This window comes from Nannospalax galili, unplaced genomic scaffold (genome assembly GCF_000622305.1).
Source record: "Nannospalax galili isolate Female #2095 unplaced genomic scaffold, S.galili_v1.0 scaffold589, whole genome shotgun sequence".
In the NCBI taxonomy this organism is placed as follows: domain Eukaryota; kingdom Metazoa; phylum Chordata; class Mammalia; order Rodentia; family Spalacidae; genus Nannospalax; species Nannospalax galili.
This window is the reverse complement of record NW_008360324.1, coordinates 6,259,514-6,311,199: the sequence shown is the minus strand read 5'-3', so window position 1 is coordinate 6,311,199 and position 51,686 is coordinate 6,259,514. Positions and strand designations below refer to the sequence as shown.

Genomic DNA, 51,686 nt, shown 5'->3' with positions numbered 1-51,686 from the left:
GCCGCGCCCGCCCCTCCGCGTCGCCCCACTGGGCCGCAGGCTGCGAGCGCGCGGACCGCAGCAGTGCGCGAGCCTCGGAGCGCGCGGTACTGTTGGGCAGCGCAGCGGGTTCGCCGCACGCACGCCGGCCCGCACCCAGCCGACCGCCCTGCTCGTGCCAGCCCTTCTCACCCAGTCAACGGCGCGCCCAGCGGCCATGACCGCCGAGGAGATGAAGGCGACAGAGAATGGGTCGCAGTCTGCGCCGCAGCCCCTTGAGGGAGTGGACATCAGCCCCAAGCAGGACGAGGGCGTGCTCAAGGTGAGGAGCCGCAGGCCTGCGGGCGGCAGCTGGGCCCCGGAACCCCCAGGCTGCAGTCGCAGGGTGGGCATCGCCTTCCCAGACCCGGGCTGAGATCCTTTGGATGGCGAGGTTGCTGCACGCTCGGGAGGGTGCGGCTACTGCGCCGTCCCAGGCCCGGGAAGGAGCCGCCACTGCAGCGCCAACTCCGTCCGGCTACACCGTGTTGCTGGGAGGGGCGGGGCGCGCGAGCCGCTGCACTGGGGCCCGGGTGGGGCGCACGAGGCCGGGGTGGCGGGACACGGTCCTTGGTTCCAGCTCCTCATCTCCCTGCCACCCCTCGTCCACAGCGCGCCACGGGTTGCCCGGCCGGGAACTCCCCAGGGCCATCTGGGCGAAGGTGCACCAGGGCTCGCCCACCCTGAAAGTTAAACATTAGCCACGATTCGAAGCAGCTCCTGGTAGCAGTTTGCTGGCCCTGAGCCCTTTGTGCTTCCCTGCGTCCCCTTTGCGGACGCCGAGACCCAGCGAGGTCACGGGCTCGGCCATGGTATGCCCCCTTCCTCGGCCTGGGGAGAGCAGGAGCGGTGCATGCCGGGACCTGTAGTTCCCCTCTTATCTCGCCCCTCCTGGGCCTTCCTGAGTTAGGGTTCGGGGTGCTCGGCGTGGGGGAGGTGCTTTGCCCTGGTGCCGGCAGCTCTGTTAACCGTCTTGCTGCAAATAGCCCGAGGAGAGAGAGGGAGGGCGCCCTGACCCAGGTCAGGACATTTGGCGCCGGTTCAGGTTCAGAGCAGGTTCTGCCGGCAGTCTAGGACGGTTAAGTCCCAGCCCCATTTCGTGCACACCCTGCAGCCATTGTTTCTCCTCCTCCTCCTGGCGTCCCATTGCTCAGTTCTAAGTGTATGTGTGGCCTGTGCAGAGGCAGAGACCTCAGTGAGCCTTGACTTGGTCCAGAAGTGCTCCTGGCTTTACCCCAGGTCTGCACCAGCTGCTACCCTGTGAACATGTGGCCCTTCTCTCTCTTCTGAAGGTTCTGGTGCTTGGAAGGGTCAATTCCCCTCTCATCCTCCACTCTTTCCCTTAGAGGACAACTCCACATCCACCAGGTGGCACATAGGGTAACCTTTTATAAATGCTGTGGAGGAGCAGATACCTGTACATCTCTGGGAGATACCCTAGTCCTGAAATAAAGGGCTCCCTTAGCTGACCAGGCAGGGGGCCTAAGGGAGGCTAATTTTCCAGGGCCTAAAGGAGACCTTTTGTAGTCATCTGTAATCTGACCTTTCCTCTTCCAGGGGTTGAACTGCTCTGGGCTCTTCTTTATTCCTATTCCTCTTTATCCAAACCAGACCTTGATCTGTGAGCAGAGGAATGAGGAAATGTAGCATAAAGACGTCCCTTTTAGCTGCTGGTAACTCTAACCTTTCCATTCAGCACTTTTATCAGTTTGGCAGTTTGGCCTGTGAGCACCTACAGGAGATGGGATTTGCCCTCAGTTCTTCACAGTCAAGTTCTGGAGAGTTTAGGGACTTGTCCAAAACCATAAACAAAACTTGAACTCTGGTCATTTTATTACTTCCAGTTTTTCAAGGCAGGTCTGGACAAACCTCAAGAAAGATTAGGTGGTTAGCTGAATCTTAGCTAAACCACTAGTATCAGAATCGTTTGAAGATTGACCTTGGGCTGAAAAAATGACTCAGGATTAAAAATGCTTGCTGCTTTTCCAGGGGATCTGATGCTTTCTTCTGGCCTCTTCAGACACCTGCGTGTTTGTGGTGCACACACACATATAATAAAATAACATTTTGTTTTTAATTGGTCTCTTGAACTTGCTTACAAGGAGACATGGAGCAATGAGTGTGTTCCTTGCAGGTAGTTTGGCCCCTTTCTGCCCACATCCCTGGATACTCACTTTCTCCCCACTTCCTCCCAGGTCATCAAGAGAGAGGGTACAGGCACAGAGACACCCATGATTGGGGACCGAGTCTTTGTCCACTACACTGGCTGGCTATTAGATGGCACAAAGTTTGACTCCAGTCTGGACCGCAAGGACAAATTCTCCTTTGACCTAGGAAAAGGTAGGCATGGGTAGTGGCCTGGCAGGTAGCACCTGTCACAAGCAAAGTCTGTTCTCAGCCAAACTTCAGCCAGGCACAATGATACATGCACATGTTCCCAGCTGCAGAAGCTGGGACAGGGGAATCACTTGAGCCCAGGAGTTCAGGGCAGCTTTGGTGACATAGCAAGACACTGTCAAAAACAAAACCAGAACCAAGTTCAAGAAGGATTAATAGTTGGTTAATAATCAGTCTGTTGCCTGTCATATGTTTTTGTTCTATCTTTGACTAAACCAGTTTCTCTCCCTCTCATCAATTCTGAACACCTTCCTCCTTGGGGTGGGCTGGCTAGCTTCTTGAACTCTTCTTGCAAGGTTGAGCAGCCTTTTAACATGCTGAAAATGACAGCATTCTTGGCTTCTTGTTTCCTGGTCCCATTTCTAAAAGTGTTTGGATTCCCTTAGGTATAGTACACAATAACTCGTCTTTGGGGACACTAACCCTAGAGTTAGGTCCCTAAGCAGGTCTCATTTGCCTTTACCTACAGGGGAGGTCATCAAGGCTTGGGATGTTGCTGTGGCAACCATGAAGGTGGGGGAAGTGTGCCATATCACCTGCAAGCCAGAATATGCCTATGGTTCAGCAGGCAGTCCTCCAAAGATCCCCCCAAACGCTACGCTTGTATTTGAGGTAAGTGCTGGCCACAGAGATCCAGGCAGAGCGCCAGACCTTATCTCACCCCATTGTCTGGCTGCCCTCCAGGCCCTTCCTGCCTCTTGGAGACAATGTAACTGACTCTGAGGGCCTTAGGAGAAGTGGAGAGGACAGCTGGCTGTGCTGCCACCACAAAGTAGCTAGCAATGGAGGCTTTGGGTTGGAATAGGAGGCCCCAAGCCCTTCCAGAGTAGAAATGCTTTACAGTGGTTGAGGCTTTCTCAGTTGAAAGGAGTCAAGAGGACACAAAGCATTCGAGGTCATAGAAGACGGTGTAGAATATTGGCACCCTAGGGCCCAGGAAGGAAAGATGGCTTCCCCATGGGTTAGGGGTTGAAGCAGGGCTTCCCCTGATGGGACAACCTGAACCCATTCTATCTGAAAGTGGCAAGCCAGTCAGTGGGCATGGGAGCATTCACAAGGTTATTGAGAGATCCCAGGTCACTTCTGATGCCATGTTCCTGTGCATGTTGACTGGAGCAGAGTGGCAAATAGATTGTCCTTCTGAAGCCAAGTGAAGTCCATGTGGCCTGCTGGCCTCTGCCAAAGTGCAGGTCAAGTGAGCTCCCAGCAGCTTGGCAGAGGTACACTGCCCAGTGCCTAGTGTAGTCCACGAGCTCAGGACAGCTTTGGTGACATAGCAAGCTATGCTCTGGCAATTTATTGGCAACTCTTCTGGGTAAGAGGCAGTTTGAATAGTTGGTACAGAAAGGAGTTGGTCACTTTTGTCTCATCTCACAGGTGGAATTATTTGAGTTTAAGGGAGAGGATCTGACAGAAGATGAAGATGGTGGAATCATCCGCAGAATACGGACTCGGGGTGAAGGCTATGCCAAGCCCAATGATGGTGCTATGGTAGAAGGTGAGAAAGTTTAGTCTGTAGGGTGGAGAGAAGAGTCTAGAGTTGCATTTGAATCCTGGTTCTGAGACATAAGGTCTTGGGTAGTTTGGAGCAAATCATTTCCTTTGTCATAAGCGTTTTGTCTCATCCATAAAGTGAGGAGTTAGACCATACTTTGAGCATCTTCAGGTCTAAGAACAAAAGAGATATCTTGGGCATAAGTGAGGGGAAGACATAGGGAGGCTGGTGGCAACTCCTCAATGCCCTGCCCTCTCAAACCCTGGCACATGCCTCTCTTTCATGCCAGTGTCACTGGAAGGGTACTATAAGGACCAGCTCTTTGACCAGCGGGAGCTCCGCTTTGGGGTTGGTGAAGGGGAGAATCTGGATCTGCCCTGTGGACTGGAGACAGCCATTCAGCACATGGAGAAAGGAGAACATTCCGTTGTATACCTCAAACCCAGGTGAGGCGTGGGTACTTTGTAGATAGGCATAAATCAGGTCCAAGAATGATGTCCGGTGAGCAGAAGTTCTATTTATACATGTCATGTATTAACTGCTACTTGAACACAGCACAGGCCATAATGACCACTGTATCTAGAAGTGTGGCCACACCTGTCCACATTTCTGTGGAGCAAGCCTGATCATTATTACCCCTCACCTGCCAACACGTTCCTCTTCCATTAATGTATTCATTTATTGAAATAGACCTACTGTGTGCCAGACATACTGCTGCACATTCCTAGGACTTCAAAGCCCATTGTTCTTGCATCATCATTAGTTGCCATTTAAATCAGTTATCTCAATTCTGTAGCTAAGCTTCAGGAGCAGGATGTAGAAAGTGCTGTGGGGACCACCAACATGTGCGAAGAGGTTAGGGAAAATTTTGCCAAACAAGTCCTTGAACCAGGACTCAGGATGAGACCGTGCTTTCTAGGAAACAAGCAGGAAGCCTTTTTATTTTTAGCCCAGGGCAGACTAAGGGCAGTGAGATGACCCAAGCACTTTTCACCCCTACAGCTATGCTTTTGGCAGCATTGGGAAGGAGAAGTTCCACATCCCACCCCACGCTGACCTGAGATACGAAGTACATCTGAAGAGTTTTGAGAAGGTGAGTTTGTTTAAGGCCTGCCTTCCCTGTCCTGGAGACAGGTCTAGCCTGTGTGCAACCCTGGGAAAGCTAACTGCTCTCTCTCTCCACTGGGCTATGGCAGGCCAAGGAATCTTGGGAGATGAATTCTGAGGAGAAGCTGGAACAGAGTGGCATAGTGAAAGAGAGGGGCACTGTATACTTCAAGGTGAGCCAATAGTCACAAGCATACCAGGGGATGCTGTAGATCATTTCCTGTCACAGTATTGATGAGTTGTATCCATATTGCGACCCCTGTAGTCTTCACCTAGTGTCTTTGCCCACTGGTCTGAGAGGGAAAGGGTGGGAATCTTGTGTCTCAGGGTCATTGGTATCTACGAGGTAAAGCAGCCTGGTGCCACTGAGCCTGCACTGGGTACCTTAGTGTCCCTACCATTCTAGGAAGGCAAGTACAAGCAAGCTCTACTGCAATACAAGAAGATCGTGTCTTGGCTGGAGTACGAGTCTAGTTTTTCCAGTGAGGAAATGCAAAAGGTCCGTGCTCTTCGACTGGCCTCACACCTCAATCTGGCCATGTGTCACCTGAAACTGCAGGCCTTCTCAGCTGCCATAGAAAGCTGTAATAAGGTGAGATTCTTTCAGAGGATGTGGAGACAGCAAGTACAGGCAGGGCTGCATGTCTGAAACACACCCTCTCACCAGGTAGGGTAGTGGGAAACATCAGTGGGCTGAGCTACAGATCCAGAGGTCTGATGCAGCAGTAGCATGCACTCATGCTCAGAGACAGGCGTAAACAAGGAACAAGCCTTGAACTGGGAAGAACTAAAAGGCTTTGGGGGAGACTGGATTTTTTTTGTTATATTTCTTATCATTTTATGGAAATGTCAGAGACCTATTCTTCCTTGTATCCAAAGACCTACTGTCTTTTCTTTCTTCCTCTTGGATCAATTGAGTTTCTTCCTGTGCCATGATCCTCCCACATTTAATGCCTCAGCCTCATTTTTTTTTTCTGAAGTGACACCAGTCATTTCCACAAAGGCTCATCCTGTTCAAGGGTCCCTTGGGAATACAATTGAGGCTTCAGAGCCTGAAGTCTTGTTGCTTCCTCTCTGCCCTTAGGCCCTGGAACTGGATAGCAACAATGAGAAGGGCCTCTTCCGCCGGGCAGAGGCCCACCTGGCTGTAAATGACTTTGACCTGGCACGGGCTGACTTCCAGAAGGTTCTGCAGCTCTATCCCAACAACAAAGCCGCCAAGACCCAGCTGGCCGTGTGCCAGCAGCGGACCCGAAAGCAGCTTGCCCGAGAGAAGAAACTCTACGCCAACATGTTTGAAAGGCTGGCCGAGGAAGAGAGCAAGGTAAGGATAGAGGTGGGAATGGCTACAGTGGACAAAAAAGATGTGTTCTTAGCCACCTCCTCAGCCCATCAGGTGTGTGCTCTTTGTGCCTGTGGTTGTCTGTGCCAGTTCTAGAAGCCAGAAGTTCCTCTCTTCCCAGAAAAAAACATATTCTCTCAGTAATGACCTCTGCTGATAGAGCCAGTATGCTTCTGTGTGCAGCACTGGGAGCCCACTCATAGACTGTGGGGCCAGGAGTTGGTTGCTGAGTACAATTCCTGACTTTTGTACCTAGAGCCTTTGAAAGAAGCCAAATGCTTTGTGAGGGGCAGTGGGGTTTTTCTTGGTGTTAAGCATTGAACCCAGGGCCTTGAGCATACACTCCCAGCCATTGGGGTGCCTAAAAGGTTACATAGTCAGATCGCTGCCTCCCCACAGAGCACCAGAGCTTACTAGTTCCTGCAGCAATGCACTGTCTGCATAGGCAGGCACATGTTCATGTTACTTTGTTCTTCCTGTTAATTCCTGTGTGGGTTTTTTTCCACATATTAATAATTGGGTTTTTTTTTATTGTTTTTTTTAAATCACTAAAGTTTTACATTATTTCTTATGCTAATGTATTCATGTGTGTGTGCATGTGCGTGTGCGTGCGTGCGTGTGTATGTAGCATATCTTAGTTAACCTATTTGTTACTGTTTCAATGTTCTTAACATAGTCCAAGAGAAATAGAATACAAATCATACTTTTTCTAGTTGCCACATTTAAAAAGGTAAGCATGGGTGCACTTTTTTATTTAATGTGTATAAGTCTAATTCCTGCATATAGGTTATGTTCACGTTCACCCATGTCGTGCAGTTCCTGCATTGGTCAGAAGAGGGTGTCCGATCCCCTGGAACTAGAGTTACAGTTATTAGCTGCCATGTGGGTGCTGAGATTTGAACCTGGATGTTCTGTAAGAACAACCAGTGCTCTTAACCACTGAGCCATTTCTCCCGCCCCCAGTTTTTTTAAAATAAATAAATAAAATAGTGGAATTAATAGTAACACCTTTAAAATATTTTTGGTTGTCATACAAAGAAATGAATTTAAAAATATGGAAAACTTCAAAAAATTTCTGTGATATCCTTGCTTACATCTCACTCCAATTTTAATATATGTACTGTTGAAGCAAACACAAAATTAATGTTGGACAATATTTTAGTTAACACGGCTGGGAGCCCACTTGGTAGAGTGCTTGCCAAGGTTTAATCCCAGCACCACACACACACACACACGCACGCACGCACGCACGCACGCACGCACACAGAAAATTCCAGTTAGCTTAAGCATCTGAAATACAGTGACACTCAAAAGTCCTTTATTGAATGACCTTGTAAATTCATAGTGTGCATATGTACATGTTTGCTTTTAGGACATTTCTAAAATTGCTGTGCCTGCACTATTCTGTTAGAAATTGTCCGTTTTTTTACTTAGGAATTCAGCCCCTTCCTCTTCCTCTCGTTATAGGCCAAGGTGACTACAGGAGATCATCCCACAGACACAGAGATGAAGGACCAGCAGAACAGTGTGGCAGGGACCCAGTCTCAAGTGGGGACAGAAGCCTAGCCTGTCTCTTCCCTGCCCACCCCTGTGGCTGCCTACCTCCCTGCTCCCTTCCCTGCTCCACCCTGTTAGTTTTGTAAAAACTGAAGAATTTTGAGTGAATTAGACCTTTATTTTTCTATCTGGTTTGATGATGGCTTTGGGAGAAAGGAAAAGAGCAGGATGGGGGTGAGCTGTGGGGAGATAGTCTTAGATGGTGTCAACCCCTTTCCTTCTTACATATGAACATGTATGTCCATCCACACATACTCATAAGAATGTTAATTTATTTTGCTCCCTGTTTGTTAGGTCTGTTTTTCAAGTGCAAAAGGGGGCAGGTGGTAGGGATGAGGTCTCATAAAAAGCCAGGGTGGAGTGGGAGACTCCTGAGGCAGCCATTTTCCTCATCCTTTCCCAAGTGTGTGGTCTCCCTGTCAGTGCTAGGAGCATGGGAAAACCACTGCTGTGCCCATTATCTCTTGCCTGCCTTACCCCACCCAGATGGTATGGCTGATAATGCCCTCTGATGTCAGTGATCACCTCTAGCCAGCCCTTTCCTGTACTTCCCTCCCATCAGTTTCCCTTCTAGCCAGGTTGTCCCCACTCCTACCCCCTCAGCCTCTTTTCTGCACGTTGCTGAAGGTCCAGGCACACCTCAAGTCCTGTGCTTGAGCAATAAAGTGGAAACAATGAAACCTAGGTGTCCGGCAACCCTCTTGTGTTCAGCTCCCGGGTAAGATATGGTGGGTACATATGGGCAGGGGCAGAATGAAAGGAGTCCTGCTTACGTGCAGCATTTGATACAAGACTCCATGGTAAGGCAGGAAGCAGTCACACTGTGCATGCCTCCTGAGCCCCAGTGCAGACTGCAGCCCCAACTGCACCAGAGTTTCACCCATGGGTTCATAACAAACCCTGCCCAGCAGGAAAGCACTTCTGGTTTCCTTCCCAAACAGAAAAGGATAAAAGGTCAGCAGAATGGACATAGTGATTCTGAAGTTGGACTTGTACTGCTCCCTCTGCTCTGGCAGGCATCCTGGGCTTCCTTGGTTTCTTATGGTATAAAAACTTATTGTTGCAGATTGCCTCAGGTCAGATACCTTTTACATGATTAAGGTATTGGTGAAGAACAGCGGCGACACCAATCCTTCTCAGCCTTAGGAACATAATGTGCCTCTTTTCTCTTTAGCCAGGTGGCCCATGTTAGCGATGCTGAACCTCCTCCTGATAATCCTATAGGCCAGAGCTCACTGCCCATACCCTACTGCATGTGTTGTCTGGTCCTTCCCAAACAGGAGTGGGGCAGTCTACCTCATATTGTAGAAGATGGATTTGTGTGGAAAGCACATCAGTTCTCCAACATGGCTGGTTCTGGAGCTTCTCTCTTGCTGAGTGTTAATCTAGTCCTGTGCTGGAAGTTTATGTCTGGTTCCTTTTGGTATTTTCAACTTGAACCCTTGTTCTTTGCTCTCAGTGATGATACATACCTAGCCCTTGCTAAATTGTGAAGCACTTAAGGAAAGCTTAGCCCTCTATCCAGGCCCTCCTGTGGTATAATCTTGGTCCTCACAACCATCCTATAAAAGAACTATGACCCTTTTTATAGATCAGGAAATTGAACCAAGGCTTAGAAGGACAGAGAGCTCAGTCACTCAAACACTTGCTGTGTAAACATGAGGACCTGGGTTCAGATAATTTCAAGAAAATTTTAAGAGCCAAGTGCAGCAATGCATGCATATAGGCACAAACAGGAGGGTCCCCAGAACTTGCTGGCCATCCAGTTTAGTCCAATCGGTAAGCTCCAAGTTTAGCCAGAAACACTTCTCTTTTTTTGGGTCCTTTTGAGATGGTCTCCCTGTAGCCCCAGCTGGCTTGGAACTAGCAGAGATCTGCCTGCCTCTGCCTCCCTGGTGCTGTGAATAAAGGTGTGCACCACCACGCCCTGCTAAGAAATCCTCTCAAAAAATGGAAGCAGGGCTTAGTGGAACATGCCTTTAATCCCAGCACTTGGGAGGCAGTCTCCCAAAGGTGTATCTCTAGGTTGGAGCACAGCCTTTTCTACATAGCTCCAGTCCAGCCATGGCTACATAGAGCCTATCACTAAATACAAATAAAAGAGCTAGAAGGGGGCTGGAGAATTGGCTTAGCAGTTAAGAGCACTGGCTGCTCTTGCAGAGGATCCAGGTTTGAGTCCCAGAACCCACATAGTGGCTAACAACCATCTGTAACTCCAGTTCCAGGGAGTCTGATGCCCTTTTCTGACCTCCATAAGCACTGCACAACATGGGTGTACTTTGATACATTCAGGGAATATACTCATACACATAAAAAATATTTTAGCCGGGTGTGGTGGCGCATGCCTGTAGTCCCAGCACTTGGGAGGCAGAGGCAGGAGGATCTCTGTGAGTTCAAGGCCAGCCTGGTCTACATAGTTCCAGGCCAGCTGGGCCCTGCTTCAAACAGACAAAAAAAATAAAAAATTAAATATTTTGGGGGGAGTCTTGAGACAGGGTCTCTAGCCCCAGCTGGCCTGGAACTCACTATGTAGGCCAGGCCAGCCTCAAACTCAAAAGACAGATCTGCCTGCCTCTGCCTCCTGAGTGCTGGGGTTAAAGATGCACACCACCACACCTGACTTATTTCTTAAAAAGAGGGGTTGGAGAGAAGGCGCAGTGGTTAACACTGGCTGTTCTTGCAGAAGACCCGGGTTCAAATCCCAGCACCCGTGTGGCAGCTAACAACTGTAACTCCAGTTCCAGGGGATCCAACAGCATCTTTCCTCTATGGGCATTGCATGACATGGGTGCACTTACCTATATGCAGGCAAATACATGCATACACATAAAATAAAAATATTTTTAATTTTAAGAAAAGCTAGAGAAGGCTCACAGGTTAAGAGCACTTGATGTTCTTCCCGAGGACCCAATTTTAGTTTCCAGCACCTACATAGGATACTTCAGAACTACCTTTAACTCCATTTCAGGGACATCCTCTTCTGGCCTCTGGGCTTTTAAAATTCTTAAGCAGTGGGGAACTGGAGAGACAGCTTAACAATCAAGAGCTTGCCACTCTTGCAGAGGACTGGGGTTTGATTCCCAGCACCACATGGCAAATTGCAATTATCTGTAACTCCAGTTCCAGGAGATCCGACACCCTCTACTGGCCTCCACAGGGAGTGCATACACGTGGTGCACTTCAATGCAAGCAAAAGACACAAGTGTTTTTAAAAGTTTTTAAGAAACTGAAGTGATTGAGGAAGATGCCCAATGCTAGCCTCTGACCTCCACATGTATAAACATAACACACAGCAACAACAAAAAACCTATCTGGCTAGAGATGGCTCAGCAGATTTGTTCTTGCAGAGGACCAGACCAGTTCCCAGCACTATGTTCACTTCCCAGCTCATAAGGACCTGTAACTCCAGCTCCAGGAGATCTGATGCCCTCTTCTGGCCTGCACCAGCACTGCACACATATAGTAAATACACAGATTACATATACACATAAATTAAAATCTCTAATGGTTAGGGATATATGAAACCCTAAATTAGATCCCTAGCACTGCATAAAACTTGCATGGTGGTGCACATTTGTTATCCCAGTACTTAGGAGGTAGAGGCAGGAGGATCAGGAGTTCAAAGTTATCGTCAGCTACATGGTAAATTCAAGACAGTGAGACCCTGCCTCAGAAACTAAAGGTGTGGTAGCACATGCCTTTAATCCCACCACTTGAGGTGGAGGGAGGTAGAGACCAGCCTGGTCTACATAGTGAATTCCAGACCAGCTGGGGCTACTTGGAGACCCTATCTTAAAAAGAAGAGGGAAGGAGAAGGGAGGGAGGAAGGGTGGATAGTTGAGCGTAGTGGTGCATGCCTTAATTTCAGCATTCAGGAGGCAGAGGCCAGACAATCTCTGAGATCAAGGCCAGCCTGGGGCTACAGGATCATCCTGTCTCAAAAAAAAAAAAATTTTTTTTTTTTGTCTTTTTGAGACAGGGTCTCCCTGTAGCTCCAGCTGTCCTGGAACTCACAATGTAGACCAGGCTGACCTTGAACTCACAGAGATCCTCCTGCCTCTGCCTTCTGAGTGCTGGGATTAAAGGCTTGCACCACCATGCCTGGCTTCAAAATTTTTTTTAACTTAAAAAAAGTCGGGGCTGAGAGCGGTCTGCATCCCAGTTCCCTATCTGCAAGTTATGTAACCTCTTCAGAGGATGGTGTGATAAGAATAGGAAATAGGAATTGGCCAGGCAGTTAGGGTAGAAAGACCCCAAAGAAAAGTAGCCAGTTTCTTGGCTAAAACAGTGTCCTTGGGCCTCTTAGCAACATACTCCGTCCCAAAGGCCAAAAGTGTTGAAAGTATTTGGAAGCTTTTACCTAATCCTTAAAAGATTTTAGGGTTACCTCTTCAGAGGGGAGAATGTTAGTGTAGCCAAAAGTCCCATGTTAGTGTAGCCAAAAGTCCCATTAAAAAAATAAAAGAAGAAAGAGCCGGGCGTGGTGGCAGATGCCTGTACTCCCAGCATTTGGGAGGCAGAGGCAGGCAGATCTCTGTGAGTTCAAGGCCAGCCTGGTCTACATAGTGAGTTCCAGGACAGCTGGGGCTACAGGGAGACCCTGCTTCAAAAAGGAAAAGTACATGAAGTTATCAGAAAAAAGTGATGGGGAAATATGTGAAGAGTTGAAGGGGAAGGAGTGGGCATGGATTTGATCAAAACAACTTATATGCATGTATGAAATTCTCAAGTTATTTTTTTAAAAAGGGCTGGAGAGATGGCTCAGCAGTTAAGAGCACCAACTCCTTTTGCAGAGGATCCAGGTTCAAGTCCCAGCACCCCATGGCAGCTAATAACCATCCATAACTCCAGTTCCAGGGATTTCAACACCCTCTTCTGACCTCTGCAGGCCTTGAGTGCACTTACAGTCATGCAAGCAATACAGTCACACATAAAAATATTTTTTTAAGTCAAATAGAAATGTCTGCCTGATTATAAAACTACATGAAATCGGATAGGAGATACTCGGGGGGTGGTGTAGATAGGGTAGAGGTTTAAATATGATCAGCATGTATGAAATTCCCAAATTTTCAATAAAAAATGGGAAAAAAAAACCTACCTGAAGATAAGACCTCTGAATTAATCCAAACTACCATGAGGTTATGTGACTCTGGGCAAGTCATCTAATATGTATGGCTAAAATGCACCCTAAAGTCCTGTCTCTGAATGCTGCTTGGGATTCTGAGAACTTAAAACCTGACTACCCTTTTATAGAACACTAGAGATGGAAAAATTTTGTTTACTATAACATTAAAACTGGTTCGTGAAGATGTTTTGATAAAGTGATTAAGTCTTTATGGCTAAAAATAGTTCTGCCACATACGAACTCTGCACTGGGCCACTGCTCATGTTTTCCAGGCAGCTGCACCTTGCTCAACCCACACTTCAACTTTTATGTAAGGAATGTGCTCAAATAAGAAAAACTACCTGTGGCCAGTGCTTCCAGCTATTAGTGCAAATTTGCAGGTAGTCCCTCTCTGCAAATAAACTGAAATGGAGCTCTGTAAGTTTCGCTGCTTAAAAACCTATAAACTGTTACCTCTCCCTACATTGTCTCCCTTCGCCATCCCTCCCCAACATCACTCTGTGCCTCTGGCCTACTTTCTTTTAAAAAGCATTTTCGGATCTGGAGAGATGGCTCAGCAGTTAAGAACACTGGTTGTTCTTGCAGAAGACCTGGGTTCGAATCCCAGCACACACATGGCAGCTAACAACTATCCATAACTCCAGTCCCAGGGAATTCAACAGCCTTTTCTGTCCTTTGCATGACATTGCATGGCAATACACACATACATATAAAATAAGGGAGAGATGGCTCAGTGGTTAAGAACACTGGTTGTTCTTGCAGAAGACCTGGGTTCAAATCCCAGCACCCACATGGCAGCTAACAACTGTCCGTAACTCCGGTTCCAGGGGATCCGACAGTCTCTTCTGTCCTCTGCAAGCACTGCATGACATAGGTGCACCTACATACATGCAGGCAATACACACATACACATAAAAAAATATGAAAAAATAAAAATTTTTTAAAAAGCACTTTCATCCCACCTGCATGTCATACTGCATCCAAGGCTTGTCCCTCCACTCTCAAAGGCTTCCCACCCCCCCTCAGACTGAAGATAAGAGACTTCTTCATGGTCTCCCACAAAACCTGCAAGGCCTGGTTCATCCTGCCTTGCCAGCTTCAGTGCACTGGCCGACATCACCCTGAGGGTGACCTGGAGGTGAGTTGTGTGTCCCATTTCAACTCAAGAAAAAACATATGAAAGACACTTAGAGCTAAAAAAAAAAAAAAAAAAAAGTACTTTTATAAGAAATTCGCTGCTGGAAGAAAATAGAGGAAGATCCATCCACACAGCTATGCAGGACATAGTCATGTGTTCCACCATTGTGAACAATGTACTCAGTCATTGATGCAAGGTGGAGAGGTGTAGTGTACAAAGACTTTGGCTGAGGATGGCTCAGTGGGTAAAGTGCTTTCTGGACAAGCATAAGGACCTGGGTTCAGATCTCTGGCACCCATGTAAAAGCTGGGCATGGCAACACATGCACAGCCATAACCCCAGCACTGGGGGAACAGGTAAAGACAAGGGGATCCAGGGGGCTTGCTGGTTAGCCACACTAAGTGAAATGATGAGTTCCAGGTTCAGTGAGTTCCTGTCTCAAAATAGAAGGTGGAGAGGCTACTGAGGAAGACATCCCAACGTCAACCTCTGATCTCTATATGTGCCCACATGGGCTAACACCCCCCCAATACATGTGCATATATGCATACACTACACACAAAAATATTTAGTTCATACCTTGTTTGTTAGAGACTTTTCTTCCCTTTCTAACTTTATATGGCTCTCTTGACAAAAATCAAAGACATGGTATCCAAGTAGTAACTATAATGGCATGACCTTCATGGCAAACAAATGTACAAACAAAAACAGATACCACCCTGGTCCTGCAAACTTCATAGAAAGAGGCCCAAATGATGGGGAGGATAAAAACCAAGGTATCATGGAGTACTGAGTAGGGAATGATTTTAAAGAACTGGGTCAGGACCAAGCACAGTGGCGCAGGCCTTTAAACCCAGCACTTGGGAGGCAAAGGCAGGATTTCTGGGAGACCAAGGTCAGACTAGTCTATATAGGAGTTACCCTAGCTGGGGCAACTGGGAGAAGCTGTCTAAAAAATCAAAAGAACTGGGTCAGGCCAGGATACATGGTGACAGAAGCAAGCTGACAACAAAGCACAAAAGTCAAATTAGTTAACTTTATAGTTAGACATATTTACATTGGCTTTGTTTTCTCCTTAAAATTGTAATGGGGCAGTTTAGCTGGGCGTGGTGGCACACACATTCAATCCCTGCACACCTGAGGCAGAGGCAGGAGGATCTCTGTGAGTTCAAGGACAGCCTGGTCTACATAGTGAGTTCCAGACCAGCAGGGCCTACAGGGAGACCCTCAAAAAGACCAAAAAAAAAAAAAGTAATGGACTGGAGAGATGACTCAGCAGTTAAGAGCACTGGTGAGAAGACCCTAGTTCAAATCCCATCACCCACATGGTGGCTAACAACCATTCATAACTCTAGTTCCAGGGGATCCAACGCCCTCTTCTGTCCTCCCTGGGCACTATACAACACAGGTGCACTTACACATAGGCATAATACTTATAAAATAAATTTTTTAAAAAATTAAAATCTTAATAGGAAGTTTTGGGTTTGAACTAGGATGACCACAGAGATGTGGAATACACAAGGTGAGGCAGCATGTAACCCCTCCATGAATGAGATGAATGTTTTGCATAGGCACACCTGTATTACCCAGGTTTTTTGAATGGGCCTAGCCACCCTCACAGCATACTACCAAAAGTAGAAACTGTAAAGGTTTAGCCTCTGAGTAAATCTCTACTCCCTGGTATTTGTCCCAGACTACTTCCTGTGCACTGTTCTGACCGGCTGTTCCTAGCTATCAGATCCACTGAGACCACAGACGACCAAATTCCTCGACATCTTCTCCCCTCCCCAAGGTAGAAAGGTCTTGCCTTCAGCCTTCTCCCAGTACCTTCAGATTTAAAAAGGGGAACCACCTCTGGTCCAATTTCCCCACAGTAGTAACCTTGTTTCTGTTGGTAAACCAAGTGTCAATCAGCCTGGACTTGCAGATTTAAACCTAAATTTTGTTGTTGTTGTTGTTGGAGTTGGAGTCGGGGTCTCATGTATCCTAGGTTGATCTCTGATCTCTAGTTGAGGACTTTGAACTTCTGATACTCCTGCCTCTATCTCCCAAGTGCTGAGATTGCAGGAATGTATTACCATGCCTGGTACCAAGTATGCTAAGTTAAGCATTCTACCAAATGAGCTAAATCTCCAGTCCTTAAACCTACATTTCTATTAAGTGTCTATAGGATTTCATAACATTCTTGTTACGCGTTTTTGAGATAGGGTCTCATGTGACCCAAGCTGGCCTAAAACTACATAACCAAGGATAACCTGAACTCCTGATCCTCCTGCCTGCACCTCCCAAGCCCTGTGATTACAGGTAGGTGCTACCACATCCAGCTTCTTAATACTCTTATTGCCTTGACTGAGGAGACATGCCAAATCTGGAATGTCAGGACCTGATTCCACAGTTGAAAGTCAGCCAGTCATAATAGTACTGGTCCCATTGATTCTAGAGTAAGGCCACTGAGGGAGAGGCAAAGGTTTTTTGCTAGGGAGCAGGTTTGAGGGGGACAAGGACATGATATAGCAGATCCAGAATCCCAACAACCGTCACTTCCATAAGGACTTTTCTAGGAAGTACAGCAGTGACAGTAAAGCTCTGGGGTTTTGGATCAAACATCTTGGTTTGAGTCTTGCTTCCACCACTTCCTGCCAAATTACTTAATCTTGCTGAACGTGTTTTCCTTGTCTGAAGAAACAATCCAAATTTACACAATTATGTTAATTTTGTTAAATAGTATGTGTGAGATGTGCATTGCAGCAGGTATTCTTCAAACGGCTATGAAGTACACACCATAAAACATTTTTACATTATAATCCAGGATACATACAAGTATATACGAGTGAAACGTTTCACAAAACAATGCTATTTATTACTTGGGTCTTTTTTGTTTTTAACGCGAGTTGCAATGCACTACATTATGTTCACAACTTCTAACGGGTAGCTTCATAAAAACACTGTTGGAAACCATACAACTGCCAATTTTGACAACTTTTAATAGGATTCTCAGGATGATTAGATGGCCAGGACTCTTCACTGAGACAAAAAGGTCAAGGTTATCAGGTCAAGCCCCAAAGACTCCCGTTACCAAGGGAACCACTTTAGGGTTGGCCTACCCAAGCGCGCTACCCCTTTGGAGAAAACGAGTGGCCCGTGGCCCTATCACTCACAGCAGCACTGCGTCAGCCGGCTTCTGAGGCGGAAGGCCCGCCTCCTCGCTAAGGTTACGCCACGAATGCCGGAATTGGCTGTTCCGGCGGTGACGTAACCTTCCGTTTTGGGTGGCCTCAGCTCGCGCGAGTGTTGGGGGGATTCGGGGATCGTTTAACGCCGCTCCCCGCCCCCTCAGCCCTCAGGGGTGCCATGAGGTCGGTTAGCTATGTGCAGCGCGTGGCGCTGGACTTCAGCGGGAGCCTCTTCCCGCACGCCATCTGCCTCGGAGACGTCGATAACGATGCGGTGAGTGCATGCGCAGTGCGAAAGACACGCGGGGGGGGGGGCGAGGCCAGAGGCCGGAAGCGGCGGTGACGTAGCTGCGCGTGCGCACTGGAGTCGTCATGGCGCAAGAAGGAAAAAACTTATCGCCTCAGTACTCTGACCTCGCTGTAGACTTAGTTAGGCTCGTGCCCCGGGAGTATTTATTTATTTATTATTATCTTTTTTATTGTTATTATTATCTTATTTTAGGACGGTAGATTGTTGGTCCTTCCGTCCAGTTGTCACAGTAGGAGCTTGGTAAATTTAGTTCTGTTGGCCAGGTTTCTGGGTCGCTACTTCCGAGCTAGTTTACCCTAGTGGCATTACCCTTTCAAAGTCGCAGGGGTTTTTCTCAAGTGTAAATTGCATGGTAGAACAGTAATATTGTCCTACCATGACTTCGCTTTGACCATCTCCGCCACCCCCAAGCTTGCCGTTCTTGAACATGCCTTTGCTTTTCTGATCGGTGGACTTCTTTACCTAACCCGGCAGCAGATTCCCCACCATCAGTCTTGACCATGTCAGGTTTCCATTGTGCCTACACTCAGGGGTCTGGTAACTTCATCACCTTTGTTGAATTACAAAAGCAATCTCCATCGCCATTTTTCTTTCTTGCATGGTCGTTCCGTTTCTCGTCTTTTAAATAAGTACAGATAAATCAGGGAGAACAATACTTGGCATGCAGTTAATGCCCCGTGATTTTTAGCAGCCCTTCTAATCCGAGTGCTACACATCCAGAATTCAGCCACCTGGCTATAGAAAATACTTGGAGAAAAAAAAAAAATGGGTCTGTACTGAGTCTATAGATTTTGTTTCTTGCTATTATTACCTAAACATTACAGTATAGCAATTACAGCCCTGCATCACTTAATGGAGGAGCTATTTCTTAGGAATGCATTGTTGGAATACTTTGTGTTCCTAACATAGTGTGTGTTTGCACTGCCTATAAGGTGTAGCCCACCACACACGTAGACTATATGAAATTAATCTTGACATACAGAGCCCATCATTGACCAAATTATATGCAGCACAGGACTGTATTTATATAGCACTCAAGATGACTTAAAGTATGTGGAAGGAACTTGGGAATGTAGCTTAGTGATAAAGCACTTGCCTAGTGTGAACAAGGTCCTGAGTTAGATTCTCAATACTACAAAAATAAAAATAAAAGAGTAAGAACTAGAATATATGAGAGGGCTGGTGAGATGGTTCAGCCGGTAAAGGCACATGACTTCAAACCTGTTGACATGAGCTTGATCCCTGTGCCCCATGTGGTAGAAGAGGACAGACTCCCACAAGTTGTCCTCTGACCTCCACACACAATGCACTGTGGCTTGTGTGTGTGCATGTGGGCGCACATACACCACTAAGTAGAAATATGTAGTAAAATGTAATAGAATAAATGTAACAATGTAATGGAATAAAAATTAATAAAAACACTTTAATGAGAGGATATGTGTAGGTTATATGCAAATACTGTATGATTTGGTGTAAGGAACTTGATTTGGGTATTCATAAAGGTTCTATAACCAGTGCTCCCCAGATACAGAGATACAACTCTATACTACCCTTATTTTTCTCACCTGAAGGCTATGCAGCCCCCAAGCTTCCCAGTGATTCTTCTCTTTGTGCCTCCCATCTTGCTGTAGGATTCCTGGGATTGCCAATGTATACCACTGCATCCAGCTTTTTATGTGGGTTCCAGAGATCAAACTCAGGCCTCAGGCTTGCAGAGCTAGCACTTTGACCTGCTGAGTCAGCTTCCCAGACCAAAACACAGGGTCTCACTATGCTGCCCAAACCGCTTCCAAACCCCTAAGCTCAAGCTATCTTCCTGCCTCGGCCTCTGGAGTGTGAGACCACATGCATGAGCCCAGTCAAAAATTTTATATACCTGTGTGTGTGTGTGCACCTCTATCTCCCAAGATCCAAAATTACAGGCATATGCCAACATAATTAGGCATTTAAAAATATTTTATGTGTACGAGTGCAATGCCTACATGAATGTAAGTGCACCTGTGTTGTACAATGTCTGCCACAGTCAGAAGAGGGAGTCAGATCCCCTGGAAGTGGAGTTACAGATGGTTGGTAGCTGCCATGTAGGTGCTGGGAACCGAACCTGGGTCTGCTTTTAACCACTGAGCCATCTCTCCAGCCCCAGCTAGGGATGTTTTCATACTTGTTTTAAAAAATATTTTATGTGTTTGAGTGTTTTGGCTGTGTGTATGTAAGTTCACCACATGCATGCAGTGCCTGTGGAGGCCAGAAAAAGGTGTTGGATCCCTTGGAACTGAAGTTACAGGTGGTTGTAAGCCCCCAAATGGGTGCTAGAAACCGAAATTGGGTCCTCTATAAGAGCAGCAAGTGCTCTTAATTGCTGAGTCATCTCTCCAACTCCCAAATCTGTTTTTGTTTTTTTTTTTCCAACTGCTGTATTCCTAGTATTTAGAATAGTGCCTGGCATATAATACCAGGGTTTGTTTTGGGGTTTTTTTTGTTTTGTTTTGTTTTTTGGTCTTTTTGAGACAGGGTCTCCCTGTAGTCCCAGCTGTCCTGGATTCCCTATGGAGACCAGGCTGGCCTCGAACTCACACAGATCCACCTGCCTCTGCCTCCCGAGTGCTGGGATTAAAGGCATTGTGCCACCATGCCCAGCCACACTCAATAATTTTTAATTACACTTACTCATTTCATTTGTATGTGGCTCTATATGTATGTGGGCATGTGCATGCTGTGGTGTGTATATGGAGGTCAGAGGACCACTTGCAGGAGCTATTTCTCTTTCTACCATAACAGACTCCAGGGATAAACTCAGGTTTTCAGGCTTGACTGCAAGCACTTTACTGATGAGCCATCTCACCAACTGAATAATTGCTTTTACTTAAATGAAAAATTGTTATAATGTTGAGCATGGTAGCACACGCCTTTAATTGCAGCAGAGGCAAGTAGATCTCTGTGAGTATGAGGCCAGTCTAGTCTATATAGCTGGGGCTACATAGTGAGATTCCTGTCTCAAAATAAGGGAGCTATAAAAAGCAAATGTGAAAAACAAAGTACTGTACATTGACAGTATTGGCCCCAGCATCATTTTTTAAAAGTAACTTGGAGTTTTGGGTGTTATTAGGGGGCAAAAAACAGAAGAAGGCAAGTAAGTGAATCAATCAGTTCTTGAGTTTAATCAGGTATACCACATGCCCATGTGACATGTTTTAGCTGTGCTGAAAGTGTAGCCAAGTGGTAGGGCAATTGCCTGGTAGTTATGTGTGAGGCCCTGGAGTCCATCCCCACCATTATTTAAAAAAAAAAAAAAAATGGGCTGGAGAGATGTCATGGCAGTTAAGAGCATTGGCTGCTCTTGCAGGGGACCCATGTTCTGTTCCCAACACCCATATAGCAGCTAACAACTGTCCAAGGGATCTGATGCCCTCTTCTTGCCTTCACAGGCATTACACAACACGGGTGCACTTACATCTAGGCACAACACTCATACACATAAAATAATTTTTTAAAAAAAGAAAAGAGAAAATTATTGCCAGACATGGTGGTGCACATCTGTAATCCCAGTACTCCCAGGCAGGAGAATCACTGCAAGTTTGAGACCAGCATGATCTACATAGCAAGTTCCAGGCAACCCAGGACTACATAGTACATAGTGAAGCCCTGTCTCAAAACTACCCCCCAAAATAATTGTTAGTGATTCCCAAACATTTGAAGCTTTGGGATCAGGACAAAGATGGATTTCAGCCTAATAAAACCATGGCCTAAAGTTCCTTGAAGCTGATTTATTTCCTGCTGAGGCAGAGGGAAAAGCCAGAAGTAACACACACACACACACACACACACACACACACACACACGCTCTTGGACCACCCACAGAAGCCTAGCTAGACCTGGCACAGCAAGCCTTTGGGAGGCTGAAGCAGGTCTCAGAAAGATATCACCTTTCTCCTCTAGCCCTGCTGACCAATGGTGTGCCTACCAGCTAGGCTTTTTTTTTTGTCTCTCTGTGACCTCCTGGGGCCAGAGCCAAGCTCTGTGAGAGCAGCAGATCTGGTGGGAAACATCCAAGTGCTGGAAAGCAGATGACTGCCCCAGAAACATCCTTTCCCACATGCCTCATGCTGCCTGGCTGAGTCACATCTGCTTGCTCAGTGCACCCACCACACTTTCATGATTTTCTTCCTGTGTCAGTGGCTCTGCAGATTTGAGTTCCTTCTCAGCAGGAAGGCTGGCTGCAGACTCCAGGGCTGGCTGGGCATTTTCTTTCATCCTGACTTAAACTTTTTGGATAAGTTCTCAGTTACTATGCAACCCAGGCTGGCCTGGAACTTGCAGTCCTTCTCTCCTACTTCAACCTCTGGGTGTTGGGATTATAGGCCTACACATCACAATTGACTGCTTTCAGTGTTTTATGAATGAAAAATGTAAGCAGGGCTGGCAAGATGGCTCAGCAGCCAAAGGTACTTCCATCAAGCCTGACAATCTGAGTTCAATCTCTAGGACCCACTTGGTGGAAAGAGAGAGATGGCTCCTGCAAATTCTCCTCTAACCTCTAACCTACATATACACACACGGTGGCATGCACATGCCCACAAATACACACATAAAACAAATGAATGCGTGAATGAATTAATGTAATTTTAAGAAAAATGTAAGCAGAAAGAGATGCCTGACGCAAAGCTTAGCCTGTGTGCCTTTCTCCTGGATGTCTACAGAAGTCCTCTCAAGCACCTGCCATTGAAACCTTGGCCTTAGTGGGTTGGATGTAAATAAGTTCAGTGTATGCTTCTGTGATCTAATATTCTCTTTTTGTTTCGTGTGTGTGTGTGTGTGTGTGTGTGTGTGTGTGTGTGTATGCATGAGTGTATTGCCTGCATGTATGTAAGTGCACCATGTTGTGCAGTGCCCATGGAGGTCAAAAGAGGGCATTGGATCTCCTGGAACTGGAATTACAGATGGTTGTTAGCCATCATGTGGGTTCTGGGAACTGAACCCAAGTCCTCTGACAGAACAGCTGTTGCTCTTAACTATTGAGCCATCTCTCCAGCCCCTCTTTTTCTTTTCTAAAAAAAATTCTTTGTATTTTATGTGTATGAGTGTTTACCTGCATGTATGTATACCATGAGCATGCAGTGCCTATGGAGGCCAGAAGACGGTGTTGAATCCCCTAGAACTGGAGTTATAGGTAGTTGTAAGCTGCCATGCTGTGAACTAAACCCGGTTCCTCTGTAAAAACAAGTACTTCACCTCTTCACTTCTGAACTATCTTCTGCACCTTCTTTGTTTTTCTTTTTGTATAATCTGTCTCAAAAAAAACCTCCCATAACTGCTAAAAAAATAAATGGGTTACCCGGAGTGGTGGCACATACCTTTATTTCACACATTATGAGATATAAAATGTATTTATCAAATCTGTAATCATTATGCCAAAAAATCTGAATTACTGTAATATTTTATATATTGTTAAAACTTCAAAAAGACCAAAAAAAAAAAAAATTAAAATTAAAAAATTTCTAAAAATAAATGAGTCAAATCATTAGAAATCTAATTTATTTCAAATTTTTTCTTGCTGTTGTTTTGAGTCTCAAATAGCTAAGACTACAGTGCATGTCACTACATCTGGCTTCCTGACTGTTGATCTTTCTGTTGCCCTAGAATTAAATCTCTTGGGAATCTACTTTTAGTTTCTTCTCTTTGAGGAGTAACATGGAGACACCAGCTGCCTGTTCCAGAGGAAATCAGAAAGCTATTTGTAGAAATAGGGTTTAGAGCCACCTGCTTATGATTAGCCCCCCAAACAGTGGTCACACAGATTAGCACTAATGTGGAAGAGGCTCCATGCAGGAAACCCCCCTCCCGACAACCTAGGCACCACTTGAGGGCACTAGAGGTGCAGAGCCAAGGTGCTGACATCAGTACCACCTTCTGGCCCTGTCCCTCTGTGTGCCCACACATGAAGATCCTCAAGGTTGAGCATTCTTGTGAGGAGAGAGGAGCTGGCTTTGTCTTTTTGACTCCTGAATAAATATGAGGTATACAATTATATTCTTCAAAAATTCAATCCTGGGCTGTTTTCAAAACATGTTGCATTTGTAGTGAACAAAGAAACTAGCCAAGGTCAGTTGTTTGGGCAGAGAGCTATGCAAATAGCAGATTTTTCTGAATAAGTCAGATTTTGTGTAAACCCTCCTGCCCACAGCACATGTATATGCATATACACTCACACATGCACACACACAAAAATAAATTCTGAAAAACTGTGCTGCAGTGGTTCCAAAAGATTTGTTTTGTTATTGAGTTTCTTTTGCCAAACCTGTGCTAGGCAACTGCTTTGCCACTGAGCCACCCCTCCCCCCCCCAGCCAGCCAATGTCCAAAGATTTTTTTTTTTCCCCTGAAACATGATCTCACTGTATAACCCAGGCTGACATTAAACTTGCTGCTATCCTCTGGCCTCGGTCTCCTGAGTGCTGGGATTACAGGTATCTACCAACATAACATACTCAGCTGTCTCAAAGCCTTTTGTGTTGGGGATTTGTTTTTTATTTCTATTCTTTTGAGACTGTCTCATGTATCCCAGGCTGGCCTTAACCTCGTTCTGTAGCTGATAATGATTTTATACTTCTGATACTTCCGCCTCCACCTTCCAGTGCTGCCACTACAGGTATGTGCCATTAGGCCTGGTTTTTTCGTGTTGCTGAAGATGGAACCTAAGGTTCATGCATGCTAGGCAAGCACCCTACCAACGGAGCCACATCCCCAGCCCATCAAAGGCTTTTTAATGAATTACAACGATACAGGTTGAAATGCTGGGGCTGGAGAAATGGCTCAGCAGTTAAGATCACTGACTGCTCTTGCAGAGGGCCCAAGTTTGATTCCCAGAACCCAGATGGCGGCTAACCACTGTCTGTAACTCCAGTTCCAAGAGATCCTGTGCCCTCTTCTGACTTCTGCAGTCATTGCTTAACATGGATGCACTTAACATACATGCAGGCAATACACTCATACACTTAAGATAAAAATAATAAAATAATTTTACAAAGAAATGTTACGGTATTTCTGGAAATAGGCCAAGCTGAGAAGGACTTGCTGAGTTTCAACAGGATCCCATCCTAACATTGCTCTCTCTCCATTTGAAGTTAAATGAACTGGTGGTGGGAGACACCAGCGGAAAGCTGTCTGTGTATAAGAATGATGACAACCGGCCATGGCTCACATGTACCTGCCAGGGAATGGTCAGTATTCACCTCTGTGGACCGTGGGAAAGGGGGTGGGGTCCCTTTGTGTAGGACTGCCAAGTGGGGGTCCCATAGGGAACCTCCCAGTATGTCCTGACTCCCTGGCAGTTCCACCTAGCCACTGCTTCAGAGTTCATTTGATTCCCAGAGGGCAAACCCAGGAATTGCTCTCAGTCTGTCCCCTTTCCAACTCCCCTACGAGGTGTTACCCTTTCTGTTATGGAGTATCCCCTTGGTACTTTATGGAAGCTGCCTAAGGTTATCTGACAGTATACAGTACAGTCCTACATTAGTTAACAACAGGGACATGATTGTTAGGCCATTTTATCATTCAGTGGTCATCAGAGAGTATTTCTACAAACTAAGACAGCTGTGGTGTTACCTTAGATTTTTGAGACAAGGTCTTGCTGTGTAGTCCAGACTGCCCTTAAACTTGTAATCTTCCTGCCTCAGCTCCAGATTGCTGGATTACAGGTTTATGCTACCACACCCAACTATGTGATGGAATCATAGGGGACCACCATCATATATGAGAATTGTGGTTGACCAAAATGTTCTCATACAGTCCATGACTGCACAGAGAAAATAACCTAGAAATATGATAGTCAACCTAGCATGGTCTTTGGCAGGGGGCAGGGGGCAGGATTTGAATTTTTTTAATGAGACAGGGTCTTGCTATATAGCCCTGGCTGACCTGGTACTCTCTATGTAGCCCAGGCTGGCCTGGAACTCGTAGCAGTTCTTCTGCTTCAACCTCCTCGGTGCTGGGACCTGTAGTCACATGTCCACTTAGATTTTTATTTTGCCTTAAATCTAAACTTTACCTACTTGGATTTTCATATTGCTGTCTGAGTAAACCAATATTACTCAATATCTCTATTACTAAAGACTATCCACATGGGTCATGTGGCTTTCCATGGATGCTTCACAGAGATGGAGGACCAGTCTCCTGGGTGTTTTCCTCAGCCTCCTTTTCTCTTTTGCAGTTGACTTGCGTTGGGGTTGGAGATGTGTGTAATAAAGGAAAGGTAAGGACTTGAGGGATCTCAGGCTGTGGTAGAGTTCCAAGCCCTTGCAAGTCAGTCCACCCTCCCTAGTCCAATGCATCTCTCCTGTATCTCTGCATCTCCCAGAACCTGGTGGTGGCAGTCAGCGCTGAAGGCTGGTTTCACTTGTTTGACCTGACACCCACCAAAGCTCTAGATGCTTCTGGGCACCACGAGACACTTGCAGAGGAGCAGCGTCCTGTCTTCAAGCAGCACATCCCAGCCAACACCAAGGTCATGCTGATCAACGACATCGGTGGGCATGGCTACCTTTGCCAGCAGCCAGGGAGCAGGAGTCAGTGGGTACTAGGGCAGACCTCAAGAGATTGGGATGGGGGAGAGTTGCACTATTTATACATTTGTTGTATGTTTACTTTTTCTATTTTATTTCACTATAGTTTCATCTATTGGATATTGGATACATAGTTACTGAGCTCTTGTTACAAGCCAGGAATTGGTCTAGGTACTAGAATTACAATAATGAGTAAAACAGAAAAAAAAAAAAAAAATCATGCCCTCTTGGACCTTACTAGGAAAAGACAGAAAAGAAACAATATAAATTTTTTTTTGTCTTTTTTTTTTTTTTTTGAGACAGGGCCTCCTTGTAGCCCCCGTTTTCCTGGAACTCACTATGTAGACCAGGTTGGCCTTGAACTCACAAATATCTGCCTGCCTCTGCCTCCCAAGTGCTGGGATTAAAGGCATGTGCCACCATGCCCAGCTAGAAACAATATAAATTTTATGAGAAAATTAAATACTGGGGTTGGAGATGTGGCTCAGTATTAGAACACTGGCCCAGCATGTACTAGGCCTGAGTTCAATCCCAGCACTGACCAAAAGCAATCAATCAATAGTATATTAGAAGGTAGTAAGTGCTGTGGACAGAATAAAATCACAGAAAGGACTGAAGGGTATCAGGGTATTGGAAGCAGTTTTAAATGGAGTCAGGGACATCCTTGCTGAGAAAGTGGATTTGATTAAAAGCTGAAGGTGGCGGAAGAGTGAGCTAGAGACACAGAGCTGCTGATCTGTTCAGAGGCTGAAGTGGGAGGTGTGTGGGGTGGGTCAGGATGCTATGCAGACGCTGGTGACAAGGCAGTGGGACCTGCAGAGCATGTGATGAGGCACTGCTGTCAGCACAAGGCTGGGTAGGGACAGGCAGCAACCACAGTGTGGCAAATGGCTCAGAAGACTGGGTGGGATGCTACATCCAACAGAAAGTTCCAGCAGTGGCAGTGTGGAACAGTCCTTGTAGGCACAAGCTGACCGACTCAGGTTTGGCTCCAAATCCATCATGTTTCTGTGTCCACAGATGGAGATGGGTGTTTCGAACTGGTGGTGGGATACACAGACCGTGTGGTGCGGGCCTTCCGCTGGGAAGAGCTGGCAGAGGGGCCTGAACACGTGACAGGGCAGCTGGTGTCCCTCAAGAAGTGGATGCTGGAGGGTCAGGTGAGAAGCAGAGTTTGGGGACCCTGGAGCCCAGTGAACAGGGAGGAATGCTTCCTGGAGGAGACTTGTAGAAAACAGGGCAATGCTGGGAAGAAGGGAAAACAGCCTTGCTGAGAGAGCCAGAAAGTCATTTCTAGACAGGGTCTCACTGAAAGTTGTCATGACAGGTCTAAGAATTCAGCCTATGAAGGGGTGTGGTGTGTACCAGGTCAGGATCTGGACCCAGTGGGGCACACAGCGGAAAGCAAATATTCTGTATTGAGAGGATGGTACCAGGCAGGCCCTCAGGAACCATCTGCTGCCACCATTGAAGCTGGAGGGCAGTTCCCAGAAGCCTTGCCCTGCATCTCTCCTGTTCTTCACAGGGGCTCCCTTCCTTCCTGCTATGTCCTGCATTAAAGCTGTGTTCTGTGGTGCAGGTTGACAGTCTCTCTGTGACCCCTGGGCCACTGGGTCTGCCTGAGTTGGTGGTGTCTCAGCCAGGGTGCGCTTACGCAGTTCTCTTGTGCACCTGGAACAAGGATACTGACTCCCCTCTTGCCTCTGAGGAGCCCGCAGAGGGCAGTAGGTAAGGGGTACAAGCCTGTGCATGGTATGGGGTGCATAGTAGCAAGGATGGGTTCCCAGGACACATGGTGGTAAGAAAAGTCTGCAGGTGACAGGGTTTCATCATCTTAAGTCCCAGCCCCAGCACTTTTTCACATTAGAGAAGACTGTCTAGGGTGCTGGAGAGATGACTCAGTGGCCAAGAGCACCAGCTGCTCTTGAAGAGGACCTAGGTTTGAATTCCAGCACCCACATGATAGCTAACAACTGTCTATAACTCCAGTTCCAGGAGATTCAACTCCTTCAGACCTCCATGGGCATTGCACAACACAGGTGCACTTACATACATTCAGGCAATACACGCATACACATAAAATAAAAATAATAAACATATTTTAGAAAGACTGTCTAGGAACTCAGGAATCCTGGGCCTTAACCATAGAGCATCTGAAAGTGGGTCTAGGTTTCTCCCTGGCAGCCCCATCCACCTGCTGCTTGGGTCAGAAAGGCTCAGCTAGGCTTCTAAGCTGGATGAAATCTAGGAAGGTCTTGCAGGGATGGTGGCCACAAAGGGTCTACAGAACTCAGCTCCCTCAGCCTCCCACTGACCCAGTCTCTCTGTCACTCGCAGGGAGACTCCAGCTACCCGAGATGTAGTGCTACACCAGACATCCGGCCGAATCCATAATAAGAATGTTTCCACTCACCTAATTGGCAACATCAAACAAGGTAAGGGAGGGATGGAGCCTAGGGTGCTGTAGTTCTGGGGAAAAAGACCCAGGCCCCTGCCGTTGTTCCTGCCTCCATGCCCACTCCTTGATGATGCCTGGTCCCTTCCCTGGAGACTCCAGTCTTGCCCTGCCTGCCACATTTTTTTTCTTGTTTCTCTATCCCTCCCACAGGTCATAACCCTGAAACTGGTAGCTCAGGCCTGTTTGCCCTGTGCACCCTGGATGGTGAGCAGTCCTGGGCTGGGTGAGGTGAATGTCTGCCTGATGATCTGCTTAAGGGCCTAGCCCATTTACCTGGGCCTGCCTCTCCCTTCCCCGCCACAGGGACGCTGAAGCTTATGCAGGAAGCAGACAAGCTGCTGTGGTCAGTGCAGGTAGATCACCAGCTTTTTGCCCTGGAGAAATTAGATGTCACGGTGAGTGGGCAGCTGTTCTCACATCCCAGTTAACACTCAACCTTTATCTTAGTCTCTTAGGCCTAAAGTGTGTCCTAGCACACTCTGAAGTGAGCATGCCTTACAGCACAGTATTTAATGCTTCTCTCTGAGGCTGCTGGAAAGCCTTTCATTCCCATGCCTTTCAGCCTAAGTGTAGCCACAAACAAAGCAGGTTAGACTGAGTCTAGGTGTGTCATTAGTCCTGGGTGTAGCTGTGTACTTTGTAGTTGTTGGTTTTCTCCTTTCCCTATGAGTCCATTTGATAGCACTGTAACACTCCCCCACCCCCCAAATTGGCAAATGGAGACTGCACTGTTTGTATTGTCGTTGTGAATGCTGGATGGCTTTGAGGGCAGGTTGAACAGACTTGGGCTTTGGTCTTAGCTCTACTCCCCTAGCTGAGGGACCTTAGGTAAGCAGCCCTGTTTCTCTCTCTCTCTCTCTCTCTCTCTCTCTCTCTCTCTCTCTCTCTCTCTTGATCTTTTTGAGATAGGGTCTCCCTGGCCTGGAACTCACTGAACTCACTATGTAGACCAAGCTGGCCTAGAACTCACAGAGCGCTACCTGTCTCTGCCTCCTGAGTGCTGGGACTAAAGGTGTGCACCACCACACCCAGCTGGCCCTGTTTCTCTAAGCTGAAATTTCCTTGGTATAAAACTGGGAGCACCCCTTTAGTCCCAGCACTTGGGAGGCAGAGATGGGTGGATTTCTGAGTTTGAGGCCAGCCTGGTCTACCTAGTGAATCCAGGCCACCTGCACCTACACGGAGACCTTGTCTCAAAAAGACAAAACAAAAAACTAAGAATAATCCAGCACTTAGGAGGCAGAGGCAGGCAAATCTCTGTGAGTTCGAGGCCAGCCTGGTCTACATAGCTAGTTCTAGGTCAGCTGGGGCTACAGTGAGACCCTGTCTCAAATCACCCCCCCCCCAAAAAAAAAACAGAATGATGTTATTTACATCAGAGGGTTACTGTGAACATTATTAAATCACTGATTGCCCCATTGGGGTGCCTGCCACTCAGGAGAAATTTCCCCAGTTCACTATGTGCCATACAGAGTCAAGTTCATGGTCCTTTGTGTCTCACCCCCTACCCTATCACCAGATCTTTCTTTTTTTTTTTTAATTTTTAAATTTATTTATTTGGGGGGCAGTGTACTCGTGCCACAGCACATGTGTGGAGGTCAGAGATGACCTGTAGGAGTTGGTTTTCTCCTCCATCACTTAGGTTCCAGGGACTGAACTCAGTTCATCATACTTGGCAACAAGCTTCTGTACCCCGAGTCTTCTCATTGGCCCGTTTTTTGTTTTTTTTTTTTAATTTAATTATGCACTGTGTAACCCAGGCTGGCGTTGAACTTATGACCCTCCTGCTTCTGCCTCCCAAGCACTGGGATTGCAAGTGTGTACCACTACATCTGGCTTTTTCTAAATGGCCCCTTACCTTTCTGGCATCCTGTCTCTGGGCTTTTTCAGGGCAATGGGCATGAGGAGGTGGTTGCATGTGCCTGGGATGGACAGACATACATTATCGATCACAACCGCGCTGTTGTTCGCTTCCAAGTGGATGAGAATATCCGGGCTTTCTGTGCAGGTGGGACCCAGCCCTTTGGCTTCCAAGCTCGTATACGTTAGATTACCTTTTTTAAAATGTGCTAGAGAAATGATTGACTCTCATTTCTACCCAGCATAGTCCCTGCTGAAGTCTTCATAAATATGTTCTTCAGTTTTCATTAGAGGGTGATAGATAGTATGAAGTTGCCCCCATGAGGGGTCCATCTCTGAATGTTGTAAAGAATGTGAAGAATGTGAGGCATGCCAGGCGTGGTGGTGCTCGCCTTTAGTCCCTGCACTCAGGAGGCTCAGGTGGATCTCTGTGAGTTCAAGGCCAGCCTGATCTACAAAGTGAGTTCCAGGCCTGTCTCAAAAAAAGACCAAAAAAAAAAAAGAATGTAAGGACATTGCCATTTGAGCATGCCAGGCTGAAACCCAGAGCATTCTCTTAAGTTCCAAATTGGGGACCTTGGAGAGCAGCAGTAGCTATTTGAGTGACTAGGGAATATATCTGGTTACTAAAATGAAAATGGGCTGAGGGTGTGACTCAGTAGTAGAGCGCTTGACTAGCATGTATGAAGTTGTGGGTTCAATCCCCAGCATTGCCAAATAAAATGAAAAGTGCTGGATACACACCCTGGTGACCCAAATGGTTGACATGTGCTTAGAAGAAAGGATCAACTCAGGAGAAGTGTTCTTCTCTGGTCACATATTGACCTTCCCCTCATTAGCATGGCAGCCCCTCATTATTCTGGGACTTCACCAAGATGAGATCTACAGTTGCACCTTTTGGAATGCTGACCATGTCTTTTCCATATCTGGAGTGGGCTAGATATTTTCCTACTTTACCTATTTTACCAAGTTCTCAATAGAGAATTAGGAAAAGGGCCTTTGTTGGTTGACATCCATGGGAAGCCCAGAACCGCTCATGCTGATGTCTGTGTCTTGCTCCTGTCCTCCCACTGCTGGGACTAAAGTGTGTCCTCTGTCTCTTTATCCCCATCTCCCAGGCCTGTATGCCTGCAAAGAAGGCCGAAACAGCCCCTGCTTGGTGTACGTCACTTTCAACCAGAAGATCTACGTGTACTGGGAGGTGCAGCTGGAGCGGATGGAGTCCACTAATCTGCTGAAACTGCTGGAGGCTGAGCCCGAGTACCACAGCCTACTGCAGGAGCTGGGTGTGGGTAAGTCCCAGCAAAGCCAGTGGCCCAGCACCCAGGGGTCCAGCAGCCTCTTAGCAGCCTCTTTTTGGTCCTCAGATCCTGATGATCTCCCTGCAGTCCGTACCCTGCTTCACCAGACACTTTACCAGCCGGACCAGGCACCACAGTGTACTCCCTCAAGCCTCCAGGACCCCACCTAACTGGGATTAGTTGGTGAAGGATCCTTCTGAGCCCACCCCATCTCAAAGTGATCCATGATCTTGGCAGGCTAAGGAATGTACATGACAGCATTTGATTCTCTGCATGGAAGGATGGTGGTGATCCTCATGGTCTTTGATGAATGAAGAGATTAGTTGACCCTCTGCCTCCTGCCTTGTGGGCTTCACCTGGGTCACTAGATCCCAGTCTTGTTAGAGATCATCCAGGTTCCTGTGTTTCCCTCCCCACACTCCCCACTCTGTGCAGAAAACAGACCTGTCTGTGAGAACAAGTGACATCTTTTGCAGGGCCCCAACACCTGGAAGGAGACCAGGCTTCAGGCCTGAGGAGCAGTGGAGGTAAGGGCCCCTCATGCTGAGTGCCATCTTTCATGATATGGCTCAGGCAGCTGACATGAGTAATTCTTACAGGAACAGCAGAGTGTGTGTGAGAGTATCTTTCAGGACTTTTACTCTACTCCATTTACTGAAGCAGCTTGGTCAGGGCTTTCTTGTTTTGTCATAATCTTTTTCTTCTTTTCTATTTATTTTGTACTCAAGGTAGAGCCCAGGGCCTTGCACGTTAGGCAAGCACTCTGCCACCAAGCCACACCCCAGCCTTGCTATATTCTAAAGTGTTATACAGTATAATAGCCCCACCCACCTGCCTGTCCCAAACATCTTACTGCCTATGAAACAATAGATGTTTGCAGTTTGTTTTCATGGTAGTGCACACCTATAATCCTGGCACTTGGAGGATTTTGAGTCCCAGGCTAGCCAGGGCCCCATAGCAAGTTTGAGACCAGCGTGGGTTACGCACAGACAAAAAAGATATTAACAATCTGATGCGGGTTTATGTTCTAGACTGTAATTAGAATCATATCTTGGGCCATTTATGTTCTTTCTGTTCAAGGGTATGTGTGCTCTAAATAAGTATTTTTCAAGTTATAGGTGGGACTCCTTTGATGGATAATGGCTAGTATATTTGTGTGTCTGTGTGTGTGCATGCTCGTGTGTGTGTGTATGTATACCTAGGCACATGTGTGTGGAGGCCAGAAGAGGATGTTGGGTCTCCTACTTGCCTACTCTACCTTACTTATTTGAGATGGTCTCTCTCTGAACCTGGAGTTTGTTGTGTCATGTAGGCTGGCTGTTTAGTAAGCCTAAATGATGCTCCTGTGTCTGTGCCCAGACTGCTGGGGTGACAGGTACCTGCACAGCTTTTTTATCTTGGTGCCGGGGCCCCAACTCAGGTTTTTATGCTTGCACAGCAAGTGCTCTTTACCCACTGAGCCATCTCCTCAGCCCCTGGAATTTTTGAACTAATGAAATAGAACAAAATAAAATAGAAAATGTCAGAGTCCATTGCTCACAGTGGAGGGAAGTGTTGTTTTCTTGTAATTGAATGCATATGAGTGCAGCACACGCGGTGTAAAATATATTTCACAAGCCTTTACTCTCCACTGTGCTCCAGTCAGAGGGTCTGTCTGGGGGATGGCCCAAGCCATACTTCCTTCCCCTAAGGAACTAAGGGCAGAGGCATTATGAGTTCCCACGAGGCAGGGAAGACCACAGAAGGACACAGCTTAAAGAAAGAAGTGTTTATTCAAATGGAAAAGCAGGCTGAGGGCCTGCCCTGGGACAGGTCTGCCATTATATTATCAGCAGGAGACAGAGTGGAGAAGGACCAGAGGTCTCAAAGCAAGGTGATGAGGGAGGGCAATTTTTTCGGAATTGACAGATGTGCTAAGGAGCCCCCTCCTCTACCTTTGAGAGAGGCGAAGAAGCTGAGCTTGCATTCTGGTTCCTCCTTAGTCCTTTCTAGGATTCATATTTTACTTCCACCTAAAGGTCCCGGTTCCCTGGTTTGGGTTAGTTGGATCATTGTCTCTATCCCTAGCCATGATTTGAGAGTCAGATCAGCCAGAAAGACATTTGGAGTCTAGCCTGCTTCTCTTCACAAGCAAGTCAGTGAACCTGAACTCTGAGCCCAGCTGAGAGATAGAAAGCCATGGTTCCAGCACAAAGCATGCTCAAGTTCAGAAGACCAAAGATGAGGGTAGAAAGGAGGCCTAAGGAGGTGGATAGTTCTAGAAGTAAGAAACACTGGATGGTGCATGTCTGCAGATTGACAGCCTCATCATTGTGAGCCTCTTCTAGGGGCAGTTTTCCATGGGGCTCCTTTATACTCCCCTAAAACTGAGAGGCTCAACAGTGCAAAAGCAGGTGGAGAAGGACAGATCCAAAGGTGTCAGAGATAGAGCCAAGGTTCGGCCTGGTTACCCATCAGTAACTGACTCAGACATTTGCAGCCCAGAAAGGGTAGCCACTGAAAGCCCTCAGTCCAGGGACTGGACATTTCTGTGCTAAGCCCTCCTCTTTGCTGAATTACATTATCCCGTTTGCATGTCATCCCAGACTCAGCTATAAGCAGATGGGTACAGGATTAGGAGGGTCCAGGAACCCAGACTAGTGGGGTGTGGCAGTCTAGTGGGAGACATAGAGGAAAGGGCAGTGGAGGAGAGCTTGGGGTGGGCTTTGGGAAGGTGAGGGCAGCAGGTGACTGCAGCCTTTGACTCCACAGCCAGGGTAAAAGCTGGAGCCCATTCTTTGTAGATCCCTTTGTGCAGCTCTGGCTTAGCTGTGTTCTTGATAGGGGATGAGAGAGAATGGAGACCCCAGAATCATGGACACCCTTAGTAGAAATTCCTGGAGCATAGGACAGTTAATAAGAAGCAGAGAAGGAGGTGGTTGACTGTGGGGTCAGGGTGGTGAGAAATGAGACTGACACAGTAGTCTCCACACCGCTCTTCCCCTAAGGCAATGTGTCACCCTAGGGACAGGCTGAGATAGTGGTTACTGGTCAGGCTCTTGGAATGGAGGTAGGAAGGGCAGCTCCGAGAAGGGGGCTTTCAGCCGCAGCACTCCACGGTCCAGGTCAATGCAGCACTGCAGTGTGGACCCAGGATGTGCAGTCACCTTCCTGCCAGCTCACCTGCTCTCCCTCCCCCTCCTGTTCTGCCCACCCCTGCTCCCATTCTGCCCAGTCAGAGAGGAACCCTGTTTTCCTGATTTTCTTTTGGGGTAACTGAAAAAGCAAGATCCAAGGTCCACATCTTGGAGTCTCTTTGTCAATCTGACCTGGCCCTCCACCCTCTGCCTTCTACCCCTTCCAGCACTTTGGGTCCCAAGCATGAGTGCCTTACCTTGAGGGAGCGCAGAGTCTGCAGTCCCAGGCACAATTCAGGGCTCTCCACATCTGTAGGAAACCATTGGAAAACAAGGTTGCACCTGTGATCACTACCACCCTCGTCCCAGCACTTACCCCTCTCCTGTCTGTTCCATTCCCCAGGTTGAAAATAGCATAGAGTAGGAGATCATCAGAACATCTTCAGGAATGCCATGTGCTGGCAGGGCCAAGAAACCCTCTGTTTTGCCCCACCCAGAAGAGAGGAGAGGTGAGAGGTAGGACACGGAGGACTTACCCACCACTTGAGCTGAGCATGCCACAGTCTCCTGCCCCAGCTCTAGCTCCAGCTGTTCCACTTGACTTAGGGGCCCAGGTGCCAGGTCCCCACCTGGAGCTTTGGGGACCTTTTTCCCTAACCTGCAGTTAGAAAGCAAGGGTTATAGCCACCACCATTCCCCCTCCTAATTCTCTGCAGTTAGAAAGGCTATACTGATGGGAGCTCCCAGTCCCTGACCCAAGTGGAGCTAAACCCTGCCCTGCCCTGCCAGAGCTGCTTAGCCTACCTCCACTTTTTAAATTTAACAGCTATATTGAGATACAAATCGTGCCATCAAATACATATGTTGATGTTGATTTTGTTTGGGTTGGTGGGAGATTTGGTTTTTTGAGATAGGGTCTCCTGTAGCCTAGGCTGGTTCAAATATCTTATGTAACAAGGCTGCCCTGAACTCTTAGTTTTCCTTTTGATACCTCTCTCAGGTGTTGGGTTTATAGGCATGTACCACCATGCCCAACAAAATTCATTCTGTGAAAGTATATAATTCAATAGTATTTAGTATATTCACAGAGTGCAACTATCTTCTCTAGATCCTTTGAGAATATTTTCATCACCCCCAAAAGGAGCCCACGCTCAAGCCCAAAGTGGGGGTGTAATCCCAATATTTGGGAGGCTGAGGCAGAAGGATGTTGAATTTGAGGCCAATCTGGGCTACCTAGTGAGACCTTAGTCAAAGACAGAGAAGAAACATCCTATCCTGCCCTCGTTTGGCTGAGCTCTTACCCCAGGCGCCTGAGACATGCCGCTGATATCTGATTGTCCTGGGTACCTGTGTCCACGGCCACTCGAAGCAGCTGGTCCTGGCACTAAAAGAAGATATGTGGTGGGTTGGTGAGTCCTGGGAGAAGTGATTGGGTTGGGGGTTTCAACTTTCCCAGTCCTGTGATTTTCAGAAATGAGGGGCTAAATGAGTTTTCAAAAGTGAAACTGACTCTTGGGGAAAGGAATCAAGTAAGTGAAACTCCACATGATGAGTCCATAAGTAAGGAAGGATCTGGATGTTTAGAGGAACTCATGGGAAGTTAAAGGCCTCTTGGTTAGAGAACTCCAGGTTGGGAGGGGGAGCTGAGAAGACAAGCCTCTTATGCAGATTGCAGACACTCACATATGGGTGACCAAGAAGCTCACCACTGGGGACAGGAAGACAAGTCCTCTGTCTTCAGATATAGACAGGCACTTAGGATGTATACACGAGAAAAAGAAGTGTTCTCATTCCAAACATTTATTGAGTACTATGTAATAAGATGTATTGCTGGTAACTTCAGTGAATGCTGTTCTCAGGAGTGTGAAGGAAGTAAAATATAACTCCCCCTTGAAGAACATTTTAAGGTCTGTGGAAGGATTGTGAGTTCAGTGCCTCAGCTTGGGAGGGTGGAAAGCTGTTTCCTGCTGGAGAGCAAAAAAAGCTTTCAGGGAAGAGGCAACATCTGAGCTGGGCCTTAAAAGCCTAGAGAATGTGGACATGGGATGGTTGGGGCGTAGGAAGAAAGATTTATGGGCAGAGGGGCCATAGGCATTACTGGAATGGTTCAATAATAAGTAGGTGCTCCAGTGGCTCCAAAACAAGGAACCTTGGGGCTGGAGAGGTGGCTCCGTGGGTTAAGGGAACATGATGCTTATCCAGAGGACCTGAGTTCTAGTCCCAGAACCCACGTCTGGTGTCTCAACCACCTGTAACTCCAGCTCCAGGGGATCTGATGCCCTCTTGTGGCCACTGCAGGCACACACACTGCATGCATGTACATAAGTGAAAAAAATAAAAATCTTTTTAAAGATGGGGAGCCTTGGAACATGAACCTTTTCCATATGTGCACATACCACTCTAATCTGTTGAGTGCACTGAAAGGCACACACATTTAAATACACGTTGATAGAAGTGCGTGGACATTGTGATACAATGGTGCTAACAGAAGGCATTGCACAGAGAAGGTAGGCAAGAGGAAGACAGGAAAGCAGATGTGGGGCCAGGAAAGAAGTGAGATGACTTTTTCCCTCCTTTGTAGGCCAAATCAGAAAGGAGAGCAGATGAAGTGGGCCAGGTCAGCAAGTGAGCGGGCTCGGGGGGCTGCTGAATACAAGTCAGTGCCCTGGGAGGCCTCTTACCTTGCAGTTGATAAGAAGAGCTGGAACCTGTGTCCCACTGGTTGTCCTTCTGTCATGGCCATGGATCAGGGCCTGCACTAGAGGAGTCTCCCCCTGAAGCTGGCTCTGGTTTCCCTCCACCAGGCGTCTTTGGATCACACTGTGTGGCTGCTGACTCCATCACAAAACAGTGAAGGCAGGTCTAAGCCCAAGATCCAGGCCTTTGCTTCTTTATCTTATGACTTACAAACTTCAGGATGCTCACCCCAGGTCCACCCAGGCCTGAGAAAGTGGCTGGAGCCAGCCGAGGATCCCAGCAGCCAAAGACTTAAAGCAGAGTGAACCTGCAGATCAAATCTTCCCATCGTTCTGGGACCTCAACAGGTTGTTATTCAGCGAGAAATGGGAAGATGAGAGCAGTCTGGGTTAGATGACCCCCCCCCCCGACTGAAGGAACAGTTAGCAACCAGTATTGTGTTCAGAAAAAACTGTCTCAGGGAGGACTAGAAATTTTGGGTTTTTTTTTTTTTCCTCCTCTGACCTCAACCTAAAATGGGCTCCAGATCCTATGGTTAATGGCATGATATACATACACCTGGCATGCACAAGAGATAGGAGGATCAGGAGTTCAAAGTCATCCTCAGCTGTATGGCAAGTTCAAGGCCAGAGAAGTCTGCATGAGACCCCAGCTCAAAAAACAAAAAGGTTTTTTGAAAATATGATATGGGGACTGGAGAGATGACTCAGAGGTTAAGAGCACTGGCTGTTCTTGCAGAAGATCCAGGTTCAAATCCCAGAATCCACATGGCGACTAACAGCCATCTGTAACTCCAGTTCCAGGGAGTCTGACATCTGTCCTCTGTGGGCATTTCACGACATGGGTGCACTTACATGCAGGCAATACATTCATACACATAAAATAATAAATTTTAAAAATGACAGGACGTTCTGATTAGACTAGTGGACTATCTGGGGTCTTTCCCTCATCTTCAGCTACCCTTATTAGCCCAGTCACTGCCTGGACTCTGCTAGTTTAGCTTCCTCCCTTTGTAGGGATACCCCCACTTCTGTTTCTGCTTTATCCAGACTCTCACAGCTCTGCTGAGCCACTGGATACCTCCACTCACAGGAGCCAGCCTCCAGGACTGTTGTCTTTTCACTGCACCAACTGCACTCCAACATCTCTAAAGCCCTGCTGCTCACAATGCTGTGCTCAAATCAACAGCTTTACTGGCATTCTTCTAGTTTTTTGGTGGAGCTAGTGCCAGGCAAACACTCTACCACTGAGCTGCACTCCTAGCCTGAATCTTGTTGGTTTTTTTTTATATTTTATTATTTTTATTTTATGTATATGAGTGTATTCTAGCCTGCCTATATGTGAGTGCACCCATGTTGTGCAATGCCATAGAGATCAGAAGAGGGCTTCAGATTCTCCTGGAACTGGAGTTAAGGACAGTTCATAGCCGCCATGTGGGTGCTGGGAATTGAACCAGGGTCCGCTGCAAGAGCAGTCAGTGCTCTTAACCGCTGAACCATCTCTCCAGCCCCTGAATCTTGTTTGAACAAGACTCTTGTACACTTTCAAGTTTGAAAAACTGCTTAATATGTAATAATAGGGGCTGGAGAGATGGCTCAGTGGTTGAGAGCACTGGTTGCTCTTACAAAGGACCTGGGTTCATTTCCTAGCACCCATATGGTGGCTAACAGCCATCCTCACTCCAGTTCCAGGGGAATCCAATGCCCTCTTCTGACCTCTTTGGGTACTGCATGACACAAATGCACCTACCTACATGCAGGCAATACATGCATACACATAAAAATTTTTAATGTAAAAACAGGAGCTGGAGAAATGGCTCAGCAGTTAAGTGAGTTTGGTTCCCAGCTCCCACATTGGCTGGCTTACAACCACCTGTAACTCCAACTCCTGTATACATACATACAAACACACATATACATAATTAAAAATAAATATTTTTTAAAATATTATTTTTATTTTATGTGTATGAGTGCATTGCCTGCCTGTATGTAAGTGTACCCATGTCATGCAATGCCACAGAGGTCAGAAGAGGGCTCCGGATTCCCCTGGAACTGGAGTTAAGGATGGTTCGTAGCGACCATGTGGGTGCTGGGAATCGAACCTGGGTCCTCTACAAGAGCAGTCAGTGCTGTTAACCGCTGAGCCGTCTCTCCAGCCCCTAAAAATAAATCTTTTTTAAAAGATGTAAAAATAACCACACAAGCCAGGTATGGTGGTGCATGCATGCCTGTACTTCCAATACTCAGGAGGCTGAGGCAGGAGAACTGTCATGAGTTCAAGGTCAGCCTGGGTTATCTAAAAAAAAAAATGTATTATTCTCATGCATAAAATGCTGGTATGGTAGCTCACCTGCCCTGAGGATTTCTTTTTCATTAAAATTCTAATAAAATTGTAAAACCTTAAAAAAAAAAATGCTGGTATAGTGAAAGCCCATATTTTCTAAGCTGGTCTCTAGATGGCCTGGCTGCTGGCTGTCTGGACGGTCCACCTCTTTTTTCCACACAGTGCCCCCAACAACACTGCTCTTCCTGAAGCCAGGCTCCACTCCTGCTCTCCTCTCTTGCTGAAACCCCTCTTCCTTGCTCTCACTAGACCATCCTGGATGAGTGGCTTCCCATAGTTCATTCAGTAGAAGGCCTTTATTCTACATCTGTAATTCCACTTATACCTGTAAGTAGTGCAGGCCTCTGCCTCCTGGGAACATTCTGTCCTCCAGCTCCCTTCCTCTCAGCTCCTTTGGTCATGCATCTCATAGATGTTATTTTTGGATTTCACCCTCACCCAGCCTGGAGAGCCCTTGAAGTCAGATCTCTTTTACTCATCTTTATGTCCCAGGGCCTAGGTCAGTATACAATAAATGCCTCCTGGGCTCTGGGTGTGTGGCTCAGTCACAGAGTGCTTGCCTGGCATGCACAAGGACCTAGGTTATCTAGTACTAAATCTCTGATACTAAAAACAGAAAAAGATTAAAATGTTTAATTTCAGCCAAGTTTGGTGGCATATACCTGTCATCCCAGGATTCAGGAAGCAGAGGCAGGAGGATCACCTCAATTTGAGGTCAGCCTGGTCTCAATAGTGAGTTCCAGGCCATCCAGGCCTACATAGTGACCTGTCTCAAAAATTAAAATGACAGGTGTAGTGGCACACACCTTTAATCCTAGCACTTGGGAGGCAGAGGCAAGTGGATCTCTAGGAGATCAAGGCCAGCCTGATCAGCGTAGTTTCAGGCCACCTGGGCTACCGGGAGACCCTGTTTCAAAAAGACCAGGAAAGGGTCTGGAGAGATAGTTCAGCAGTTAAGAGTAGTGGCTGCTCCTGCAGAAGACCTGGGTTCGAATATCAGCACACCTATGGTGGCCAACAACCATCCATAACTCCAGTTCCAGGGAATCTGACACCCTCTTCTATCCTCTGCAGATACTGCATAACATGGGTGCATTTACATACATGCAGGCATAACACTCATAAAATATTTTTAAAAGACCAAAAAATAATAAGTAAAAGCAAAAATAAAATTCTGGGTTTTTTAATTTTGTTTTTGTTTTGTTTTGACTTTTTTGAAGCAGGGTCTCCCTGTAGCCCCAGCTGTCCTGGAATTCACTACATAGATCAGGCCTGCCTCTGCCTCCCAAGTGCTGGGACTACAGGCGTGCACCACCACACCTGGCATAAAATTCTGTTTTTATAAACTTAAAAGAACTTGTCCTTTAATCCCAGCACTTGGGAGGCAGAGGCAGGTCGATCTCTGTGAATTCAAAACAGCAAGCTCCAGGACTACATAGTGAGACCCAGCCTCAAGGAAAAAAAAAAAAAAGTTGTAGGCCAGCCTGGGCTATATAATATAGCAAATTCAGGCCAGCAGGACTACGTAGTGAGACTCTGGGATTGGGGTGGGGGACTCCTGAGGAATGGCAGTAGCTGCCCAGGCTCCCCCTCTCCACCTGCCCTCTCCCCTTGGGAGCCTGGGATTGTTTTTCCACCCTTGACCTCATGAGGCTTGGTGGTTCCTCCCAGCAGCAAGCTGCCAGCGCTGGGAAAGTGCAGTGAACTCAGAGCCTGAGCTGGGAAGAAGGGACTCTGCTGTTCTCATGTCCTACCTTTCCCACGGTGGCTTCAGCCACCAGGCCTCTCCCACTGTTGGGAAGTTTGTTCCAGAGCTATTCCAAGGAGGGAGATGGGGTGGGGGTGTGCTCCCAGCCTGTTGCCTCTTCACTCTCAAAGTCATAGGAGCTAACTGCTAGAGATCAGTACAGGTGCTGAGGCAGAGGAGAGAGGGGGAACACCTGGACCTCATTAGAAGGCTAGGGCTGTTATTCTAGGATGGCAATGTCCACAGGGAAACTGCTGGGTCAGGTAGGATGGTCCCCAGAACATGGAGAAGCACAAGAGTCCAAGCCCCTGGGAGCCAAAGAACCTGCTTTCCTCTCCCTGTTCCTCAGCTTTGCTCTGTTGGTCTCCTTTGGGGATGCTGGGATGGAGCTAAGGGTTTTCTGGAGGGGAAATCCAGGCTAAGAGAACAAGAGAAAGGTAAGGCCTGGTCAGAAAAGCAGCTGAGGGATTCACTTGCCCCCAGGGAGAAGTGGCTTCCACAGCATAGAAGTCCATAGTCTCTGGGCCCTTCAGAGTTCTCCATCTCTCAACTAAATGGAATCATAGTGGGGAAAATACTGATCCAATTTCTTTAGTGCTTTCCATTAGCCAGGCACTGTCCCCAAGTCCTACGTATGTGGAAGCTCCCAAAACTCTCACAGCAACCTTACCAGGTAGATGCTGACAATTTTATCCTCATGTAACAGATGAAGAAACTAAGGCACAGAGACTTAACTTCCCAAGTTACAGTATCAGGATTTGGTCCCAAGCAAGCTCTTAACTGCTGCCTCTCTGAGGGCAAAGACTGTGCATGCAGCCAACCCTGACCCCTCTTCCCTCTTTATCCTTACCCCAGCCCTATCCCCTCTGGGGGCTCCTTCAACCAGAATGGACAGAGGGAGACAGCTTCACAGAGACAGGTGGTTCAGGCCAGAGCCATGGGAACCCCTGATGCCCAGAAGAATGTGAAAACCTTCAGTGCTTTAGGCTGAAGAGAAAGAGCAAAGAATGGTCAGGTCTATGAAATAAGATAAATATGTGGGCAGCTCTGAGGGAACCTGATGAGCACAGGGAGTTATAACCCTAAGCTGGCCAGTTCTCTGGGCCCTGTGGCTTCACATGGCTCTTCCACTGGATTTCCAGGTTCCCTAGACTTCTACTCCTAAACAGCATAGTTCTCTACTGTCCCCAAGAAGCCCTGGGCTCTAAGGAGATGGGGGAAACTGAGCTGTGACAACAGGGATCCCGAGGGCCATCAGGCCAAGGAATATCCCAATGGAAGAACTGGGGAGGGTCAGGAGGAAGCCTTGCAAGTTGGCAGGAGAATGGAATCAGAAGGCTGAGGGTCTGCCCGCTTCCTGTCCCCCACCCTGCTCCCCAGGATATGGAGAAGAGAAGAGAGAAAGGGGCTCACCAGGTCCTTGGAGGTGCCAAGCCTCTTGAGGCTGTCCAGGGGCAGCAGGTCAGCAGAGTCCTTGTGTAAGAACTGAGTGGCCTGTTTGAGCCGGCGCTGCTGGCTCAGGTGGGCTCGGTCCTGAAGCAAGGCTTCCTGTCCTCTCCTCCTGTAGTCTCCCTCATTTCTCTTGGCCTCCTGCCCGGTGTTCATGGCTTCCTGGGGTAAGTAGGCAGGGATGTCTAGGTGTCCCTCCCCACGTCCTCTCTGCCCCCAGCTCTCTCTGCAGCTTCTTGCCTGTCTCTGTCCCTGAACTACAGCTCTCCTTCTGACAGGAGGGTCTCAGCAGGAAGAAAAGGAGAAATAAATAAATAAATAATGGGCAGGAGGAGCCGCGTCAGACACCAATTTCCAGAGATTGCAGTAGAGGGAGCGAGGCTCCAGCTGGAAAAACCCAGCCCTGGAAGAGAGGGAGGGCTGGCAAGGCCTTCAGACTGGCAGGCTGCAAAAGCATCCAGCTGCTGGGTCCTGGTCGGAGTGGGCGGTGGATGGTGTGTGCCCATGTTGTAAACTGTCAGGAGGCTGTGCCAAGTCATTTGACGAGGGTGTGCTTAGCGTTGTGTGGGAGTGTCAGCCTGTGCGCTTGGTATGCATAGGGGAGGCAGGCAAGCGTGTCCCTGCCCTCTATGTATGTGTGGACCTGGGAATCTGAGCACAGGGAGTCAGGGGGTCTTCTGACACCCTCCCAGTCTCTAGAAGTCAGCCACCCAGTTTTTCCTCCACCTGCTGTCCTCTGCAGCCAAGGTTGGGGGTGCTAGTCAGACAGCATGAAATTACCATTCCCTCCTCTCCCCCTGCCCATCATAGACCTGCCTTGTTTGCCATCCCCCTTGTCAGGTAGTCTCAGTGTCTCCCAAACTGCAAGAACAGAAATTTTCTAGTAATACAGACCCTCTTCCTTGTTAGATGCTGAAATCCCGGTGAGATGGTGAAGAAGGCTGGGGAATGTTCTAAGACCCAGTTAGTCTCCTCGGCTGAATTAGCCTGCATCTGTGCCAGTGACTCACCTTGGTCTCCTCCCCTTGTTGTTGAACAGTTCCAGAGTCCAAGCCAAGCCTAGCAACACAGTCCTATAATCCTAGCTGCTCAGGAAGGTGAGACAGGAGGATTACAAATTCAAGGCCTACCTGGACTACAAGCTAAGTTCAAGGCCAGGCTTTCAACTTATCAAGACCCTGTCTCAAAAATAAAAAGGGGATGGGGTAGTAAAGATATGACTAATCTGTTAAGAGCACATACTACTCTTTCAGGAGATCCAAGTTCCATTCCCAGCACTCATGTCTGGCAGCTCACCACCTGTAATTCCAGCTCCAAGGGATCCAGCCCCCTCTTCTGAACTCCTTGGGGCACCTGCACTCACAGGTGTACATTACACACACACACACACACACACACACACACACACACACATATATATATAAAATTAAAAATTAAAAATAAATCGGGCATGGTGGCACACACCTTAAGCCCAGCATTCAGTGGGTCTCTGTGAGATTGAGGCCAGCCTGGTCTTCATAGTGAGTTCCAGGCCAGCTGGAACCACAGCTTTAAAAAAAGAGGGGGGTGCTGGAGAGATGGTTAAGGCTGACTGCTCTTGCAGAGATCTTGAATTTGGTTCCCAGCACCCACATGATGGCTAACAACCATCTGTAATTCCGGTTCCAGGGGATCTGATGCCCTCTTCTGGCCTCTGCAGGCAATGCACACGTGATACATTTACAAGCAGGCAAAACACTCATACACATAAAATAAAAATAAATATTTTTAGGCCAGGTGTGGTGGTACATGTCTTTAACCCCAGCAGAGGCAGGCAGATCTCTGTGAGTTCAAGGCCAGCCTGGTCTACATAATGACTTCTAGGCCAGCTGGGGCTACAGGGAGATCCTATCTCAAAAAGACCAAAAAAAAATTTTTTTTAAGAAAATAAATAAAAACAAATTTTTTTAGCTGGGTATGGTAACACATGCTTTTGATCCCAGCACTTGGGAGATAGAGGCAGGCAGAAGTCTGAGAGTTCCAGGCCAGCCCTGTCTACATAAGGAGTTCCAGGCCATTCGGGGCTACAGGGAGACCCTGTCTCAGAAAGACAAGACAAAAAACAACCTTTTTTTTTTTTTAAATTTAATGTGTATGAGTGTATTGCCTGCATGTATGTAAGTGCACCCATGTCGTGCAATGTCTGTGGAGAAGAGGGTGTCGATTCCCTGGAACTGGAGTTACAGATAGTTGTTAGCCACCATGTGGGTGCAGGGAATCAAACCCAGGTAGTCTGCAAGAACAGTTAGTGTTCTTAACCGCTGAGCCATTTCTCCAGCACCAATAAATCTTCTTTTTAAAGTAAGAGGGCTGGGAATGGTAATTTGTGTGCTACGGCAAAGTAACAACACAGAAACAGTTACGCAGTCCCAAAACTCCAATCACTCAGGTGACTGAAGCAAGAGGATTGCTGAGGTTCAAGATTTGGGGGATCGGCTTGGGCAACATAGCAGTCAACAAGCAATACAAAACTATTGTCAAGGAATAACTACCTTGATCTCTAATGATGAAACAGGAAGAAACTTCCAGAAGCACTCAGCACTGTTAAGGAATAGAGTGGAGGTTTTCCTTCCTGAGACACTTGAAAACCATGCTACTTCTTCCACTTGTTTCATCTTGTGGCTCACAGAAATATCAATGTGGATGGATATCAGTTCAGAAATTTTGAGAGAAAACCTGAGGTGCTGAGATCTGGCTCATTCACTGCATGGGTTCTCCTCTGAGTGAAGTTCCCTCATATTCAGAAAATATTATTGTCTACAGTATGCTAATCACTGAACTAGCCTGAGTCTGTGGTGGTGACCAAGAGGAAGTACCAGCCCTTATGGTGTTCACAGTGTGAGACAGAAGCCAGGCAGCATGTGATTAAATATATAATATAGACTTGTATGTTCTGAGGGAAATAAAGGGAGCTCAGCTCAGGAGGACAGAGTCACTGAGATGGGTGATGGGAGTAGCTAGCCTCAGCTCACTCCTCCCTCTGACTCTGACAGACCTGTGAGACCTCTACCCAGCCTATATCACAGACAGCTGGAAATACCTCTACATGTGTTCTACACATGGTGTTTGGAGCAATGGTGATGGTCAAGAAGGGCCCCAAAAGGTAAGGTTTTCTCTGCCTTCCAGCCTCATAGGCCCTCAGGCTTGAAACCCTTCTAGAAAACATTCTGTCTTTGTCTAAAACCAGACTACGCTTTGTATTTGTCATTTGTTGTCAAATAATTATTATGGGTTATGTTTGCATAGTGCATGTATTGCAGGAATGACTTATAAAAGGACAGAATGCATTGATGACTTTTAATTATCCTTGGCAAACTCACTGAACCATGTGCTCTTGTGACCTGGGTACCTTATCTTATTTCCTGAGAACCTTAGGTTGCTACTCCACCCTAAGATAATGAATGAATGTGGGTATGCATAAGAATTAATGTATCAAACTGCTGAAAGATGGCTTGCATGTTTATTGAAAACAATGATGATTGCGAAAGAATGCTTGCTGATAAGGGTAGATGTGACTTTATGGTTCCCCAGTTGATCTGGAGAAACAGTTTTCGGTTTTGTTTTGTTTGGGTTTGGTTTTTTGAGACAGGGTCTTCCTATAGCCCTGGCTGGTCTGGAACTTGCTATGTGGATCAAACTGGCTCTACAGAGCCTTTGCCTTCTAAGTGCTGGAATTAAAGATGTGCACCACCACACCTGGTTGGAGAGACAATTTTGAATAAAAGGATAGGTGAGACCTTACTCTGAGACACAGTTCCAGGACACAGTTCAAGAGCAAAGTTCCTCAGCACAGTTCCAACAGATATCTGGGGAAGAAGGTATCCTCTAAGTTTGGGCCCACTCTTTTTTTTTTTTTTTTTTTTTTTTTTTTTTGGTCTTTTCGAGACAGGTTCTCCCTGTAGCCCCAGCTGTCTTAGATTCACTATGGAAACCAGGCTGGCCTCTAACGCACAGAGATCCACCTGCCTCTGCCTCCGAGTGCTGGGATTAAAGGCGTGTGCCACCACGTCCGGCTTGGGCCCACTCTTAAAAGACTAGAGTTCAGAGTCAAGCTGTTTTATTCAGGTATTAACAGTAATGTGGCATGGTAATGCTACACAGTATTAGTTACCATTTTCCTTGCTGTCATAAAATATCTGAGAAAAAGCTGCTTAAGGAAGGATTTATTTTGGCTCAAGGTTTGAGGACATAGAGTGTGAAACAACTGGTCACACCTCCACAGTCAGGCCACAGGGAGCGATGGACACTGCTGCTTGGCTGCCTTCCTCTTTTTTTTTTTTTTTTTTGGTCTTTTTGGAACAGGGTCTCCCTGTAGCCCCAGCTGTCCTGGAACTCACTGTGTAGACCAGGCTGGCCTTGAACTCACAGAGATCTGCCTGTCTCTGCCTCCCTAGTGCTGGGATTAAAGGTGTGTGCCACCACGCCTGGCTTTGCCTTCCTCTTTTTTATCCTTTCTATTCAGTCCAGGACCCCAGTCCATGGGATGGAGTCACTCATGTTCAAAGTACATGTTCTCTTCTCAATTAAACCTCTCTGGAAACATCTTCACAGACATACCCAGTATTCTGTCTCACAGGTGATTCCAAATCCAGTAAAGTTGAAAATGAAGATGAACCATCAGAGTGCATGTGTGTGTGTGTGTGTCTGTCTGTCTGTCTGTCTGTGTGTTTGTGTCTGTGTGTGTGCTGGAATTAAACCTAGATAGCCATGCTAAACATGTGCTCTACCCCCAAACTACACTCCAAAGCCTGTTGATGATTCTTGACTTGTACATTGAGCACTTAAGATGCAGCTAGTCTGAAATGAGATCTGCTGTAACTATAAAACCCACCTTCATTTGAAAACCAATATAGAAAACATTGTGAAACATCTCAATTATCTCTGTGTCAATTACATATGGATAATATGTTGAATCTGTTTGGTTCAATAAAATACTTTCTAAAGGTAATTTCACTGTTTCTTTCTTTTTTTTTTTTACTTTTTTTTGTGTGGCACCTAAAATTGTTAGTTTTGTTGAGATAGGGTCTCACTATATAGCCCTGGATGGCCTGAAACTCATTATATAGACCAGGCTGTCCTTGAACTTATACTGATCCTCCTACCTCTGTCTCCTAAATTCTGAGAATATAGGTGGGTGTCACCAAACCCATGTTATGTATTTTGTTGTTGTCACAATTCCTGTGATAAAACCTAGAGGCCTCAGTGGAGCACACTAAGTATGTGCTGTGCCACTGAGATATTTCCATAGCCCTGGCTACTGAAAAGCTTGAACACATTGTATCTCTATTGAACAGTGCTGGCTTAAACAGATATCACTGTTTGTTCCTCTAACCTGTATAATTTATTCTAGAATCTTTTAATGTTATCAGGATGTTCTTCATATCTAATATATATCTCTGCAACTATATACTTTCAAAAAAAAGTAGGGTCTCATGTAGCCCAGGCTTTCCTCAAACTTGCTATTGTAGCCAAGGATGCCCTTAAACTTCTGATCTGCCTCCATCTCCCAAGTACCAGAATTCAGGTGTGCATCATATTTGTTTCATGTGATGCTAGAGATTAAAATCAGGGCTTCAGCTGGGTGTGATGGCGCATGCCTTTAATCCCAGTGCTTGGGAGGTAGAGGTAAGCAGATCTCTGTGAGTTTGAGGCCAGCCTGGTCTACACAGTGAGGTCCAGGACAGCTGGGGCTATGGGGAGACCCTGTCTCAAAAATAAAATAAAATAAAAATAAAAATAAAATAAAAACGCAGGGCTTCATGCATGCTAGACAAACACACTACCAACTGGGTTATATTCCCAGCCCCACTGTAGCCATATTATGGTCCCTGCACTCTTGTTTAACCCTCAGAGATGGAGATTAATAGTATCCTACTTCCTTGTAATTCAAAAACCTTTCTTGGCTTTAAATAGCCTCAAAGCCTTTTCAATATTCATTTCTCAATCTTGAGTAGTGCAATTCTTGCCTCTGCTGGTAGGATGGGTTGAGCACGTGGGCCCAGTGAAGCCATCCAGACAAGTACCCTGCCATATAAGGAAATTCCCAGGCTGTTCTTGGTAGAATGGGTTATTCAGAGCTAGACAAATAGCTCCCTTGAGCCTGTGGAAGATTAAGAACAGCCAACTCTATTTCAGGCTTTCTCCTTTGGGCCTGTCAGATCTGCTGAAGACGTGAATGATGTGGTTTTCCAGACTTCTCCTGTCCAGCAAGTGTTCCAAGGACCCAGTGCCAACTTCTAAATTTGTTGCCAGGAGAGGAAACCGTCCTACTGCCACCCTAAAAGAAAGATCTTCCAAAGTCAACCGGGCCAGGACCACTTTGGTATTAACAATGCTGACATGATCCTTCTACTTTGTGGATGGCAAAGCCAAGGCACAGTAACAATAGCGGCTTATCTCTGAATGAAGCTATGGTGGCTTATCTCTGAATGAAGCTATGGTGGCTTATCTCTGAATGAAGCAGTTGAAACAAGAGACATGGCACTCAGACAGCTCAGTTAAGATTTCCAACACTTAGGGCTGGCGAGATGACTCAGTGATTAAGAGCACTGGCTGCTCTTGCAGAGAACCTGGGTTCAGTTCACAGCACCTGCATGGTGGCTAACAACTGTCCATAACTCCAGTTCCAGGAGATCTGATGCCCTCTTATGGCCTCCACAGGCATTGCACAACACAGGTACACTAACATACTTGCAGGCAAAATACTCATACACATAAAATAAAAATAATTTAATTAACTTTTTAAAAAATTGTAACATTTGTGGGGTGGAGAGATGACTCAGTGGTTAAAAGTACTGGCTGCTTTTGTAGAGGAGGACTTAGGTGCAGTTCCCAGCACCCACATGGCAGCTTACGACCATATGCACTTACATATATGCAGACAAAACACTCATACACATAAAATAAATAAATAAATAAATTTCCAGGTTCAGCGGGTAAAAATGCTTGCCATGCAAGCTTGACCACCCAGAATCCAATGTAGAAGAAGAGAACTGACTTCCAAAAGTCATCTTCTGACCTCCACACACGTGCCCATGGCACACACTCATCTGCACTTATATACACACAATAATAATAACAATAATAAAAAGTAACTTAAATAAGAAATAGTGATTAAAGCTGGGCATGCTTGCACACGCCTTTAGTCCCAGCACTTGGGAGGCAAAGGCAAGCAGATCTCTGTGAGTTCAAGGTCAGCCTGGTCTACAAAGTGAGTTCCAGGCCAGCTGGGACTACAGGGAGACTCTGTCTCAAAAAGACAAAAAAAAGAAAAGAAAAAGAACTAGTGATTAAAAACAAATAAAAGCAAACAAAGCAAGATGTGGTGGCACACACCTTTAATCTCAGCACTCAAGAGGTAAAGGCAGGTGGGTTTCTGTGAGATTGAGGCCAGCCTGGTCTACATAAATGAGTTCCAGGCTAGCTGGGACTACAGGAAGACCCTGTCTCAAAACATCATCATCAACAACAAAAACGATTGTGCCAGGTGTAGTAGCATGCATCTTTAATCCCAGCACTTGGGAGGCAGAAACAGAGTTCTGTGAGTTCAAGGCTAGCCTGATCTACATAGCAAGACACTGACTCAAAAAAAAAAGCAACACTGGGGGTCAGAAGTATAGACCAGTTGTGGAACATACCTGGACTCAGTACTTAACATCAAGAAAAAACAAGAATTTCATGTCATTTACTGGATGGGCAATTTTAGGATGAAGTACTTAGTCTGAAACACATAATTGGTATGAAGTGTAAATGAGAGGTAGAATAGCAAGAAATAATAGACTCTCTGCCTCAGTTGGCTCATCTTTAAAATGGGGCAAATCACAGGACCTATTTTTCCCCACTCTTTTTTTACTCAGTTTTTATTGAATTCTTTTACATTCTTTTTTTAAATAAATAATTTATTGAGAATTTCATACATGCATATAAGGTGTTTTGATCAAATCCATGCCCACTCCCTCCCCTCCAACTCCTCCCATATCTCCCCATCACTTTTTGGGGGGGATCTTTTTGAGACAGGGTCTCCCTGTAGCCCCAGCTGTCCTGGAACTCACTATGTAGACCAGGCTGGCCTTGAACTCACAAAGATCCACCTGCCTCTGCCTCCCCAGTGGCCTCCCCAGTGTTGGGATTAAAGGAGTGCACCACCACGCCCGGCTACACCATCACTTTTTTTCTGATAACTTCATGTACTCTTTCTTCTTTGATTTATTTATTTATTTTTTATGGGCCTTTTGGCTACTCTAACATTTTCCTTCTCTGAAGAGATAACCCTAAAATCTTTTAAAGATTAGATAAAAGCTTCCAAATATTTTCGACATGTTTGGCCTTTGGAATGGTGTAGGTTGCTAAGAGGTCCAAAGACATTGTGGGTTTTAGCCAAGAAACTGGCTACTTTTCTTTGGGGTCTTTTTACCCTAACTGCCTAGCCAATTCTTACTTCCTATTCTTATCAAACCA

The 51,686-nt window shown here is 46.7% G+C and overlaps 3 protein-coding genes across 6 annotated transcripts; 2 read left to right on the top strand and 1 right to left on the bottom strand.

Moving 5' to 3' along the window:
• The first annotated feature begins 35 nt into the window (after nt 1-35).
• Fkbp4 (FKBP prolyl isomerase 4) lies at nt 36-8,596 on the top strand. Its single transcript, XM_008825491.3, has 10 exons — nt 36-301; nt 2,214-2,358; nt 2,885-3,027; nt 3,793-3,913; nt 4,200-4,356; nt 4,913-5,003; nt 5,107-5,190; nt 5,424-5,609; nt 6,102-6,341; nt 7,827-8,596. Exons 1-10 carry the CDS (start codon nt 197-199, stop codon nt 7,923-7,925), a joined length of 1,371 nt encoding a protein of 456 aa, XP_008823713.1. The 5' UTR covers nt 36-196; the 3' UTR covers nt 7,926-8,596.
• An 8,451-nt stretch (nt 8,597-17,047) lies between these two features.
• Nucleotides 17,048-33,382, top strand: Itfg2 (integrin alpha FG-GAP repeat containing 2). 2 transcript variants are annotated; one of them, XM_008825487.3, is made up of 12 exons: nt 17,048-17,626; nt 24,783-24,878; nt 25,868-25,909; nt 26,015-26,183; nt 27,240-27,379; nt 27,799-27,947; nt 28,557-28,654; nt 28,828-28,881; nt 28,981-29,072; nt 30,568-30,685; nt 31,656-31,829; nt 31,905-33,382. In XM_008825487.3, the coding sequence occupies exons 1-12, from the start codon at nt 17,531-17,533 to the stop codon at nt 32,006-32,008; spliced, it is 1,332 nt and encodes a 443-aa protein (XP_008823709.1). In that variant the 5' UTR covers nt 17,048-17,530; the 3' UTR covers nt 32,009-33,382. The 2 variants fall into 2 exon arrangements, with proteins under 2 accessions (XP_008823709.1, XP_029415639.1); XM_029559779.1 differs by lacking the exon at nt 25,868-25,909.
• A 209-nt stretch (nt 33,383-33,591) lies between these two features.
• Nucleotides 33,592-44,535, bottom strand: Nrip2 (nuclear receptor interacting protein 2). 3 transcript variants are annotated; one of them, XM_017796173.2, is made up of 7 exons: nt 44,085-44,535; nt 43,155-43,352; nt 37,636-37,785; nt 36,256-36,338; nt 35,495-35,612; nt 35,212-35,264; nt 33,592-34,954 (listed from the first exon to the last, which is right to left on the bottom strand). In XM_017796173.2, the coding sequence occupies exons 1-7, from the start codon at nt 44,181-44,183 to the stop codon at nt 34,918-34,920; spliced, it is 738 nt and encodes a 245-aa protein (XP_017651662.1). In that variant the 5' UTR covers nt 44,184-44,535; the 3' UTR covers nt 33,592-34,917. The 3 variants fall into 3 exon arrangements, 2 of the variants coding, with proteins under 2 accessions (XP_017651662.1, XP_017651661.1); XM_017796172.2 differs by having other exon boundaries at nt 35,491-35,612; nt 44,085-44,534; XR_001872250.2 differs by having other exon boundaries at nt 34,861-34,954; nt 35,212-35,612.
• Nucleotides 44,536-51,686: the final 7,151 nt, after the last annotated feature.

Excerpts from the sequence above, each read along its gene's own strand:
- Fkbp4 (XM_008825491.3), top strand. The coding sequence starts at position 197 with ATGACCGCCGAGGAGATGAAGGCGACAGAGAATGGGTCGCAGTCTGCG. Across the intron at positions 3,028-3,792 it reads ACGCTACGCTTGTATTTGAG|GTGGAATTATTTGAGTTTAA; the intron begins GTAAGTGCTGGC and ends CTCATCTCACAG. Across the intron at positions 5,004-5,106 it reads ATCTGAAGAGTTTTGAGAAG|GCCAAGGAATCTTGGGAGAT; the intron begins GTGAGTTTGTTT and ends GGGCTATGGCAG.
- Itfg2 (XM_008825487.3), top strand. The coding sequence starts at position 17,531 with ATGAGGTCGGTTAGCTATGTGCAGCGCGTGGCGCTGGACTTCAGCGGG. Across the intron at positions 27,948-28,556 it reads GAGCCCGCAGAGGGCAGTAG|GGAGACTCCAGCTACCCGAG; the intron begins GTAAGGGGTACA and ends TGTCACTCGCAG. Across the intron at positions 30,686-31,655 it reads TATCCGGGCTTTCTGTGCAG|GCCTGTATGCCTGCAAAGAA; the intron begins GTGGGACCCAGC and ends CCCATCTCCCAG.
- Nrip2 (XM_017796172.2), bottom strand. The coding sequence starts at position 44,183 with ATGCAGGCTAATTCAGCCGAGGAGACTAACTGGGTCTTAGAACATTCC. Across the intron at positions 37,786-43,154 it reads TTGGCACCTCCAAGGACCTG|CAGCCACACAGTGTGATCCA; the intron begins GTGAGCCCCTTT and ends TGATGGAGTCAG. Across the intron at positions 35,265-35,490 it reads ATGCTCAGCTCAAGTGGTGG|ATGTGGAGAGCCCTGAATTG; the intron begins GTAAGTCCTCCG and ends GGTTTCCTACAG.